Source organism: Mercurialis annua, linkage group LG5 (assembly GCF_937616625.2).
Source record: "Mercurialis annua linkage group LG5, ddMerAnnu1.2, whole genome shotgun sequence".
In the NCBI taxonomy this organism is placed as follows: domain Eukaryota; kingdom Viridiplantae; phylum Streptophyta; class Magnoliopsida; order Malpighiales; family Euphorbiaceae; genus Mercurialis; species Mercurialis annua.
In genome coordinates, this window is record NC_065574.1 from 15,300,650 (window position 1) to 15,372,015 (window position 71,366).

Below are 71,366 nucleotides of genomic sequence, written 5' to 3' on the forward strand. Positions count from 1 at the left end.
GTATGTTTTTTGTGTGTTATACGCATTAAAGCAATGAAACACGTATTTAACAACATATTTTGAGCTTATCAAAAAGAAAAAACATCATTTTTGAAAAGTTTTTACATTTTAAAAAAATTATTTTCAATTGGAATTTATAGAACAAATTTAGACAAATTAATTTTTAATTTTTAACTTTGATCAGTTTAGCATATATAACCCACAAATTAATTTGGTACGGTAATAGGGAGAATTGAGACAATTGTATTGAAGTCCCAAATAGTATCCATTTTCCGAATTTATTTTTATAAATTTTGATTATTGAATAATTACTTTACACAATTGATAATTTAACAGTTGAATCGGTAAAAAAATCTATTTGTTAATAAAATCCAAAAAATTATAAATATATAATAACAGCTGATTGAATTGTTCTGATCAACTAATTAAATTTACAATGATGATCTATCTTGGTTCGGAAGGTTAATTTTTTATTTTTTTAAAAAATAAATGTCTATAAATAATTTAAATCAAAAACAAAAAGCATCAAATATCGATATAAAAGAATTATTATCCTCACTCATGTTTTAAAAAAAATGTCAACTCTAGATTAGAGTAACCATAATGGCTATGGGAGTTGACTGGCTACTGATCACCGTTAAATCAAATCACTCATTGTTTTACTTTAATAAAATCAACTAAAAGCAAACATCAATTAAAGAGGAGAAAGAGGTTTTGCATGCATCTTTTTGATCATTAGAAATTCTTAAAATTCAGAATCCTCAAAAGTAATGATGTGGATTAGTTATTTTAAGAAATTTGAGTTCCAACAACTAACAAGCTGTTAGGGAATAGAAAGTTGTGGTGATGATAAACAAAATGAAAGGCTATAGAGCAAAATAAAAAATTGTGAGATGGTGTGCGGTAATTATAGAGCAAAATAAAAAATTTACAAAATTATTGATGATGGAAGGCTATATATCCGAAGATAGAAGACCGACGACTACGAAACTAAGAGCGAAATATAATTGTTAAGTTGTGGTAAGTCGTAAACTTTTAGATTTTTTTTTACCTTAGACTTTAAATATAAGTGTTTAATCCAATTCCACGTAGAACATTAACAGCTCCAAGTAGAACATTATTCTTTCTAGCTTGAAGAGTTGCTTGTTGCTATAAGTTTCATATAGTATGTTTTTTGTGTGTTATACGCATTAATGCAACGAAACACGTACTTAACAACATATTTTGAGCTTATAAAAAAAACAACATTTTTTAAAAGTTTTTACATTTTAAAAAAGGCCTAATGTCTTAAAAAAACTCTGACCTTTCATCCCCTTTTAAATCCTATCTGACGTTGCAAATCAGTCAATTTTACCCTATTTTGTATTTTTTTTCATTTTAATTGTATCCTAATGCATAAAATTGACCTTTTTTATTTGGCAATAATTCTCTAAATTTATCCTTTTTACATTAGATTAACTTTTTATATTAAATTGACCATTTTTGAAGAATTTTTTTGAACTTTTGTCAAGTAAATAAAGGTCAATTTTATACTTCAGGGTATTTGAAATGAAAAAAATACAAAATAGGGTAAATAGATAAATTTTCAACGTCAGGATAGGATTGAAAAGGGAATGAAAGGTCGGGGTTTTTTAAGGCATTAAACTTTTAAAAAATTATTTTCAATTGGAATATATAGAACAAATTTAGACAAAATATTTTTTAATTTATACCTTTGATCAGTTTAGCATATATAACCCACAAATTAATTTGAATTTTTTTGGTTCGGTACTAGGGAGAATTGAGACAATTGTATTGAAGTCCCAAATAGTATCCATTTTCCGAATTTCTTTTATAAATTTTGAGTATTGAATAATTACTTTACAAAATTGATCTTTTAAAAGTTGAATCGGTAAAAAAATCTATTTGTTAATAAAATTCAAAAAAATTATAAATATAATAACAGCTGATTGAACCAATGAGTTATAGCTCAAATGGTATAAGCGATAGGCATCAAACTGCTAGGTCGTGGGTTTGATTCCTCCCATAAGCGCTCCTCCCTTTCAAATTATCAAAAAAAAAAACAACTGATTGAATTGTTCTGATTAACTAAATTTACAACAATGATCTATCTTGATTCGGAAGGTTAATTTAAAAAAAAAAGAATTAAGTGTCTATAAATAATTTAAATCAAAAACAAAAAGCATCAAATATCGATATAAAAGAATTATTATCCTCACTCATGTTTTAAAAAAAATGTCAACTCTAGATTAGAGTAACCATAATGGCTATGGAAGTTGACCGGCTACTGATCACCGTTAAATCAAATCACTCATTGTTTTACTTTAATAAAATCAACTAAAAGCAAACATCAATTAAAGAGGAGAAAGGGGTTTTGCATGCATCTTTTTTATCATTAGAAAATCTTAAAATTCAGTATCCTCAAAAGTAACGATCTGGATTAGTTATTTTAAGAAATTTGAGTTCCAACAACTTACAAGCCGTAAGGGAATAGAAAGTTGTGTTGTGGAGATGATAGACCAAAATGAAAAAACATTAAAAATCATGATATATTTAGCAGAAATACAAAAATTTTGAATAGACAAATTTAGGATTAAATATTTTTTATGCCAGCGAACTATAGTGTTTTTATTAATCGGTTATCGAATTATAAAAAAATTATAAATTGTTATTGAATTATAACTTTTTTACGAAACAGTTACCGAAGTATAAAAAATTACAAAACGGTTATTGGGGTATTTTTTTTAGAAATGGGTGCCATATTGATGATATGAACAAGAAAAATATATATAGTAAGATAATTTTTTAAATAAAAAACAACAGTTCGTTAATTGTTTTGTAAAAGTAATTATAGTTTGGTAACCATTTTGCAACTTTTTATAGTTCGATAACCTTTTGTAATAATACTATAGTTTGATAACCATTTTGTAAATTTTTATAACTCGGTAACCGTTTATTATAAATTCTATAGGTCGGTGATCTGAAAAATATTTAACCCCGACTAATTTATATTACCAATTTTATATTGAATTGTAATATTTCTAACTGTAGACCATATCTCGACACACACAATTAGGGCTGAGCAAGAACTGAACCAGACCGAAAAACCGAACAGAACCGAACCGAACTTTGTTGTTTGGTTCGGTTTTTCGGTGAAACGGTTTGGTTCGGTTCCTACTTTACGTAAAGTTCGGAGTTCGGTGTTCGGTTCGGTTTAGGTGTTTTGAAAACCGAAAAACAAAAAAAAACCGAATGAACCGAAGTTTAATATAAAATATATAACTTTTTTAAAAATAATATACATATTGTTTACGCCAAAATTAAAAATATGACCCGAAGGCCATAAAGCCCATATTCTATTAAAAAGATACAAAAAGCTACGAGGAGAAATTAATTTCAAGAGATTTGACTTTGGAGAAAATAATTTCAAGAGATTTGACTTTTCCAAGAGATTTTCAAGAGATTTGACTTTTTCAAGAGATTTCCAAGAGATTTGACTTTTCCAAGAGATTTCCAAGAGATTCGATTGTAAAAGTTAATTACAAGAGATTTGATTGTCAGAAGTTAATTCCAAGAGATTTGACTGTCAGAAGTTAATTCCAAGAGATTTGATTTTCATAATCCCAAGAGATTTGACATTGAGAAGTTAATCTCAGAGGTTTGTTTTTGACCTTAACCTGATCTTGGAGTAAAAGAGAATTTCAGAATCAAAAGGCCAGAAGTCCGTTAGAAGAAGAAGCTCAGAAGTTTAATTGGCCAAGGTCCAGGAAGTCACGTGCTTTTTGTAAAGCAATGTTTCAGGAGCAGTTTTTAGAAGTGGGAAGCGTTGTGAAAACGTGGGCAGTTAAAGAGGCAGTTATCACCCGGCAGTTTTCACAGACGCTATAAAAGGGAGAAGAAGACGACGATTTGAACCCCAGCCAAATTCAACAAAAACTCAATACTCTCAGGAGATTATCAACACCAAAAGTTTTTATTTTATGCAATCCTTTGTAAACGCTTTACAGCTTTCGCAATTTCAATCTTTTGTTTTTAAACATTATTTCAGCAGCAGTTCATTTACAGTGTTGAATTTTAGATTTTAATTGCAGAAGTTTATTCTTGTTTTCAAAGTTTCTCTAGGAGTTTTTCTTTACGAACGTTTAGATTTTTTACGTCCTTTGAAAATCTGTCACAATCGCTTGATCAATTTTTAATTTCAATTTGAGGTCCAACCTCTGGCACGCCCGCACACACTTCAAAGGCACCAACCGTTTTCTTAAAAAACAGGGAAACACATATATACTCATATTTATATGTTTTTTGTCTTTATATCTTTATTATTGTTGATATATGAATTAATAATTGCTATTTAAACATATATGAAAGTATATTAGACTCTAATTATTTAATATTTGAATTAATTTTAATAAAAAATTAAAAAAATAGAAAAAGTAATTAAATTCGATTTTAACCGAACCGAACCGAACCGAACCGAAATATTTCGGTTTGGTTCGGTTCGATTTTTTTACTTCCAAACTAAAAGTTCGGTTCGGGAAATTTCCAAGCCGAAAAAACCGAAAAAACCGAAAAATTTTCCAACGAACCGAACCGACCAATGCTTACACACAATTATTTGATTATTTATTTCCTTAACAAGTACATGGTGTTTGTTTTGTTATTTTGTTTTGTCCCACTCCAAAATGCGAGTAATTGGATTTGGTGCATCTAGTTGAAGTGAGGTTAGATAGTGAAAATATAGTTTAAATATAAATAAGTGGTGGCTAGTAGCACAATTATATTTCATCCTCTGCACAACCTTCCTCGGCCTTGACAAGAAAACACTGAACTGATGGATAGAACCATCAAAATCATCACTGCCAAACACAATTTAAAGTTATACTTTTTTCCTATATAAACCCACAAAACCTTATTCACACACAAATTACTTCTACTTTTCTCTTGTCCTTTTACCGTAACTTATTAAACTTCACAAAACCTAACCAGCTGATTGCTACTACTCCCTGGTGCAGCTTAGCATTCCATAAACAAACTTTTGGTTCTTTCCATTTTAGTTTCCTTTTTCTTGCTCTAATTTTCACACACAACTTTCAAACCAAAAACTTGTAATATGGAGGCTTTTAATGCTCCAATTTCCATACCTTTTGCCTACACTTTTACTGCTACTACTAGTAGTAGTAGTAGTAATCATAGAACCAGTGGCGGAACCAGGAATTTTTTCCAGCCCGGGCTAATGTAATTAATAAATATATAAATTTATTTGTATAAAATTTATATTACCGAGAAAAAATTTTCTAACCATTTTATGTAAGAAGTTAAAGAGTTTTAAACCCGAAACGAATTTTTTCTAGCAATATTTTGTAAAAACAAAAACTAAATATCATAATAGACTTTTACATTAGTTTCAATCACGGCGAGACAATTGTATTTTTCTCATCTATATAATTTAAAAGTGTTGTAGAATTGACTCGTTATCAATGTTAACAAAAATCTGTTTCTCCCGAAGTTGTGCTCAAATTAGCTACTTTATTACAAAAATTTACATTTTTTTAGTGTTTTAATAATAACGTTATCGATAATCTAAATTAAATTAGTTTAATTGTTTTTCATCAAGTTATTTTTTAAAACATTCACAAAAATATCTAAATAATAAAATTCACCAATTTTTTATCAACAAAATAAAATAAAATATCAATAATTAAAATGCATACTTATTATAGCCTAATCACTTTTTTGATTTATCATGAATAAATTAAGTGAAAAAAACTAAAAAAATCAAGTCAATTTAGTTATTCCATAAAATTACAAATATATAAATAAAATTTATTCATATAAATCAAAAACAATTACAATGACTTATTTTAAAATAGAGATGTTTCGATTTTGAAAAACAAATTAGAATTAGAGAAATTAGATTGAATTTTTTAAAAAATGAGTATATAATTTAGTTTAGAAGTTTAGGGAGTAAATAAAAATTTAATGGTTTTAATGGAGAATTTCATGAAATAAACTAAGGGTTTAATTAAGTAAAGAGTTTGATTAGTTGGTGGTATAGTGGGATTAATGAAGATAATTTTTAATTCCTCAAGCAGCTGAAACGGGACAACAACGGTACATTTAGCGCTATTCTTTATGTTTATTAAGGCCAAAATATTTGGAAAAGAAAAGGACTGAACGATGTCGTTCGGTCCTTTTGAAAACCTAAAAACAAAAAGACGCTTAACGGAAGAAACGTTTCTGGCAGGATTTTCCAATGTCTCTCTCCTCCCTAAACCCTAACCCTAACCCTAGACCAAACACCACCAAAAACCACCATACTCCGGCCAGTTTTCAACCCTCCCCACCTCACCAGGCGTTTTCTCAACCCTCCACGGTCTTCTACTTCGAGAATTTTCCGGATGATTGGACATATATACACCTTCAGCAAGCTTTCCTGAAATTTGGTGTAGCAGGGCGAGTAACACTAGCTAGGAAAAGGAATGTCAGGAATCGAAGATTTGGGTTCTTTCGACCTAATCCCGAGGAAGATTTGTCCACAGTCAGGAGACGCCTTAATAGCGTTAACATAGGTTACTATCGCATTAAGGCTTTCGAGTCACGATACCCTCAGAGTCACCGTATTCCTCCTGGGCAAGCTGTGCATTCTGCGTCTACGTCTAGAAATCAGAAGGAAATCCTCCACCCGGCTTTCAGAGATAATCGATCGTACGCACAGGCTGTGCGCGTTGCACCTTTTTCATTCTGCCCTTCATTGGATTCCTTATCTGCTTTAACGGATTCTGTAATAGTTTCTGTTAGGAATATTCAATCTATTCTACGGGCAGCAGCTTTCTTGGGAGATAAGGGGATTGCCTTCAGCTCTATTTCTTTTATGGGAGGGATGGATTTGTTGATCAAATTTGAATCTAAAGTTGCCAAAGAAGTCTTTGAGTCAATCTCTTTCCCTTCTTTATTGGACTTCTTTTCTTCAATCAAACAAACGGATGCTTCAACAGTCAGCTCTTCTCGATTTGTTTGGCTAAACATTGTGGGAATTCCTCTATGCGCATGGGAAGAGAAGTTTTTCATGCAGGTGGGTAATCGTTTTGGAGATGCGATAACAGTTCACCCATTGGTTTTTTCTAGAGAAAGGCTCGATACAGGTTCTGTTTTGATCTCCACGTCCAAAACCTTCATCCAGGAGTCTATGACTATTCAAATTGCAGGTTCAGAATTTTCAATTCATATCTCGGAATCAGACATTCCAATCATGTTGGATGACGCTAGCGATACTTATTCGAACTCAAATTCTTCCGACGAATCTATGGGCAGTCCCTCAGTCCGTGATTTTGATGTCAAAGATCATAAACAGAATTTTGAGGGAGCTACGAGGAACCATTAACAGTTGAATCGGTAAAAAAATCTATTTGTTAGTAAAATCCAAAAAATTACAAATATGTAATAACAACTGATTGAATTGTTCTGATCAACTAAATTTACAACGATGATCTATCTTTGTTCGGAAGGTTAATTTTTTTTTAAAAAAATTAAGTGTCTATAAATAATTTAAATCAAAAACAAAAAGCATCAAATATCGATATAAAAGAATTATGGGTTTACTATTCGCCGCCTCAAATTACTGGCTACCGCCCCAAAAATTATCATTTTACCCTTATTGTAAAAAAAAAAATTCTGAACCAAAAAAAAAAAATGTGTTCTCTCAAATGATAGTAGTCCACATTTACTAATTCGATTAAAATGACGGATAACGCTCGTAATTCGTCGGGAAACGAATATCCACCATCCGAAACTAGCGTATCCGGATTTGCCGAGGTATTTTATCTATTTTATGTTCGTTTTAAATTTTTTTAATTTTTTTTAAATATTTTTAAATGGTCCATCGCCCAACAATGGCCCATGGCCGCATGGGCCATCGCCCAACGATGGCCCATGGCCGCATGGGCCATCGCCATCTTTGGGCGATGGCCCATATGGTCCATCGCCATCTTTCGGCGATGGACCATTGGGCCATCACCCAATGATGGCGATGAGCCATGCGGCCATGGGCCATCGTTGGGCGATGGCCCAATGGATCAATTGTCCCTCGGGGACGATTCCGTCCCGGAGGGACAATATTTTTCATTTTTTTTAATTTAAATAAAAAAATAAAAAAATTTAATTAATGAATTTAATTAATGAAATAAATAATTAAATGTCTTTAAATTAATTAATTTTTATTAGTTAGAGATCAATTAAATTCTATTAGTTATAATATAAGTTTAGTGTTTTAATTAAATTTTATGTGGACTACTATTTATTTGTTAGTGTTTTTAATTAGAGTGTCAATTAAATTTAACTTTTTTTGTTAGCGAATTTTTGTATTCATGTGTTTAATGTTATTTTATAATTGTGATTTTATTTAACTAGTGTAATTTTAATTTATTTTTCTGAAAATTGTTACAATTATTTTCGTTTTGCAGGTTCATTTAGAAGATTATGGCAGTGACGGTATCGATTACAGTGAACGGTTTTTTTTATGAAAACGGGTTTGAAAGTGATACCGAAGCAATAAATTGGGCAAAGGGAATTGCTATACGGATTGGGTTTGAGCTGGTTATTTCGTCTCACAAGAAAGGGGGGTTGGTAAAACTTTTGAGATGTTGTCGGGGTGAGAGATATAGAGGGTCGCACACAGATTTAGATTCTTTTGCACGAAAGAATACGAAGACGAAGGCCTGCCAATGCCCTTTCAGGATTGTGGTGAAATTTATTAATGGCACATGGACTGTTCTTGCGAAGTCTGGGATTTCAAGTATGCACAATCATGCGTTAGCTGTGTATCCTGAGGGACACCGTCAGATGAGCGGACTGAGCGCTGCGGCCAAAATGATTGTGCGGGATATGAGTGCGGCACAAGCTAAGCCGTGTGCTATTTTAGCGGCTGTTCAAGAAAAATTTCCATCTGACAACCCTACAAGAAGACAAGTTTATAATTACAGAGATAATTTGAGAAAGTCCAGCTTTGAGGATAGAGATATGGTAGGTCAGTTTTTTCATTTGGCTCTGACGCACAACTATTTACACTGGACGCTTTCTGAGGAGAGCACAGGTGTGTTGACCCATCTTTTCATGTCGCATCCTGACTCCGTGCGGTTAGTCCGAACTTACCCCTGGGTGATCGGTATGGACTCCACGTATAAGACCCAAATACCACATGCCTTTCTTTGAGATTATCGGTATGACTCCTTCTAACAAGAACTTCTTAATTGCATATGCAATTATGAAGGATGAGACTGAGGGGAGTTACAGATGGGTGTTGAAAAGGTTGAGGTTTTTGATTGGCGACCACCTACAACCAACTTGTATTTTTACTGATCGAGAGTTGGGGCTGCTTAAACCAGTGAAAGAGATATTTCCACATACCCCTCATCTTCTTTGTACGTGGCACATAAATAAGGATGTAGAAGACAAAGTGTTCAAACTGTGTGGGAGAGACACCGCAATAACTGATACTTTCATGAATGGGTCGTGGAAGAAACTTATTAAGGCTCAAACAGAGGAACAATACGTAGCAGCTTTGACCACTGTGAAAATGCGGACTAGAGCGTTTCCAGCTGTGATGCAATATCTTGACCGTACTTGGTTGGGGCACAAAGAGAAGTTTGTATCATGTTGGACAAACAAAGTCTTACATTTTGGAAACACCACTACGTGTAGAGTGGAGAGTGCACATGCTCAGCTAAAGCAGTGGCTCAACTCTAGTACCGGTGCTCTAGACACAGTTTGGACGAAGGTGGACTGCGTTATACAGTCCCAGTTGACTGATATTAGGTATGTTTTTGTAATAATTAATATTTTCTTAATAATAAAAAATAACATTGACATTATCATTAATTTAGTGTGTTGTCTATATTGGCAGGAAAACACTCGAGGGCTCCAGACAGACTATAGGCGTCCATCGACGAGGTTATCCATACGACCATGTCTCCTACAAAGTGTCCCACTACTGTCTTGATTTAGTGGCGAAGGAACTAAGGCGTATGAGAGAGTTGAGTTGCGATGTTCTAGTTCGTTGTGGTTGTGTGCTGAGGACAACACATCAGATTCCGTGTGCATGTGAGCTGAAAGCGGTGATTGATGCAGGTACAATGCAATACTTTTTATTTCGATAGTAATGTTCTTATTGAAAGCTAATATAAGTGTCGTATATAATATTGTCAGGTGTTCCGATTAGTCTGGACAGTATCCATTCATTTTGGAAGACGCTTGTTATCGGTGACGGGGTTGAAACATCAGAACAAGCCGATTATGCCGCTTTTCAGTCAGAGGATCATCGGTACTTTTGCGGGGTTGTGGAGGAGGTGATGTCTCAAGATCCCTCTATTGTGCGCGACATATCTCATATTATCAACGAGCGACTTCATCCCAAAGAATCTGCTTATCTTGAACCAGAAGTAAAGAGCACGGTGAGAGGTAGACCGAAGGGGAGCACATCCACCAAGCGGAACCCGAGTGTTTGGGAGTACAGTCGTGGTCGTGGCCGTGCCAAGTCATCACAAGGTCGGGGCTACAGTGCTCCTACATCAGGTAAATATATTTTTTATAACAATAATGCAGCGAAGTTAATATATTGTGTATAACAATAATGTCAATATATGTTTTATGCAGATTTTATCCCGAATTCAGAGCTTATTCCTGGAATCATATTGCCATTTGTCACGAAATATGTGGACGTGGATGGCGACGGGAACTGTGGGTTTCGCGTTGTCGCAGATTACATATACGGTGATCAAAACAAGTGGGGTTTTATAAGAAGAAGCATTGCAAATGAACTAGCCGGCAACCCTGGCCTATATGACGGTCTTTGCAGTGATGGGATCCAAGCGGCCATTTCACGTATTAGGTGGGAAGGGGAGGCATGTGGGCGCGAACACTGGATGCAGGTTATAGATGACTTGTTCCCCATTGCCACTCTCTTCAATGTAGCTGTCATTTTCATAAATGGCGCGACGAACTCACAGCGGGGTTTTGGTACGTGTACAATTCTGCCTTTACATTCATCTGATATCGACTCACGACCACTGAGAGAGATAGTGATACTATTTTTGGGTAGATACGCTCATTTTGTTCGTCTAGATTTATGTGATAATTTTCCAGTCCCTCCTATTGCCTCCTTGTGGTTCACAAACAGGGATGCTACCGTTGAGTATTTGGAGGGATTGTACGTTCTCAGGAGAGCGCAATGGCAGAGATTGTTAGATGCTTCTGTTTGAGGCCGTGTCACTTGTTTTACTTAGTAATACATTTGGTTGGTGTTGTTGGCAAATATATATATGTATTTTTGTTTTACAGGAAGTCCCTGAAAATGGGTGATGCTACTATTATAGAGGAAATGCTGCCGAATTTTTGTTAGAATTTGTTGCTAAAAATACTCTGTAAATATAATATGTGTTTTTTGGTTGGTGTTGTTGGCAAATATATATGTATTTGTGTTTTACAGGAAGTCCCTGAAAATGGGTGATGCTACTATTATAGAGGAAATGCTGCCGAATTTTTGTTAGAATTTGTTGCTAAAAATTATATTTTTCAAAATAATGTGTTTTTAGGTTGGGATTGATGCTATATATGTATTACGCTAGTAGTATAGAGGAAGTGCTGCCAAATGTTTAGATATAAATTGTTGCAAAAAAAAACAAAAAAAAAAACATAACATAATAGAGTACTAAAAAACATCACTTAATATGTAGTACAACAAACAAAATAAAAAAAACCATAATATAATAGAGTACTAAAAACAATAATCTCAATCTGCCAGCCGCCAGTCTGCAATGAGTCGCTCCAAGTCAGTGGTCGACTCAGATATGCTATGATCTATCTCCGGAATGGCAAACGGCGCACTAGCCGCAGTGATACGCGTGAGATTTCTCTGGCTCAGGGAACTGAAACGATTTACCCACTACAAAAGGAAAGTAAATTAAGATCAGTTAAACAATTAAATATATATATATATATTAATTACTAAGTTAATAAAGACTTACATAATCAATGTTGGAGCGAGAAGGACGGCCTCGTGAAGCTGTAACGTCAGAGCTAAGGACCTGCGGGTGGGAAAATCGTGCGTACCACTCCAAGTACGCGGGATGGCAAGCTCCAGCAAGAACAGTGGCTGGCTCGAGCAACGTCAAAGGAAGCATGCAAGTCATAGGAAAACCCTGCCAGCCGTCGACCGCACCAATCTGAGCCATCTCCACATTGTACAACTTTGAATCCACGCCCTAACGGCCTTTTCCGGCCGAAGAATAGGCGACGGTATTGCTCTGCACATACCCCAGCTGACGTACAAATCTGGCGGACATGTACGGCTCAACAATGTCCCTGTACACTATCCAACCCATGTAAGCAGTCCGCTGAAGGACTGCAGCAGGGTCACCACCAAAGGGAAGCCACGACACCTGCCCAAAATATATAAAATTATTAAAAAATAACATGTTAATTTAATTCAACTAAATATAGAAAATTGAACTATACAATTAAATTCAACATACCTCGTCGGCAGTCAAACTGTGTATGCGGGCACGCAATTACTGAAGCCGGATCTCTGTGCACTCTGTCCCGGATACACTCCAACTACACGCTCGAGGAGTGCCAATCTCTGTAATCAGCCTATCTCGCTGGGGTCTGAAACATGGAAAATACTCGTATATCCAAGCCTGGAGAAGTGTCAGACACCCAGACAAACCGTGACAGTCGCCTCTGGAGGCGATTCCTAACTGACGAAATAAATAGGCCAGTGTAGCAGAACCCCAAGAATAATCCTTCGTGTCTGCGACTCCATCCCTAACCTCCCAAAGACAGGCTGGTTTAACCCGGTGGCCAGTCTTTTCGACGAAAAGAGTGCAACCTAGCGTCAGCCACATCCACGCTATTGCCTCAACCTCAGCACTCAAACCCCGTCCACAATTCCTAAAAATGGACTCAATCAGAACCCCTCCATTTTCATAATGCTTCGTCGAATTAGCTAACAAGTCATCCATAGAGATCCCTAAAATCTCTACACAGGAGGCAAGCAACAACTGTTTCCCGGGCTTATCTGAAAACATATTCCAGCCATGTATTATTTTAAGGAATACAAAATAAATTATTAAAATGAATATGTAATTTAAACAAAAATATAGTAAAATTTACCTGAAACCACTTTTCCGTCCACAGGAATACGGAGAATAATCCACACGTCATGCAGTGTAATGGTCATCTCCCCGAATGGCAGGTGAAAAGAGTTAGTATCAGGCTGCCATCGCTCCACAAATGCAGAAAGGAGCGGAATATCCAAGTGACTGAACATAATATCAGGGAGATGCCCCAAACCACTCTCGGCTATCAGGTGTTTGACCTCGTCTGAGGCGTCATGATGCCATGCTGACAGCCTCTTACAAACTGCATGTCTACTCTGACACTTCAGAGTGCCTCACTCCTCCTTCCCTGTCCATATTCCATAAGCGACATGTCCAAGGAAACTGGGAATAATACTCCCGTCCTCAGGTCCACCTGGCACTGGATCACTAACAGTCCAAGCAGGTATTTCAGTCCTGGCTCTTCTACTCGTCACTGAAATTACAATTACAATAATTAACATAAATTTAATATCTTTTAACTATTATTATTAAATTAATGAAATAATTAAATTTTATTTACCTGATGACGTTTCAGCAATAAACCGTCCATCTTTCCCCTTTTTCCGTCGAATGTTCACGATTGGTCCTGAACTCTCGTCCTCAGAAGTCTCAAAATCAGCATCGTCTATCCGGCGGTCTTCCATGTCATCATCCTCCATCCGATCATCCTGTATCTGATCATCGATTGGCGTCTCACTAGCTCCCTCAATAGCAGGAGCCCCCTTCTTGTGTCGTCGGACTGAGGCACTCACACCACGCTTTCGAACATTTCGCTGTCCCGACTCCTCAAAATCAGCTTCAGCTATAATAGGCTTACTCTTTCCCCTGCCACCATTACCGGGTCCTTCTTTCTGCAATTATCAATTTTACAAACAATAATATTAATTAAATTATACTATTAAACTTAAGCAAATAAAAATATATTAATAAAATTCTAAATTGTAAATACCTAAATTTATTTAGTCCGTAAAATTAAAGATTATTTCTTAAAACCTAAAATAATATCACTATCAAAATTAAATTTAATTAAATCTATATAATAAAATTTAATTAAATAAAAAATTATATTATACAACCTAAAATTGTACTACTAAAATTTAATTTAACTACACCTATAACTAATAAAATTTAATTTAATTACACCTATAACTAATAAAATTTAATTGTATTTTTCAATTAATTTTTTTTTAATTAATTATTAGGTTATTTCATTATTTATTAAATCGATTAATTTTAATTTTTTAAATTAAAAAATATATATAAAAATAATTTAAATCGATTTACGGCCCTCGGACGGCGGCGGCGGCCTGGCCATCCGGCGGGTCCTGGCCATCGCCGGCGACGGCCTGCACCATCGCCAGGCGACGGCCTGCACCATCGCCCGGCGATGGCGAAGGTCTGGCAGACCATCGCTGGGCGATGGCGATGGTCTGCTGGACCATCGCCATCGCCCAGCGATGGCGTGCACCATCGTCGGCCGATGGCGATGGTGCAGCAGACCATCGCCATCGCCCAGCGATGGTCTGCTGCACCATCGCCATCGGCCGGCGATGGTGCAACCGGTCATCGCCATCGCCGGACGATGACCGGTTCCCGTAAAAAAAAATTAAAAAAATTTAAAACTGAAATTAAATTACTTACCGGAGGTCCCCGTCTTTTATCTTTCGTCAATTCCGGCATAAATCGGCTCCGATTATTGCTTGAGATTTTGTAATGGATTTTAGAGAATTTTGGTTTGAGAGGAAGTTGAGAGGATGGTTTTTTTGTTTTTTGAGTTGAAAAAGGATTAGGGGTAGTTTGGTCAAAATTGGGGCGGTGGGTAGTAATTTGGGGCGGTAAATAGTAGTCCACAAGAATTATTATCCTCACCCATGTTTTAAAAAACAAATGTCAACTCTAGATTAGAGTAACCATAATGGCTATGGAAGTTGACTGGCTACTGATCACCGTTAAATCAAATCACTCATTGTTTTACTTTAATAAAATCAACTAAAAGCAAACATCAATTAAAGAGGAGAAAGAGGTTTTGCATGCATCTTTTTTATCATTAGAAAATCTTAAAATTCAGAATCCTCAAAAGTAATGATCTGGATTAGTTATTTTAAGAAATTTGAGTACCAACAACTTACAAGCTGCTAAGGGAATAGAAAGTTGTGTTGTGGAGATGATAGACCAAAATGAAAAAACATTAAAAATCATGATATATTTAGCAGAAATACAAAAATTTTGAATAGACAAATTTAGGATTAAATATTTTTTATGTCAGCGAACTATAGTGTTTTTATTAATCGGTTATCGAATTATAAAAAAATTATAAATTGTTATTGAATTATAACTTTTTTACGAAACAGTTACCGAAGTATAAAAAATTACAAAACGGTTATTGGGGTATTTTTTTTTAGAAATGGGTACCATATTGATGATATGAACAAGGAAAATATATATAGTAAGATAATTTTTTAAATAAAAAACAACAGTTCGTTAATTGTTTTGTAAAAGTAATTATAGTTTGGTAACCATTTTGCAACTTTTTATAGTTCGATAACCTTTTGTAATAATACTATAGTTTGATAACCATTTTGTAAATTTTTATAACTCGGTAACCGTTTATTATAAATTCTATAGGTCGGTGATCTGAAAAATATTTAACCCCGACTAATTTATATTACCAATTTTATATTGAATTGTAATATTTCTAACTGTAGACCATATCTCGACACACACAATTAGGGCTGAGCAAGAACTGAACCAGACCGAAAAACCGAACCGAACCGAACCGAACTTTGTTGTTTGGTTCGGTTTTTCGGTGAAACGGTTTGGTTCGGTTCCTACTTTACGTAAAGTTCGGAGTTCGGTGTTCGGTTCGGTTTAGGTGTTTTGAAAACCGAAAAACCAAAAAAAACCGAATGAACCGAAGTTTAATATAAAATATATAACTTTTTTAAAAATAATATACATATTGTTTACGCCAAAATTAAAAATATGACCCGAAGGTCATAAAGCCCATATTCTATTAAAAAGATACAAAAAGCTACGTGGAGAAATTAATTTCAAGAGATTTGACTTTGGAGAAAATAATTTCAAGAGATTTGACTTTTCCAAGAGATTTTCAAGAGATTTGACTTTTTCAAGAGATTTCCAAGAGATTTGACTTTTCCAAGAGATTTCCAAGAGATTCGACTGTAAAAGTTAATTACAAGAGATTTGACTGTCAGAAGTTAATTCCAAGAGATTTGACTGTCAGAAGTTAATTCCAAGAGATTTGATTTTCATAATCCCAAGAGATTTGACATTGAGAAGTTAATCTCAGAGGTTTGTTTTTGACCTTAACCTGATCTTGGAGTAAAAGAGAATTTCAGAATCAAAAGGCCAGAAGTCCGTTAGAAGAAGAAGCTCAGAAGTTTAATTGGCCAAGGTCCAGGAAGTCACGTGCTTTTTGTAAAGCAATGTTTCAGGAGCATTTTTTAGAAGTGGGAAGCGTTGTGAAAACGTGGGCAGTTAAAGAGGCAGTTATCACCCGGCAGTTTCCACAGACGCTATAAAAGGGAGAAGAAGACGACGATTTGAACCCCAGCCAAATTCAACAAAAACTCAATACTCTCAGGAGATTATCAACACCAAAAGTTTTTATTTTATGCAATCCTTTGTAAACGCTTTACAGCTTTCGCAATTTCAATCTTTTGTTTTTAAACATTATTTCAGCAGCAGTTCATTTACAGTGTTGAATTTTAGATTTTAATTGCAGAAGTTTATTCTTGTTTTCAAAGTTTCTCTAGGAGTTTTTCTTTACGAACGTTTAGATTTTTTACGTCCTTTGAAAATCTGTCACAATCGCTTGATCAATTTTTAATTTCAATTTGAGGTCCAACCTCTGGCACGCCCGCACACACTTCAAAGGCACCAACCGTTTTCTTAAAAAACAGGGAAACACATATATACTCATATTTATATGTTTTTTGTCTTTATATCTTTATTATTGTTGATATATGAATTAATAATTGCTATTTAAACATATATGAAAGTATATTAGACTCTAATTATTTAATATTTGAATTAATTTTAATAAAAAATTAAAAAAATAGAAAAAGTAATTAAATTCGATTTTAACCGAACCGAACCGAACCGAAATATTTCGGTTTGGTTCGGTTCGATTTTTTTACTTCCAAACTAAAAGTTCGGTTCGGGAAATTTCCAAGCCGAAAAAACCGAAAAAACCGAAAAATTTTCCAACGAACCGAACCGACCAATGCTTACACACAATTATTTGATTATTTATTTCCTTAACAAGTACATGGTGTTTGTTTTGTTATTTTGTTTTGTCCCACTCCAAAATGCGAGTAATTGGATTTGGTGCATCTAGTTGAAGTGAGGTTAGATAGTGAAAATATAGTTTAAATATAAATAAGTGGTGGCTAGTAGCACAATTATATTTCATCCTCTGCACAACCTTCCTCGGCCTTGACAAGAAAACACTGAACTGATGGATAGAACCATCAAAATCATCACTGCCAAACACAATTTAAAGTTATACTTTTTTCCTATATAAACCCACAAAACCTTATTCACACACAAATTACTTCTACTTTTCTCTTGTCCTTTTACCGTAACTTATTAAACTTCACAAAACCTAACCAGCTGATTGCTACTACTCCCTGGTGCAGCTTAGCATTCCATAAACAAACTTTTGGTTCTTTCCATTTTAGTTTCCTTTTTCTTGCTCTAATTTTCACACACAACTTTCAAACCAAAAACTTGTAATATGGAGGCTTTTAATGCTCCAATTTCCATACCTTTTGCCTACACTTTTACTGCTACTACTAGTAGTAGTAGTAGTAATCATAGAAATGCTTCAACTAGCAGACTCACCAGTTCTTGGATGGACACTCGAATATGGAGCAAACTCCCGCTGAGACTTGTTGATCGTGTCATTGCTTTTCTTCCACCTCCGGCCTTCTTTCGAGCTCGATCCGTTTGCAAAAGATGGTATGCTCTCTTGTTTTCAAACTCCTTTCTTGAACTCTATATCCAAGTGTCCCCTCGTCGCCACTGGTTTCTCTTCTTCAAGCATAAAACCCTTAACAACAGCCATATTTACACTAACAGCTGTTCCAGACCTGCTGTTAATAATGGCCAGAGTAGAACCATTTCTGAAGGGTTCCTCTTTGACCCGTATGAAACTGCATGGTATAGAATTTCCTTCGGTCTCATTCCTAATGGGCTGTCTCCGGCTGCTTCTTCCGGTGGCTTGATATGTTGGGTTTCAGATGAAGCTGGAACCAAGAGTCTGATTCTTTGTAATCCGCTTGTCGGGTCTTTTTCTCAGTTGCCACCCACTTTAAGACCGCGTCTCTTTCCTTCAATTGGCTTAACAGTCGGCCTATCCTCCATTGATGTAGCTGTTGCAGGAGATGACCTGATTTCTCCATATGCAGTCAAGAATCTGTCGACTGAAAGCTTTCATATTGACGCAAATGGATTTTACTCACTCTGGGGTACTACTTCTGCTCTACCAAGACTGTGTAGTCTTGAGTCAGGTCAAATGATATTCGCTGCCAACAAATTCTACTGCATGAACTATAATCCATTCAGTGTTTTAGCTTATGACATAACAGCAAACAACTGGATTAAGATTCAAGCTCCGATGCGAAGATTTCTACGCTCGCCGAGCTTAGTTGAGAGCAGAGGGAAGCTAATAATGGTGGCAGCAGTGGAGAAAAGTAAACTAAATGTCCCCAAAAGCTTGAGGCTATGGAGTTTGCAGCCTTGTGGAGCAACATGGGTAGAGATTGAAAGAATGCCTCAGCAACTTTATGTTCAGTTTTCAGATCTTGAAGGAGGCCGTGGATTTAACTGTGTTGGACATGGCGAGTTCATTGCGATTATGATCAGAGGATCGGACAAGTCTTTGCTGTTTGACATTTGCAGGAAAATGTGGCAATGGATTCCTCCATGTCCTTATGTAATGAGTAGTAGTGGAGACGATGATGGTGAACTGCATGGTTTTGCTTATGAGCCTAAGCTGGCTGTTCCAGTTACTGCACTTCTTCATCAGTTAACACTTCCATTTCAGTCCTTTAGTGGCTAGTATAGGACTCAGTTTGGCTAGCTAGGGTTTAGTATTTCCAGGAGTTTATGGAGTATATGATCATGAGATTGTGTTTGTTGTGTGGATTAATTGCTAGTGTTCATATGTTTAATGTAGTTTTGTATGATCAAAATCTAGTTTATCTTATGCTTCTAGCTAACTAATTATTAATTTCACTGTTGAACTTTAATTTTCACAAGACTGGCAGGATCATGTTTTTGCAAGATAATCAACTATATCTGCTGAGCAATTATGGGTCATATATTTTGTTTTAGTTTATTTCTATTTAGACACTCGACATTAACTTTTGTTTCTCATCATGACAATCACTTTCTGTCTAAATTGTATTGATTATGATATCTGAGATACAATATTTTTTTCACATCACTTCATTTACATTAAAGGTAAAAAAAATTTATGATATAAAAATTAGTTCAATGAATTAATTTTGAGTTGATGTCTAGCTTTTTCTTTCCAAATACAAAAGGCTTTTACTGAAACAATTTTTTTTCTTCGAAGACTAAAGCTTCCATAATGTTAATAAAAATTACAAATATGAACGGTTTCTCAACAAATTCAAAGAACTATTCTAAGATAATGATGAGAGCTGTTAATACAGTTATCGAATATGGCTTTTTCAACTATCAAAATGTTACCTAAATTCATATATGATTCCAATATTGAAAATACGATTTTAAAACCGCTTAATCTTGAATCTTCAAACTTTTTAAGTCTCGTCTTTCATATAGATCCTAGTACGATCCGTTTGATACATTGAATCCTAACTCTCTGATCTTCATCTTTAATATATCTTACAAAAATATAGATTAAATACATCTAAAAAAAACTTCATTCAAACACAAAAAAAAAAATCTAAATAGAGCGATTTTTTTAAGGAAAAAAATATAAAATAGAGATAAGTATAGCTTGGGCGGAGAGAAGACGATTAAGATCAGAAATCATCTTCTCCCACCCTTTAAAAAATTAAGATGAGACGAAGGTTTTTAGAGAGAAGAATGAGGTTTTTTTTCTAGAGAAAACAAGTTTTTTAACATCATAGAAAAAAAAGTTATAATTCTCGGGTTAAGTATTTTTGGAGTTATCGGACTGTAGTTTTTTACAAAATGGATATTAGATTATAAAAAATTATAATATTAGTATCAAACTATAGTTTTTTTTATAAAACAATTATTGAGTTATAAAAAAATATTAATTGGTTATCGAAATATAATTTTTCTAAAAAAAGGTTGTCGAAATTTAAAATGTTACAAAATGGTTACTGGAACATGATTGTCGGCTTGCTGAGTGGACACCATCCTACCGATGCGGACGCAGTAAAATGTACAGTCGGGCATCAAATTGATAATTGTTTTGCAAGACATCTAACAATATGATAATCGTTTTGTGACCTTTTATAACTCGATAACCGTTTTATAAAAAGTTATAGTTTGAAAATCGTTTTTGTAATTTTTTATAATTCGATAACTGTTTATAAAAAAACTGAAGTTTAGTAATCACAAAAATAATTAATCCAATTGGTTTTTGAGTTCGCGAAAAACTAATACATACATGATAAGTCTAACTTACAATTTGAAGAAAAAAAAATTAAAATCCAGAACATATCTTTAAAAAGTAATATGAATATTTTGTTCCATTAATTTTATATGTTGGGATAATATATCTAATTCTCAAGTTAAATCTGTTTTCGAGCATATAATTTTCGTTTTAACCCACATGTCTTGTTTAACAGAGAAGGGAGCCTTTGACTCTAGGCTTATTTTCACCCGTCGTCTCCACTGACGTTCCTAACCTTTATTCTTGGCCTGTAACCCCTTGAATTTTGACTTAACGCTACACTAAACTCTTTTCGTCCAGTTTTTGGTTGACGTCGTTAATTTTGATGATTTGGCACCTGAAAAAAATACAATCCACATCATATGACACATCATCAAAAGACCCCAAAAATTAAAAAAAAATACCTAAATGTCCCTGAATCGCTATAACGAAACTCAAACTATTTACCTAATTTCCATCATCCCTAACCTCACTCACCTTTAAGCCTTGTCGCCGTTGCTAGCGACCTCCACCCGGACTCCCTGTATATTTTTAAATTTGAAACAATATCAAAGTGTGTGCCTTTACATGGCAACTTTTAAAGGTCATGATTAAAATGAAACTCCGTGTAAAGTTCATGATTTTTTTAGAAATTAACCCTTTAATTAATTTAATTGTCAAAAATTTAAATTTTAGGGTAGAGTTGAAAACGAAAAATCAAAAAAAGGGTGCAAATGAACTTTTTCTTACGTGAGGGTATAAACGAAAAAATGTTACAAGGTGGGAGTTTTATAAGTAATTAGGCCTAATGAAAATTACAAATAATAAACGGTTTCTCAACAAATTCAAAGAACTATTATAAGATAATGATGTGAGCTGTTAATACAGTCATCGCATAGGGCTTTTTCAACCATCTAAATGTTACCTAAATACATATATGATTTAAATATTAAAGATACGATTTTAAATCCGCTTAAATCTTGAATTTTCAAACTTTTCAAATCTCGTCTTCTACATAGATCCTAGTACGATCCGCTTAATCCATTGAATCCTAACTTTCCGATCTTCATCTTTAATAGATCTTAAAAAAATAGATCAAATACATCTAAAAAAAATTCATTCAAACACAAAAAAAATCTAGATAGCGAAATTTAGTTAAGAAAAAAAATAGGGTTAATTACATATAAAATCACCACCTTTACACAAAATTGCAAAAATAACACGACCTTTAAAACGTGGCAATTCAAGACACCACCTTTCATTTCTTTTCAAAAACAACACGGGCATATTTTTAGTGGCGTTTTTGCTGACGTGGCATGACATGTGGCACTTGTATTGGGTGTCCACGTCAGCAAAATTTTATTTAAAAACGTGCCCATGTTGTTTTTGAGAATAAATGAAAGGTGATGCCCTGAATTGACACGTTTTGAAGGTCGTGTTATTTTTGAGAAATCGTGTAAAGGTGGTGATTTTATATGTAATTAACCCAAAAAAAAATAGAGATAAGCATAGCTTGGGCGGAGAGAAGATAATTTTCCAATTAAGGTTGGTAATCATCTTCTCCCGCCCTTTAAAAGATTATGAGTGGAAGGTTTTTAGAGAGAAAAAGGAGGTTTTTTCTAGAGAGAGAATGAGTTTTTTAACATCATAAAAAAAGTTGTAATTTTTGGGTTAAGTATTCACTACTAAACTGTGTTTTACCGACGAATTTTAGCTACGGATTCAAAATCCGTCGCTAAATCTTTTTTACCGACGGATTTAGTGATGAATTTTAAATCCGTTATGAAATTGTCATTTAAATTGGCGGGAGTGTTCCCGCCAAATTTAGCGACGGAAAATCTGTCGCTAAAGTTGGCGGGAACACTCCCGCCAATTATTTTTGATGGATTTAGCGATGGATTTCATATCCGTCGCTAAATCCGTCTTTGAGTAGCGACAGATTGAAATCCGTCGCTAAATCCGTTTTTAGCGACGGACTTTGGCGACGTATTTAAATCCATCGATATTTCTGTCTTTAGCGATAGACTTTAACGACAGATATTAAATCCATCGGCAAAGGTTACTTTTAGCGACAGATTTTTAATCCGTCGCTAAAATCCGTCTTTGGCGACAGCTTTTAGCGACAGATTCAAAATCCGTCGTTAAAAGTCCGTTTCAAAAAAATAATAATAAAAAAATTAATTAGGAATAATTATTAAGAAAATTAAATATGATAATTATAAAAAATAATTATCTTAAAATGTCGGAGGAAGTATTTGTTATCTTTTAGTTACATTTAAATATAAACACACACATACATATACATATATATATATATATATATATATATATATATATATATATATATATATATATATATATATATATATATATGAAGCTGAGTTGGTTCACGTGGAGCTACGCGCGGGAGAACTTCAAAGTCAAAAAACAATGAGTGGGAGCAATAGGAAGGATGAGTGACCTACTGGGAGGTTTGTAAAAATTGCGAGTGGGTGACGGGTGGGTGACGGAGGGCGACGCGTGTGTGACCGATTAAGCAATAATAATTTATTTTTACGATTTAATTTTTTTAATTTTTTTAAATTAGTGACGGATTTAACTCTGTCGCTAAAATCTATCGGTAATTAGCGACGGATTCAAATCCGTCGGCAATTTCTGATAAATCCGTCGCCAATTTCGGGAAACGTTTTGCCGACGGATTTCGGGAAACGTTTTTCCGACGGATTTCATGCTTTTAGCGACGGAAAATTTTTTCGCTAAAAGCAAGCATTTTAGTAGTGATTTTTGGAGTTATCGGACTGTAGTTTTTTTTACAAAATGGTTATTAGATTATAAAAAATTATAATATTAATATCAGACTATAGTTTTTTTATAAAACCGTTATTGAGTTATGAAAAATTATTAATTGGTTATCGATATATTATTTTTCTAGAAAAAGATTGTCGAAATATAAAACATTACAAAATAATTATTGAAACATGATTATCGGCTTGTTGAGTGGACACCATCCTGCTGATGCGGACGCGGTAAAATGTGCAGTCGGACATCAAGTTGATAATTGTTTTGCAAAACATCTAACAATATGATAATCGTTTTGTGACCTTTTATAATTCGATAAGCTTTTTATAAAAAGTTATATATAGTTTGAAAATCGTTTTTATAATTTTTTATAATTCGATAACCGTTTATAAAAAAACTAATGTTTAGTAACCACAAAAATAATTAATCCAATTGGTTTTTGAATTCGCAAAAAACTAAAACATACATGATAAGTCTGATAGGAGTAGAAATACTCCTATATTTTATGTGTTTTATAGGTCATATATGTGCATTTGACGTTAGTTTTGAGCTTCTTTGTACTCATTTTTGTGTATGAGCATTTCAGGCATAATGTGGGAGTTTTTCATGATATTCAAGCCATTTGTAAGCCATTGTGATCGTAGTTGAAGCTTTGAGGAAAGTTGTGCGACGATCCGATGAAAATAGGCCCCGACAGCACAAGTTTCTACTTGTGGAATTGACCCCTCTTTATTGATTGAAGATTTTGGAATACTTAGAGACTTTAATCGACTTTATGTTCTTCCCAAGAAATAAAGTAGACATCCTAAGCTTTCCATAATAATCAAGAATCGACTCATTCCGACGTTTCTACGCCGATTTATGACCTTTTGAAGTTGACAGTTGTGCAGCAGAAAAAGTGCACGAACGTGTACTTTGGCCGAAGGGAAATTGAAGGCGAAACTGAAAAAAAAAGTGAAAAATTGGCTAAGTGTTAGGGTGCACGAACGTGTACCTATGGATCACGAACGTGCACCCCCAGAATCAATAAAATGTGCACGAACGTGCACCAAAGTGCATGAACGTGCACTTGAGGGTTCCTGCGACCTGTTTTGGAAAAAAAATGCCCCGAAACATTGCCAAACACCACAAAACTCAAGGGCACTTCTGGATTTTCACTTAAACTCGACCTAAAGTCATACTCTGAGCAAAAAGACATATAAATACCGCATTAAGACATTGAAGGAAGGGTTAGCTTAGTTCGCCACATTAAACATTAGTTATTACATTAATTTAGCTTAGTTTTTGATATCCGTTCATCGTTTTAACTTGTATTCTGGATTTTCTACATTATTGTTTTGGGATTATTGTCGATCAAGGTACGATAACTATTAAGAGATTAATTTTATTGTTTCTTATTCAGCCATGAATTCTTACTACTTTATTGTTGAATTATCTTTAAATATGTGTAGGTAAACCTTTCATTAGGGATTATTAACGGGATTTATGTTTGTTTAAACGAATTGGATTTGTGGGTTTTTGTTATTATTATGTTTTAATTATTATTCTTAACGCTTGAATTTATTTGGCCAATTTATTCATTGTCCTGTGTTTTGATTTTAGCTCGAGAGAGTAAAACTGGAATAGGCCAACATAATTAAGAACGTAAGAGTTAATTGCGCGAGAGTGAATTGACGAGTACGTGTTCTTAGGGTTTACTTCATAAACATTAATTGATTAGTAATTTAGGTTAATCATTGTGCGAGAGTGAGTAGTTAGCCTGTTACTAGTTTGTTATCTGTTTTTGTCTGCAATTGCTCGAGAGAGAATTTTAGGTGCTTACGATTAGCCTGAACCTTAGTAGAACAACCAAATCCATATTCCAATCTGATTAAACAGCATAATGAAAGTTAATAATCCTTGTTCTTCCCATCATTGTTAAAACCTTATTTTCATTACAGCTTTAGTTAATTTTTATCCATAATTGTTATTTCAGTTTATTTAGTTTAATAACAACATTCAAATATCTTTTTGGCTATTCAAATTGAGTTTCCTAACTGGTTGTTTTTAGAAGCTTTCTCTGTGGGTACGATATCCGGACTTTGCAGTCTGTATTACAAGTTGGCATATGTACGCTTGCGTATTTGAACCAACAAGTTTTTGGCGCCGTTGCCGGGGAAAGCATATCTTTAATATCTAAGTTGGGATAACTCGGCTTGATTTAGTTTTTTATTTTCTTGTTTTACGCCGTGGGTATTTGTCGATTTATCTTCAGGTACCTTTTCCATGGTGTACTGTTTTTAAAGAAGTGTAATGGTTTGGAATCAGAATTGCGTTGTTTGTGGGAGTTTCTATCACACTGAGGCCGAATGTCCAATACTTTATCCAGCTTCAAATGAAGATGTAACCTTTGTGGGTGGTCAATGTCAAGCTAGTGATCCCTATTCCAACACGTATAATCTGGGGTGGGACAACCATCAAAATTATGGGTGGAACAACAATTGGGGGAACTTCCAAACATATCAAGACCAATGGAACTCTAATTTTAACTTTGGCGATGAACTGCAGTATTCATATGAGACTGAACAACAGAGAGAGCAGGAAGAGTCTCTCCATAGAAAGTTTGATAAAATGATGGAGATGATGATGAAGAATGATGCTGAGACGCAACAAACATTGAGGAATCATGCTGCCACTATCCACAATCTTGAGTTGCAAAATCAGCAGATGGCCCAAGCACTGCAGACTCGAAATCAAGGAAGTTTACCATCCACTACTGAGGTAAATCCAAAAGAACAAGTCATGGACATGGAGTTGGAGTTGGAGTTGGAGTTGGAAAGTGACAAGGCATTAGTTGAACGTCATTCCACAAAAGTGTCTGCAGAGGACGAGAAAGAACAATGTGAGGGTAGTAAATTTGAGGCCTAATGTCTTAAAAAACCCCGACCTTTTAGCCCCTTTTCAATCATACTCTGACGTTGAAAATTTGTCAATTTTACCCTATTTTGCATTTTTGTGTTTTAATTGTACCCTGAAAAATTAAATTAACGTCTTTTGCGTTTGGAAATTTGTTTAAAACATTCTCCATGTCTCGCATATATTAATTGTATATTTTTAAAATTTATTTAAATTTAGTTAAATTAATTAAGAATTTAAATTAGTGTTAATTTGATTATGGTTTTTAGTTAGTTTTTAAAAAGGGAAAAGGTGCAAAAATGACCTTCATGTGTACCTCATGTATCTTATTGGCACTTCATGTATTTCGGATCTCAAATATGACCTTAACGTTGCGAAAAAGTATCAAAAAAACACAAAACATGGACGACGTTAAACATAAATGTGTACGGCCTTAAACGGAAATGTTAACGGAAGGGTCATTTTTGACACTTTTTCAAGACGTTAGGGTCCTTTTTGAGATCCGAAATACATGAGGTGCCAACATGAGACACGGGCTATACATTAGGGTCATTTTTGCCCCTTTTCCCTTTTAAAAATAAAGGACTTATTTGTACTTTTTTGAATAAAAAAGAATTTAATTTCATGTTTAGACTTAATTAATTGAATGATTTCATCATTTAAGTAAAAAAATTAACAAAAATTAAAATATTGGGGTACAATTGAAAACGGAAAATTCAAAATTGGGTAAAATTGACAAATTTTCATCGTCGGGGTGGAATTGAAAAAAAGTTTAAAGGTGAGGGGTTTTTGAGTGATTAAGCCTAAATTTGAGGCTTTAGTTCCTGACCCACTTACTTTTTCCATGAACTTCAATGAGGAAAGTGGGGAGGAATTTGGTATTACAGTACTCTATAAGGAAATCAACAAAACCTTTGACTATAGGGATCCATTCTTAGAAGGGTTTGATTCCGAGTATGACGGAAATAATATCAAACATATGAATATGCTTAACACTCCTCCTGTTCTTTATTACAGGGACAATGGTTACTCTGTATTATCTGATCTATGTTTGAAGGAGCCAACAAAGGAAAGGAGGGAGAAGATGCTACCAAGACGGCTTCCTCATGTTAGGTTGAATTTTTAACAACCTTACGCGAAGAGTCTACCTTTGGACTCTAACTAAAGCGCGCTTGGGAGGCAATCCCAAGGGTATCTTTCCTTTCACCCTTTACACTTTTATGTTTCAGTTATGCTTTATTTTTTTTATTTCATTGCATTGAGGACAATGCATGAACTAGTGTGAGGGTGGGAAAAACATTATGTTTTATGTTTTTAGCTTAGTTTTTGTTTTTGGTTTTCGTTTTTTGTTCATGTTTGGTATGTAGGATGATTTGTGGCGAACCTCTTTATAGATGTTTTTGTATGTCTTTTACTTAGCATGTCATGCCTTGCTTGTTTGGTTTGTCCTCTATATCATGCCTATGCCGTATTTCTTGCCAATGTCAGAATTTTAAAATTTTATTGTTTTTGTTCCCCCTATTTAATGAGTTAGTTAGGTTGTGTTTTTGTGATTGAACAACATGTTTAGAATGACAGTCAAATAACTGTGTCTTTTAGCCGACATGATCTAATAGGATTGAGATGTACTTCACAATTGTATAATTTATGTTGAAAGTCATTTTTGGGGCATATGAACTTGGCAAGAACATTGTTGAAAAACTGAATTTCTGAGCTTTTAAACAGGATGTATAGCAAATCGTAGAGTATTAACCCAATTTGTGAGAGGTTTTGAGCCATATCGAGCATATTATTTTTATGTCTCATTTGTTGTGGTGTGAGTCAATGCATGTTAATACTCTAGAATTTGCCATGTGTCCGTAGTAAAATTGCATGGTTGGTTGAATAGATTGAAAAATGATAAATGGCACCTAGGATTACCCATTTCTTTTGACCATTTTAAATAGCCTACCCAATTTCCCCTAGATAACCCAAGTTGAGCCTTAGCCTTATCTTTTGTTACACATGTGTTTACACATTTGCCTTTTCTCATTTATCTCTTTCTACCCATTGACTTGTCAAATTGAATAAATATTAAAAGAACTAGTGTGAGGATGGTAAACATCCAAAGCTCGTGTTGTTAGTTGATTATCTCTTGTGCTATATGATTAGTATGCCTCGTGAAGTTAAGAAAAATAAAGCGAAGAAAAAAGGTGAATAAGAAAATTGAGCTTAAAAGATAAAAATTCTGGAAAAAAAAAGTGTAAAGCTTGAGGCATGAAAAGTAAAGAAAAAGAGATTTAAAGTTTGTTTTTGAGTTAAGCGTTTAAATGTAGTTCGTTTTGATATTTGTTTAGTTTGTCAAGTCACATTACTCATGTTTGTTTATCCGTATCACACCTTAGCCCAATCCCCGTCACAACCCATGACAAGTCCATTTTGATTCTTTTGATTTGATTTAATTAGTAGTGGAATTGTGGACTATTGGCAAACTTATGGTAGAATTGCATGTTTTGGCATGAGAGTTTTATTCATTACCCTTAAACACTTGTGTGTGAGAGAGTACCTTGTGAGACACATACTTCTTAGTTGCTTTACATGTTGTTTTTCCGCTCAGAGTTTGTTGTTCATCGTTGTTTTGAGATTGTTTAGACCACCCTATAGATTGAATCGATTTTTGAGTTATGTAGAAGTGAGTACATTTGAGTATTTTCGGTGTTATTATTTCATGTGTGAGCATTGGACATCGTCATTTGTTGTTTTTCTCTTTATGTTGTTTGTCTCAAAAACACGATTTGATTGATTCATTATTTAGGGGGTGTGAAAATTCTTTAGTTTCATGAATTCTGGCATGGTTTGATAATTGGTAGTGTGGCATTGTTCTATATTTGCTTGAGGACAAGCAAAAGGTAAGTGTGAGGATATTTGATAGGAGTAGAAATACTCCTATATTTTTATGTGTTTTATAGGTCATATATGTGCATTTGACGTTAGTTTTAAGCTTCTTTGTACTCATTTTTGTGTATGAGCATTTCAGGCAAAATGTGGGAGTTTTTCATGATATTCAAGCCATTTGTAAGCCATTATGATCGTAGTTGAAGCTTTGAGGAAAGTTATGCGACGATCCGATGAAAATAGGCCCCGAGAGCACAAGTTTCTACTTGTGAAATTGACCCCTCTTTATTGATTGAAGATTTTGGAATACTTAGAGACTTTAATCGACTTTATGTTCTTCCCAAGAAATAAAGTAGACATCCTAAGATTTCCATAATAATCAAGAATCGACTCATTCCGACGTTTCTACGCCGAATTATGACCTTTTGAAGTTGACAGTTGTGCAGCAGAAAAAGTGCACGAACGTGTAACCTAAAGTGCACGAACATGTACTTTGTCCGAAGGGAAATTGAAGGCGAAACTGAAGAAAAAAGTGAAAAATTGGCTAAGTGTTAGGGTGCACGAACGTGTACCTATGGATCACGAACGTGCACCCCCAGAATCAACAAAATGTGCACGAACGTGCACCAAAGTGCATGAACGTGCACTTGAGGGTTCCTGCGACCTGTTTTGGAAAAAAATGCCCCGAAACATTGCCAAACACCACCAAACTCGAGGACACTTCTGGGTTTTCACTTAAACTCGACCTAAAGTCATTCTCTGAGCAAAAAGACATATAAATACCGCATTAAGACATTGAAGGAAGGGTTAGCTTAGTTCGCCACATAGACATTAGTTATTATATTAGTTTAGCTTAGTTTTTGATATCCGTTCATCGTTTTAGCTTGTATTCTGGATTTCTACATTATTGTTTTGGGATTATTGTCGATCAAGGTACGATAACTATTAAGAGATTAATTTTATTGTTTCTTATTCAGCCATGAATTCTTACTACTTTATTGTTGAATTATCTTTGAATATGTGTAGGTAAACCTTTCATTCGGAATTATTAATGAGATTTATGTCTGTTTAAACGAATTGGATTTGTGGGTTTTTGTTATTATTATGTTTTAATTATTGTTCTTAACGCTTGAATTTATTTGGCCAATTTATTCATTGTCCTGTGTTTTGGTTTTAGCTCGAGAGAGTAAAACTGGAATAGACCAACATAATTAAGAACGTAAGAGTTAATTGCGCGAGAGTGAACTGACGAGTACGTGTTCTTAGGGTTTACTTCATAAACATTAATTGATTAGTAATATAGGTTAATCATTGTGCGAGAGTGAGTAATTAGCCTGTTACTAGTTTGTTATCTGTTTTTGCCTGCAATTGCTCGAGAGAGAATTTTAGGTGCTTACGATTAGCTTGAACCTGAGTAGAACAACCAAATTCATATTCCAATCTGATTAAAGAGTATAATGAAAGTTAATAATCCTTGTTCTTCCCATCATTGTTAAAACCTTATTTTCATTACAGCTTTAGTTAATTTTTATCCATAATTGTTATTTCAGTTTATTTAGTTTAATAACAACATTCAAATATCTTTTTGGCTATTCAAATTGAGTTTCCTAACTGGTTGTTTTTAGAAGCTTTCTCTGTGGGTACGATATCCGGACTTCGCAGTCTGTATTACAAGTTGGCATACGTACGCTTGCGTATTTGAACCAACAAAGTCTAACTTACAAACTGAAAAAAAAAAATTAAAATCCGAAACATATGTTTAAAAAGTAATATGAATATTTTGATCCATTAATTTTATAAGTTGAAATAATATATCTAATTATCGGGTTGAATCTATTTTCGAGCACATGTCTTGTTCAAAATAGAAGGGATCCCTTAACTCTAGGCTTATTTTCACCCGTCATCTCCATTGACGTCCCTAACCTTCATTTTTAGCCGATAAACCCCCTGAATTTTAGTTTAGCGCTAAACTAAACTCTTTCCGTCCAGTTTTTGATTGACGCCGTTAATTTTGATGACTTAGCACTTGAAAATTAAAAAAAGTTTAAATACATTCCACATCATATGACCCGCCATCAAAAGACCCCAAAAATAAAAATACCTAAATGTCCCTAAATCCCTATAACTATAACTCAAACTATTCACCTATTTTCCCTCATCCCTAACCTCACTCACCTTTAAGCCTTGTCGCCGCCCCTGGCAACCTCCACTCCAACTCCCTATATATTGACTTATGCATTGGATTGTTTATCGGACAACCAACGTCTTATCATCCTTTTAACCTTTGTTTTCCTTGTCAACCTATAACGAAGGTAGACTCCATCAATTGGCGTCGTCTTTGTGGGAAAACTTGTAAAAACTTTGAATCAAAGAAGCTTTTTACAAACCAAACAAATCTCATTGAAAGGATGAACTCTAACTAGAATAATCCAAAAAAACAACAAACGGTGGGTCCGAAAGAAATAGGCTTGATTCCACCGCTTACACTAAAGGACAATGAAGCAGCTCTCATGGTGGATTTGCTGAAAATCTACTGTCAGGCCTTAATAAAAATGCTGGAACAATTCTAGTCCAATATAGATATGATAGTTGAAGAAACCATGAGTGCAATAATTCTTGGCGATTCCTATTAAGTTTGAGAAGGATGTTGGTTTATTTATCAACATCTTGTCAATGAGTTGCCTAAATCTGGTTCCTTCTCTGAGAGCCTCGGTCGCAATATCGACATTGAGTTTGTCAATTTTCATAACCTCTTTGTTGAATCTTTCTATGCAGTTTCATAGAGTTTCTCCCTCCTCTTGAATACACGCTCTTAATATGCTTATAGTGGTCTTGGGAGGTATATTGATCAGATACTTATTTAGAAAATCATTTGACAATGCAGTGTAGTTTTTGATGGAACGAGGTTTCAGCCTATTGAACCATCTTTGGGCAGTTCCTGTGAATGTTGTGGGGAAGACTCGAAACATGATAGTGTCGGTTACGTTGAGTAATCACGTTATTTCATAATAGCTTGAATGTTAGCAGAGTCGATATTTTCATGTTGTGGGAAATCATTTCTTCCATTATCTTGGCTGATAAGGGTGAGCCTTTTAGCCTCAAGTTGTCTAGGTCGAGTTTTTCCGCCTTTAGCTTTTTTAGTGCCTTCGCTATCTTATCCTCTATTTGACCTTGTGAGCGGAGCAGGGTTCGCTTAGGCTTATGGCTGACTTCAGATCTGGAAAGGTTTTGAAAAATGGAGCTGCCACCTAGTTCAACTAGGAAATGCCTTTTATATCGACGAGACAACCTTACTCGCTTACGGGTAAGATTATCGTGCATCTGACCAAAAGACAGGATTCATGGACCTCCCCAAGACTCGTGTGCCTGGCTTCAGTGGCGGATCCAGAGATTTTATATGGTGGGATCCATATATAATTAAAATAAAATTATTTTTTAATTATTTTATATTAAAATATAATATTTTTATAATTATCTTTGACAATTTTTTTTTCTTATATATTAGATTGTTAAATCGTCATTCATATATTAAATATAGCATTTTGATGTATATTAATAAATTATCATTCAGTAGTTAATCACTCATTTACTTCATAAATTATTATCCATTAATTTTATTCATGACTTTTTTAATAAGAAATATTCATATATCGAGTTAAATAATTAAAAAATTGATAAAAAAAAATAGATTCGGCTATATTTTTTTTATGACATGTCATAGCAATTTACGAAAATATATATATATATATATATATATATATATATATATAAATGAAATTAGGAATAGTTCTATAAAAGTAAAAAGGAAAATTAAATAAATATAAAAGAAAAATTGAATAAATATACACTATAAAATAAATTTGTGTAAGTTTTTAATGTATATTTTTAGTTTATAAATATAAAATCATGTATGTACTTTAATGAATTTCTTTCTAATTATTTATAATTTTAATTTGGTGTAACAATTTTTTATTTCTTAATTTACAGTTGCATTCATTTTTTTATTTAAATGTTTCTAGAACAACCTTAGACTTTTAAATGAAATTGGATTTTTTATACGTCAAAATAAATAATAAAATTGGCTAGAAGATTTAATTATTTAAAGGCTAAAACTGATGAAATTGTAAAAGATTTTACTTAAGTATTCTCTTATTGAACTTTATGGTCAATATATTTAACAAAAAATAATATATAGTAGTAAATTATTTTTAATGAAAAAAAGGTGGGGTCCATGGACCCCATCCTTGACAAGGTGTATCCGCCTCTGCCTGGCTTATCAGTTACTGATTTATTTAGTGGACATATTAGGTTATTTTATCTGGAAAAAATAGCAATCCACATGATATAATTAGGGGTGATCATGGTTCGGTTTGGTTTGGTTTGGTTTAGTAAACTCTAAAACTAAACCATATTTTAAGGGAAAATATAAAAACCAAATCACGCCAAATATTTATGTAAAATTTCGGTTCGGTTAACCAAACTTTAGTATCGGTTTCGATTCGGTTTGATTCGGTTTGGTTAATATAGATTTAGATAAAAATTATATATAGTTATACGTAATAATTAAAATTATGCATAATAATTTTTACTTATATGTGTGTATTAGTTTATATGTCTTATTTTCATATATGTATTTATACACACATATTATATTTTTATATAAATATTTCAATAAATAAATTTTAATTTATTTAAACATATATAAATATTAATAAAAATAATATTATTGTAAACTTCGGTTTTTCGGTCGGTTCGATTAACCACTAGTTGAAACCAAACCAAAACCAAAAACCATACTTTTTTATAATTTGAAACCAAACCAATCCATTTTAACTATTTTAACCAAACCAAAATTAATTTCGGGTTGGTTTGGATCAGATTAATGATTTGGTTCGGTTTTTGCTCACCCCTAGATATAATGTTGGAAAGTAAACATATTCGGAAAAGCAGCAAACAAGTAGGCTCGCATATGATTCAATCTGTACTGGCATTTGAAGCAAAAAAAACTTACCCTATGCATACATATAAACCTAGTTGTTTTTATTAAGTAGTCAAGTAATGGTTGGTCTAGGTATTAAACATGCACAAAGCGGTGAGAAAGAGAAGATGGAAAGGGAAAATAAGATTTTAGGGTTGAATGAAGTTTGATAAAACGGTGTAGTTTTAATATTTCAGAAATTTGGTTAAATCAGACGGTTTTTCATCCAAATAGAACCGAATCAAAAAATTCAAAACAATTACTTATAAAAACCGAAAAACCAAACCGAATTATCAAAATCAGTTCAGTTCGGTTTAGAAATTTGATTTCGGTCGGTTTTTGCACACCCCTAATTCTTATAAGTCATTCATAAACCTAAAATGAAGCAATCCAGCTTCAACATTATACCTAACCCTTTTAAATGGAACTTAAACCCCTACATCATTATTGATACAGGTCGATCTTTAAAGGGTCGCCCGTACTGTTTTTCCTGCACAAGTAACAAATATAAGCTCAAAGGACCTCAGGCTTGCTCAGCCTGAAAGCCACTCCGATGCTTAAGTCAGAGAGGGTTTTTTGGTAGGTAAATGAATGTAAGAGTATTTAAGTCTGATTTTGCTTACCCTTCTCAGCATTCGGTGGCTTCCTTTTATAATGAGTTTAAGGCGGTGGTTATCTGGTAAATCGTGGGTTTGTCCCACGATTATTGATAATGGTGAAGGCACGTTCCCGATTATCCCGGGTAGTGGGTGTCAGGGGACAGAGTGGATGAGGTCGCCTAGATGGCAGACCTGGATGAGTCCGCCCGAGACAGACATGTGCGATGGGAGATTTGGAGATTCGTTGGGCGAGCCTAGCATTTTAGGCGATGCCTGGAGTTCTGATATTATTAGGGCGGTATCAGATGTCCCCCCCTTATAATCTTGCTAAGTCAAAGACTTGAAGCGCCAATTTTCAAAATTCGAATTTCCGAAATTTTCGAAACAATTTGAATTTCAAACGTTTCCTTCAACGGTTACGAATCTGAAGCGTTTTTTGACTATAAAAGAACGCGACTTTTGGTTTTCCATTGATTATTTCGAGGAGTTTCCTGCTGTCAGGCATTCGAGTGTATTATCTTGGCGTATAAAAGAGGTACTTATTCTTTGATTAAAAGTTTTTACTCTTGATTTTTCTCTCTGATTCTCTATTAATTTTTCTCTCTGATTCTTTATTTCTGTTGACGTATTTCTCCAACCAGGTTTTCTTCGAGTTACATAGCACCAGACTTTCTCTTTTAATCAGTAAGTGGCTTAGCTATTTTTGTTTGTCTTCTTGTTTCCTTCTTCTTGTTTGCCTTCAGATAGTATATTTTTAGGATGTCTACATTAAGGATTTCAATGTCTTCCCCTTCTTCTTCCTCTTCTTCTGAGAGTTCTGCCAGTGACCCTACTTACCCTGCTCCTCTTGCCACCCTCGTTGAGTTGTCATCTGACGAGGAAGGGTTGTCTCAGAAGGTGATCCCTGATAGTGAGGAGGGTGTTGATGACAGAGGTCCAGAGGGCGAGGCTCCCCTTGAGGATGCTGGTGGAGATGAGGGCAGAGATGGTGAACTGGGTGATGACGAAGGAGACGAGGAGGATTTTGTTTTTAAAAGACGTAAAGTCTCCTCTGGGACATCTTCCAGTAAGAAAAAACCCTTGTCTGAGTGGACTATCGATCTGGGTCAAGAAGCCCTTGTATGGATTAGGGCGAGGTACGAAATTCCTCCCTTCATTGGCCTTCGGATTCCATCTGAGGGTTCGGCTGTTAGCCAGGTCTTAAAGGATGATGAACAGTTGCTCTTTGTTGAAGATTTGGAGGCGGGTTTAAGGCTACCACTCGATCTCTTCACCCAAGAAGTGTTCGATAATTTTAAGATCCCCCTAGGTCAACTCCATCCTAACGCCCACCGTCACTTGACAGGAGTTTTTATTCGTGGACTCCAACTGAAGAGACAGGTGGGCTACGAGATTGTTAGGGCGATCTATTCTTTGGGGAGGAAGAAAAGCGATGAGTTCTTCTACTTGCAACCCGGAAGATCTCCCTTCACTGGCCTTCCCAATTCTTTGAAGCGGTGGAAGGGTTCCTTTGTCATCACCAAGAAGGAAGGGGGTTGGGGTTCCATTCCGAATGTTTTTGTGGAAGGGCCCCTAAAGCTGGAAAAGGCGAACCTGAGCGAGGTTGATAAAGAGACGTTGCGTCTGCTTCGAGGTGGCGCTAAGGTGCACGTAGTGAATCTGATAGATTCCTACTTTGGCTGGGACCAAAGTGTTGCCTCCAAGAGAAATAAGAGAGTGCAGGGTGGAAAAAGGGGGAAGAGGAAGAAGAGTGAGGATAGGAGGGAGACATCGCCTGATAATGGAGACGAGTTCCCTGACATGGGCGAACCACTTCTTTCTTCCCCTCTTAATATTTCTTCTATGCCTCTTAGTCCTTCTGGTACCTTGTTTGTACCATGAAGCTTTTATTTCCTTTAATTTTTGTGAAGCGTTTTCTGAATCTTGTTTACTTTGATTTTTCAGTGCCAAACTTCAAGGAGCTTCAGCAGAAGGTCATGGAGGACAGGAAAGCTCGCCGGGAGGCTCGAGAGAGGGAGGCCCTTCCCCAAGCTATTCCTAAGCCGACTTCTGAGGCTAAGAAGGCGCCTACCAAGAAAGGAGGCGATGTCTCTTCCTCGGCTGGAGGCAAACCACCTTCTTCTCAGAAGGGTGATGAATCAGCTCCCACTCCTAGGGTGGTGCTTCCAGGCTTCCTGATAAAGGAACCTGTCACAAGCCCTCCTCCTCCTGCTGTTCCCTCTTACACCGGTAAGGGGAAGGATAAGATGGAGGTTCCTGCGAAGGAGAAGCTTCCCCGACCCCTTCCTCTGGCTCCCCAAACTGCCCCGGCTGCTTCGACCGGCAGCAAAAGGCGAGCTCCTTCTTCAGGGGGCGAAGATACTGAGGGGGAGGGACCTTCGATGAAAAGGCCTAAGAGGGATGTGATGGTGACTCAGGTTGACCTGCTCCTTCAAAAGTATGGGGCTGATGCCACTGTACGTTGTCCTGCCGTTGCCCACGACATCTTCCGGGGTTCCTGCTGCCCTTCGGACGTTGACTACTATTTGAAGAGGCCGGACCACGTACTGATGGACGATTGTTTTTCCAACCTGGCAAAGGTGATTATTTTCTAACTTTATCATTTTGCTTTTTTCTTCCTGTTATGGTTATTCTCTAACTCAGCTTTATTTTATGTTTAGGTTGCATATGCCATCCGTCAATACCGCTCCAACCGTCTTAACGACGAAGAGATGCAGGTGAAGGTAAAGACGGAGTACAAGCTGCTGAAGGGAAAGTATGACTCCCTCCGCAGCGAACATGGCGGGTGCACTCAGAAGCTGGACTCTCTTCGTGCTGATGTGGATAGGTTATCCAGAGAGAGGGAGAGTGCTGTGAAGCAGCAGCGTGTGCTATCTGAGGAGGTCGCCCGCCTTAAGAAGGAGAACAAAAATCTGGCGGCAGAGGTGGTGTTGAAGAGTACTGATTACGACGATCTCAAGAAGGAGTTCGACACCACCGTCACGGCCCTTAATGATAAAGTCTCTGTTGCTGAGAAGAGGCTTTATTTGAAGCGGGGCAGGCTGATTCGTGAGAAGGAGAGGCGTCGCCGTAACACCGCCCAGCTAGCCAATGATCTGACTGACTTCACTGAAGCCATCGTGGGTACCTACTTGGAGCGTCATCCTGATGGGGACGTTGAATTTTTATATGGCTTTCCCGAGGGGGTTAACAGTGAGAGTGAGCCAGATTCTCCCCAAGACTTGTTTGTCTCCATCAAGTCTGAAAATGGTGGAGGTGCTGCTGAGGTTGCCGAACAGTCTGCCCAAGGGGTCCAGGAACCTGCCAAGGCTAGCGAGAAGCCTCTTGTTCCTGGTTTGGGAGGTAGTCCTGAGGAGAAGGACTTCGGCTTGCTTATATCTTCGGAGCGGCCTTTTGCTGCTTTGGACTTATTGGATCGGCCTTCTGATCTGGAGTCTATCCTTCCAGGGTCCGATCCTCTTAGTCTTGCCGATGTCCCTTCTCCCACTCGTTCTGGCAACATTCATGTTGATGCTTCTTCTTCAGCCAGGCGGGGTTCGCAGGAGGGGCTATCTGTCCCAAATATTTTGGAGGGGAACAAAGAGGCTGCCCCGGAGAAGGTCGAGCCAGAGATCAAGCTTTAGATTCCTCTTTCTCCCTTTAGTTTTTGTATAGGAAGAATTTTCCCCCTTTTTTTTTTTTTTTATGTACTTTGTACATTTGTATCTTTTCTTTTGTTAGGAATTTTACTTTCCTTTGTAATTTTTGTGGGGCATTTGCCCTCTTTTTAATATATATCTTTTTTGCCTTCTTTATTTTTGAGACAGTTAGCTTCTATGTTCTCTTTATTTTAGGCGATATATATATTTTGACTGTGTATTTTCCTTTTTTGGGAATGAACTCGTCAGTTCTCCTCTTTGGAAATATTTTAAGTAATCAGTAACTATGGTAAAGAGACGATATCTGTGGAAATTCCTTGTCCGAGCAAGGGTAAATTAAAATACTTGCATAAATTCAAATACAATAATGTGATGAAATATCACTTGTAGAAATTGAAACACAATGCTGTGATTAAACATCACTTGGAGGAATTGAAATACAATATTGAAACTAAACACCGCTTGACTAATTATGCTACTTCTTAAGGAATAACTAATCATGTCTGATGGCGACCCATTGTGACTAAATTTTTCTCAAGTTGTTGGCGTTCCATGTCCTTGGTATGATTCTTCCCATGGAGTTGGTGAGTTTAAATGTTCCTTCTTTAATGACCTCGCTGATGGTGTAAGGTCCTTCCCAGTTTGGCTGCAGTTTTCCACTTCCTGCTTCTCCTTTTTTGACTTCGGTTTTTCGCATGACTAGGTCGCCTAGTTTGAATTTTCTTTTCTTTACATGGCTGTTGAAATGTTTGGCCATCTTTTGTCTGTAGGCTTCCATCCTGATGTCTGATCTGTTGATTTTTTCAACCAGGAGATCCAGATTGTTCCTGAGCTCTTCTTCGTTTTCTTCTAGGTTTAGCTGGTTGTCTTCTGTCCTTGGCGTGGGTGCGCCGATCTCTACAGGAATTACAGCCTCCGTTCCATAGGCTAGGGCGAATGGAGTTTCGCCCGTTGATTCTCTAGGGGTGGTACGGTAGTTCCATAGGACGCTGTAGAGTTCTTCTACCCATCTTCCTTTGCACTCGTCTAGTCTTCTTTTTAGTCCGGCCAGTAGGATTCTGTTGGCCACTTCGGTTTGCCCATTCGATTGTGGATGGTAAACCAAAGTGAACCTTAGGTCAATCTGATACTCGGCACAAAACTTTCTAAACTTTGCTGAGTCGAACTGCTTTCCGTTGTCTGTGATCAGCACCTTCGGTATTCCAAACCTGCACAAGATAGATCTAAAGAAAAAGTTAGTTATGCGTTGTTGGGTGATTTTTGCCAGTGGTTCTGCCTCTATCCACTTGGTGAAGTGGTCGATTGCCACTACCAGGAACTTCCGTTGTCCTGTGGCCAAAGGGAGAGGTCCCAGGATGTCCATACCCCACTGGGCGAACGGCCATGCACTGCCGATGGGTTTCATTTCTGAAGCTTGCTTTCTTGGTACCAAGGCATGTTGCTGGCAAGGCCAGCATCCCCTTACTAGCGTTGTAGCTTGTTCTTTCATCGTGGGCCAATAATAGCCTTGTAGCAGTGCTTTCCTGACCAGTGTTGATGCTCCGTCATGTGCTCCGCAGGTCCCCTCATGTAATTCTTTCATGATGTACTCTCCTTCTTCTTTGTTCACACATCTTAGCCAGGGATGGGTGAATGACCGTTTGTACAGCTGGCCGTTGTATATTCCGAACTTTGATGAGAGTATCACTATCCTTTTGGCTTCCTTCTTATCCTCGGGGAGTATTCCATTAGCCAGGTATGCTGTGAGGGGGGACATCCAGGTTTCTTCCCCTTCTACCATCAGTACTTCGCCTTCCTCAATTTCTTCTTGAAAGCTAGGCTGTCGTTTGATTTCATGAGGAATGTTTCTCATTGAGTCGTAATTCTTTGTTGCTGCCCACTTTGCCAATTCGTCTGATCTTCCATTCATTGCTCTGGGTATTTGCTGTAGCGACCAGGATCGCCCATTATCGGCAAAGAAGGTTTTGGCCTGCTTGGCGTACTTCTTCAACGTAGCTTCTTTTACTTCGAAGTTCCCCGAGACTTGGTTCACAACCAGTTGTGAATCACTGTAGATCTGGACTTCGGAGATGTTGAGCTCTTCGCATAATTGCAACCCTGTTATCAGCGCCTCATATTCCGCAACATTGTTGGAAGCTGGAAATTCGAGTCTTGCTGAGTATTCCATTTGGATTCTTCCTGGTCCTTTGAGCACGACTCCGATGCCTGCTCCTTCTCCGCAAACTGCTCCATCGACGTGCATCTCCCAGGGAGTCGTTTTGTCCTCCATGGGTTCTTTGAATGTTAATTCAGCGAAGAAGTCGGCTAGTGCTTGAGCTTTCAGTGCTTTCCGAGCTTCATAGATAACGCCCAGACTTCCTATTTTGACGGCCCATTCTGCTATGCGTCCACTTGTCTCTGCCTTCTGGAGGATTTTTCGTAATGGTTGGTCGGTCCGTACAATGACTTGGTGCCCTTCGAAGTAATGTCGGAGCTTGATGGTGGCGGTGTATACGCACAGCGCCAGCTTCTCCAACTTCGGGTATCTCAGCTCCGCATCTCTGAGTACTTTGCTAATGTAGTAGATCGGGTATTGTTCGCCTCCTTTTTCCGACACCAATACTCCTGCTATTGTTTCGTCAGAGCAAGAGATGTATAAATATAACACGTCGCCCGGATCCGGTCTCGCCAACAGTGGGGGCGAGGATAGGAAGCTTTTCAATTCTTCAAACGCCTGCTGGCATTCTGCGGTCCATGTGAAGTTCTTGATCTGTTTCAGGGTTTTGAAGAAAGGCAGGCATCGTTTTGCCGAGCAGGACATGAACCGACCTAGAGCCGTGATCCGGCCGTTGAGCTTCTGGACTTCATGTATGCTCCGTGGCGGTGTCATTTTTAAGACCGATTCGATTTTATCTGGGTTAGCCTCGATACCCCTCTGAGAGACCATGTATCCCAAGAACTTGCCTGCCGGTACTCCGAATACGCACTTTTCCGGATTGAGTTTTAGCTGGTATCTCTTTAGCGTCTCCAGGACTATCTTCACATCTGTTGGGTGGTCTTCAGCTCGGATGCTCTTGATAATCATGTCATCCACATAAACTTCCATGTGTTTTCCTATCTGATCTCTGAATATTGAGTTCACCAGCCGCTGATATGTGGCTCCTGCGTTCTTCAGACCGAAGGGCATCATCTTGTAACAAAATAATCCCTGGTCCGTTATGAAGGCCGTCTTCTCCTGATCTTCAGGTGCCATGGGTATCTGGTGATATCCCGCCTTGGCATCTAGGAATGTATAGAGGGCGTGACCTGCTGTGGAGTCTACTAACTGATCAATGTGTGGAAGTGGGAAACTATCTTTGGGACATGCTTTATTCAGATCTGTGAAGTCCACGCACATTCGGTAAGTGCCATTGGACTTTTTTACCATCACCACATTTGCTACCCACTTGGGGTAATAGGCGTCTTTGATCACGTTTGCTGCTTTTAACCGGGCGACCTCTTCTGCGATGGCGAGTTGTTTTTCGGGCGAGTGCCTTCTCTTCTTTTGTATCACTGCCTTCGCGTCGGTCGCTATGTTTAACCGATGACATATGACGTCCGGGTCTACTCCGATCAATTCGTCTGTTGTCCAGGCAAAGGAGTCTCCAAGCGATCTGAGGTTTTCGGTCAGAGATCGTTTGATTTCTTCTTCTAGCTCATCTCCCACTTCTATCTCCTTTCCTGGGGATAATTCGATTTTCTCAGTTCGCCCATAATGCTCCGCCCTTTCCTTCTTCTCTGGAGGTTCCATTGTTAGTACTGGCAAGGTTATATGTACTTTCCTGAGAGCTGTAAAGTATGCTTCTCTGGCTGACTTTTGGCATCCTCTGACTTCGGCATCGCCTTCTCTGGTTGGGATTTTCATCAGTAGGTACCTCATGCAAATGGATGCGCACGTATCGTGCAAGAGTGGCCTTCCGAGAATTGCGTTGTATGCGAAATCCATATTGACCACCATGAATTCTGCTCGGATCTCTTTGTAGATCTCTCCATCCCCCAGTTGGATGTTTATCTCCAGTGATCCTTCCACCTGTACAGATTTGCCTCCTAGTCCCACTAGTGGAGTAGAGACATGTGTCAAATTTTCTTTCTTGAGTCCAATTCTGCCGAACACCTCCATCGTGATCATGTTTACCGAACTTCCCGTGTCTACGAGCATCCGAGATACCTCGAAATTGTTGAGTCGCCCCTTGACAACTAGGGCGTCCTCATGGGGGACTGATAAGCCATGACTATCGACCTCCGAAAAAGATACGCTTCTGAATTTCTTAGCATTCGGTGCACCTGGGCTAACCGAGTAGACTGTTCTTGCAGCTTTCTTTCTTGTAGTATTGCTGTCTCCTCCGGTCGATCTGCCCATTATTACGTTAACCACGCCTGCTGGCTCTGGTCTGGGTCTTCTGGCGATTTCTTCTTTCCGCTCTTTCTTTCTTTCTGATTCCGTCTCTCTGGCTTCGGTGTCCCTTTTTACGAACTGGGAAAGGGATCCCCTTTCTATCAGCTTCTCTATCTCCTCCTTCAGGTGCCAGCATTCATCTGTGGTGTGGCCGTTGTCTCTGTGAAATTCACAGTATTTGCTATTGTCTCTTTTGCTGGCTGATGCAGCGTTCATCTTCCTTGGCCATCTGACCTTCTCTCGGCTGTCTTTTACCCAAAACAGTACGTTGGTTCTGGTTGTGTTCAGGGGCGTATATCGCCTATCTTCGTCTTTTTTCCTTTTATTTCTGAAATGGTCGTTGCCTTTTTCTCCGAACCTCTTTCCTATGGGCGATCTGTCCCCATTTCTTCTTTCTGCAAACGTTCGTTCTTCTACCCGTCCGAGGCGATTCTCTATCTCTCTCTGGCCATCATCCACTCTGATCTGTGTATGTGCGATGGTCATCAGTGTGGTAAATGATTTTGGTGATTTAGCCAACAATTCCTTTCGTAGGTCGGAGTTGGTAGTTCCATTGAGTAATGCTGTGTAGGCGATCTCCTGGCTCAGGTCTTCTATCTGCATCGCCTCCTTATTGAATCTTTCTACATACTTCCTGAGTGTCTCTCCTTCCCATTGCATGATGGCCAGCAGATCTGTGGATAGCTTCTTTTGAGGGATGCATGCTACGAATCTAGCCTGGAAAAGTCCTGAGAATTGTTTGAACGTCAGCACTGATCCTGGCTTTAAACTCTGGTACCATTCCTGCGCCAGACCTTTTAAGGTAGTAGGAAAAAGTTTGCATAGTACGTGATCCAAGTTTGTCTGAACATTGATCACCGCTTGGAATTTGTGAATATGGCTCTTGGGACAGCCTGTTCCATCGTATGACTCCAAATTTGGGGGGTACCTGAACTTTGTAGGGAACTCGTGAGAGATGATGAAATCTGCGAGTGGTGAGTCACTTCGAAGAGAGATGTCCACGTCTTCACATCTTATTCCAAGCCTGCTCATGACTTGGCGGACTTTTTCCTCCAGATGCTCTTCTCCGCCTTTGAGGGTGTGTTGTTCATCCATCCAACGTTCTTCGTCTGGAATTACGATGGGGGCATTTTGTTTCCTTGCGGAATTTTCAGGGGCATCTTCCTCTCGCATCGGTTCTTTTCCCTTGTCCATGGTTGACGTTGACTTCTGTACTGGTGATTTCGCTGATCCCTGCTCTGGCAATTTTAACGAGATACTCTGTTTGATGTCTTTGAGTAGACTGGTGATTTCTAGGAAAGCCTTGAACATTGCTTGGTTGTTGATTGGCTCTTCATCAGGTGCTATGGCTATCGGAGGTATCGTCTGTCTTATCGCCAGGGGGTCGCTGGTTTCTCCTTCTTCGCTGGTTGGGGGAAACAGATTTAGGGCCGGTGGTTCTGTTTCCCTGTCTTCTCGGTTGGTAGCTGGTAGAGTATTATCTCGTGGGGGATCCATTCTTGAAAAAGCAAATTCTGAAAAGTATCTAAAAGGAACGACGAAACTAATAAGTTCCACGCTCACCGCACCAAATGATACAGGTCGATCTTTAAAGGGTCGCCCGTACTGTTTTTCCTGCACAAGTAACAAATATAAGCTCAAAGGACCTCAGGCTTGCTCAGCCTGAAAGCCACTCCGATGCTTAAGTCAGAGAGGGTTTTTTGGTAGGTAAATGAATGTAAGAGTATTTAAGTCTGATTTTGCTTACCCTTCTCAGCATTCGGTGGCTTCCTTTTATAATGAGTTTAAGGCGGTGGTTATCTGGTAAATCGTGGGTTTGTCCCACGATTATTGATAATGGTGAAGGCACGTTCCCGATTATCCCGGGTAGTGGGTGTCAGGGGACAGAGTGGATGAGGTCGCCTAGATGGCAGACCTGGATGAGTCCGCCCGAGACAGACATGGGCGATGGGAGATTTGGAGATTCGTTGGGCGAGCCTAGCATTTTAGGCGATGCCTGGAGTTCTGATATTATTAGGGCGGTATCAATTATCATTATGATTATCATTATCATTATCATCTTTTAAGGCCTCATCATCATTATTTAAACTTTCATTCTCACTACTTTCTCTAATCTCACTATTTTCCCCACTTTCACTACTTTCTCTAATCTTATTATTTTTCCTATTGAAACTAATGTCCTCTGAACTTCCTTCATTTTTCCACCTATCCCCCTTGTTTCTCTATCATTAATGACATTATCAGGTGTACCTTTGTCATCCAATACAACTATCTCTGGGCTGTTAGTTACCGGATAATCAATCATCAAAAGAGTTGCGTTGTTTGCATACACAAGAGTGTTAACATCATAAACATCGATCTGAGCAACCCAAGAATACCTCACGATGTAGTTTAATACCACTCGTGTACCTTTCTTATACCCTTATCATCCTCTAACACAAATAACTCATCACTCAATGATTTTATTAATTCATATATGAAGATTGAGGCCACATTTTCAAGCTTTAAATCCTTTTTATACAACTTCTTTACAGTCGTATGATTTAAAAATTCAGAATCAAAATCCGTATATATTTCTACTTCATCACCTGATAGGAGTAAAATACTCCTATATTACGAGTCACTTTTGCGTTGCTTTGTATACTTTTATCGCATGTTTCGAGTGATTATATCGCTTATTACGTGTGTTAGTGTTTTAGGATAAACGAAGCATATGTGAAGGGTTTTTAGCCCAAAAGAGCAAAGAATCGATGATATGTGGAAGTCGGGAGATGGATTGAAGCAAAGAGCGAAGTGAAGATCGAAAGAATTCTTCCCCCGCATGGTCTCGATCGAGAAGCGGAATTACTCCTTGCTTCTCGATCGAGAAGAAGAGCCAATTTTGGCAGATTTTTGGGAATTCTTGCTTCTCGATTGAGAAGCTGACTTTAATGAAGCTTCTCGATCGAGAAGCCCCAGATTTCAGCATTTCAAATCCTTTTGGGTTCTTGTGTTCTCTTGGCCCATTTCCACTTTTGGCCAAACAAGCTTGTAATAGGATGTTTTTTATTTCCTTTTTGGGCTTTACTATTTAAAGGCACCTTATGTCACATTTTAGGTTAAGCCTCTTTTTGTAGCAACAATTATTACTCTAGCAATTATTCTCTTAGTTGGTGTGACTTGTTCTTGGAGATTCCTCCATTGTTAAGGATTTCAAGCTTTTATTTCCAGATTTTCGGTTTTGAATTCATCTTTAATACAAGCTTAGTTATTTAATCTTCATTATCTTGTTCATGCTTTATTGTTCTTCATTGTTATTTTAGGTAAGCTTTCTCACTTTTATTATGTTGATTTACTATTGCTTAGTTGTTGTTTTAACTTTAATCATGAGTAGCTAAACTCCTAGTCTAGGGGTTGTTTATGATTGCTATATATGATTGCTAGATGATTGGTTAGGGTTGTATGGGCTAGGGTTTTGTTGTGTTCAATGATCTTAATGCTTAGATTAAGTTAGCTTCTTAATTTATGATTTGTGTTTGATTAGTGAGGGCGAGAGTTAAGCTAATCGAATAGACCTAGTTGAGTATAAGCTTAAGACCTAAATGCACGAGAGTGATTTAAGGATTTAGCAGTTGTTTGAGTTTGCGGATTAATCGGGTTGATTGTTGTAGTCGACATCCAATTGCGCGAGAGTGAGTTGGGTTTCGACTCATTAATCAATTGTCGGTTCTTCAACTTCCGGCTCAAGAGAGCGGATTTAGATACCTTAGAATGGCTCGACCCGAACCAATACTCGTATACCCGACCTATTACCTAGGAGTCTCGTTGGCATGATTAGCAACCCTTAGGCGCTTTTAATTATTGTTTTTAATCCTTTAATCAATTAGTTGTTTAATTCGTAATTGCTTCTTAGTCTAATTAGTGATTGCTTAATTTTAGTTTCGTTGTTATTAATCAAAAAATCCAATCACTCTTTGCTTTCCGAATTGAAAATCAAAGTCGATTTCATTCACTTTAAACCCCTTGTCTCCGTGGGATCGACACTCGACTTGTCGAGTTACTACAAGTTGGGTTAATTCTCAACAAGTTTTTGGCGCCGTTGCCGGGGACTAGGTTGCATTTAATTGATTGAAAGTATTTTGAAATTCGGTCGAGTTAGCGTTATTTTCTGTTTTTACTTTTATTGTTCGTTCTTACGTTTTCGTGATTTACGCTTGGTTCTCTTGTCTTTGTTTGTGTAGGAATCTACCCTTCGTGCATGCATAATACACGACGTGCTAACCTTCCACTAGAACCTTTCCAAGAGGATCTCGGTAGTTACGAAAGAGGCGTGAGAAGAAGAGCCCGAATTCCGTTAATTATGGAGGGTGACGGGCATGATTATGAGGTAGAAGAAGGATCTAATCCTCTAGTGGATGAAGGGGAACAACAATATCCACCCCCTCCTCCACTTGAGAATGTGAATCAACAAAGGCAACAAGAGCGACCAAGGGATGTTCGCCCTCGAGTGCAACCGCAAGTGCAAAATCAACCGAGGCAAACTTTGGGCGAGTTTTTCTTGCCGGATGTGGATAACGCCACGTTCGGATGTTTCGCTATGCCGGTTCAAGCGGCGACTTTTGAAATCAAGCCTAGTACTATCCAACTCTTGGAGAACCGTTGTGCTTTCTATGGGTTGAAGCATGAGGATCCAAATGCCCACATAGCCAAGTTCTTGGGTGTTCTTAACACATTCAAACTTCATGGGATAATCGCGGACCAAATCAAGCTTCGGATGTTCCCTTTCTCCTTGAGGGATAAAGCTAGTTTGTGGCTCCAATCTCTACCTAATGAATCAATCCATACTTGGAGGGAGTTAGCTCAAGCTTTTCTTAACAAGTACTTTCCACATGGCAAGACAATAAAGCTAACCAAGGACATTCTTGAGTTTGTGCAATTCGACGGGGAGTCACTCTATGAAGCTTGGGAGCGTTTTAAGGATTTACAAAGAAGCGTCCCCCATCATAAGCTTAACAAGGAGCATGTGATTCAAATTTTTTATGGTGCAACGAATGTCACCACTAGAGCTACTATTGATGCGGCTTCGGGGGGGTCTTTGATGCAAAAGACGTATGAAGAGGCTCTTGAGTTGGTAGAAAAGTTGGTCATGGTTAGTAGCACATGGGGGCCCACGGATAGAAGGGCACCGGCTAGTCAAAATTCGGTAATGAAACTTGACCAAGTTAGAGAGATGGAGGCTATCAAGGAAAAAAATGCTTCACTCCAAGCACAATTGGATGCTTTGAAAAAACAAGTTGCGCCTAGAAATGCTCCGGTAGCTTATGTTCAAGTCGGGTGTGAGTTTTGTGGTGATTTCAACCATTCGGGGGGAGAATGCCTAGTTATGGGGCAAGCTTTAAGTGAGCAAGTAAACTATGTCGGGGGTCAAAGGCAAGTAAATGATCCTTATTCCAACACCTACAATCCCGGATGGAGGAATCATCCAAACTTCGGATGGCGGAATCAAGAGGGGCAAGGCAATGCTCAAGGATCTAATCAAGCGGGTTCAAACTTTCAAAGTCACAATAGACCTCCACAACAACAAGGTCACTACCAAGGAAACTCAAACCATGGGAACAATTATGGTGGTAGACCGCAACACCCTCCCGGTTTTCAACAACCACGGAACACGGATGAGGGAAATGTGCTTGCCAAGGTACTTGAGAAATTGGAAAAAATGGAGCAAAGGGAGAAGAACCAAGCTTCCACCATTCATCATTTGGAAACTCAAATTTCTCAAATGGCTATCTCACTTCAAGGTAGACCTCAAGGGGGATTGCCCTCTACTACGGAAAACAACCCAAGGGAGCATCTCAAGGCGGTAGAGCTTCGAAGCGGAAGGAACCTTGAGAAAGCCAATGGGAAGAAGCATGTTATTGAGGAGGATGAGCCTCAAGTGGTGATTGACATAGCAAGCTCAAGTCAAGATCCACCTAATGTTTGTGAGGAGGTGACTATTGATGTTGAAGAGCCATATGTTAGACCACCACCACCTCCACCATTTGTACCACCGGTCCCGTTCCCAAGCCGGTTGAGAAAAGCTCAAGGGAACGAAAAGTTTCATAAGTTCCTTGAGATCTTCAAGAAATTGCAAATCAACCTTAGCTTGGCGGATGCGCTTCGGGAGATGCCACAATATGCCAAGTTCTTGAAGGACATCATTACCAACAAAAGAAGTTGGGATAGTGGCGCCACGGTTCCCATTCCGGAAGTGTGTAGCTCCATTATTTTGAATGATTTACCGGCTAAGTTAAAGGATCCAGAGAGTTTCTCTATACCTTGTACTATAGGAAACATGAGTTCAATAAATTGCTTATGTGATCTTGGTGCTAGCATTAATCTTATGCCTCTAACTCTTTTCAGGACTTTATGCGGCGATCAAACCGTGAAGAGCACCTCGATGGTACTCCAATTGGCGGATCATTCATTGAAGAGGCCGTATGGAATTGTTGAGGATGTGCTTGTGAAAGTGGATAAGTTCATATTCCCGGTTGATTTTGTTATCTTGGATTATGCGGTGGATAAGGATTGCCCGATGATCTTAGGGCGGCCCTTTATGAACACCGGGAGAGCTTTGATTGATGTGCATGGTGGAAAATTGACTTTGCGAATTGATGAGGAAACGGTTGAGTTCGATATGAAGAAAGCAATGAGGGGTACCATCAAGGAAGAAGAGTGTATGAGAGTTGACATGGTGGATGAAGTTGTGAAGGATCAAATCGAGGAAAATGTGGAAGCATTCAACCGGGGAACATTGGAAAAATTTGACAATTTCACCTATGATCAGGAGCTTCTCGATCGAGAAGCAGAATTACTCCTTACTTCTCGATCGAGAAGAAGAGGTGAAAATAGCAGATTTTTCCAAAAAAGAGCTTCTCGATCGAGAAGCAATTCCCAAACCACTTCTCGATCGAGAAGCAAAGAAAAGGGGGAAATTTCGCAAGTTTCTAAGGTTGTCTTCCATTCCGATGATCCTAATGATGAATATACCGAAGATAATGAACCTAAGCCGAATAATTTGAACAAGAACAATGGTGTGACTCCGCCATCTTCCGAGTTGCCACCAAACGTCGAGATGAAGCCACTTCCGTCTCATCTCCGGTACACCTTTGTTGGAGAAAATGAGACTTTGCCGATAATCATCTCCAACAAGATTTCTAAGGAACAAGAGAAGAGGGTTGTGCAAGTAGTGAAAGAGCATGTGTTAGCCATGGGGTGGCAAATCTCCGACATTCGAGGCATAAGTCCTCAAGTGGTGATGCACAAGATCCACCTTGAGGATGAAGCCAAGAAGTGTACTCAAAGGCAAAGAAGATTGAACCCTAACATAAAGGAGGTTGTGCACAAGGAAATAGTGAAGCTTCTAGATGCCGAGATTATTTATCCGATCTCCGATAGTGGTTGGGTTAGTCCGGTTCAATGCGTACCTAAGAAAGGAGGAATGACGGTAGTGGAGAACGAGAAAGGGGAACAAATCTCTACAAGAACGGTTACCGGGTGGAGAGTTTGTATTGACTATCGAAGGTTGAACGCGGAGACTAGGAAGGACCACTACCCGCTACCATTCATTGATCAAATGCTTGAAAGGGTGGCGAGTCACAAGTACTATTGCTTTCTCGATGGATATTCCGGCTACAACCAAATCTTGATCTTTCCGGATGACCAAGAGAAAACAACGTTCACTTGCCCTTATGGTACCTTTGCATACCGACGAATGCCTTTTGGTCTATGCAACGCACCCGCCACATTTCAACGATGCATGACCTCGATATTCAATGACATGGTGGAGGATATAATGGAGTTATTTATGGACGACTTTTCTGTTTTTGGTGATTCGTTTGATGGTTGTTTGGCAAATCTTGAGCGTGTTCTAGCACGGTGTGAGGAGACCAACTTGGTGCTTAATTGGGAGAAATGCCATTTCATGGTAGAAGAGGGAATTGTGCTCGGGCATAGAATCTCGGAAGCGGGTATTGAGGTAGATAGGGCGAAGACGGAGGTTATTGAGAAGTTAGTGGCTCCGGTTACGGTTAAAGGAGTCCGGGCGTTTTTGGGCCATGCAGGTTTCTATCGCCGGTTCATCAAGGACTTCTCATCCATCGCTAGGCCATTACCGAGTTTGCTAGTGAAGGATGCCCCGTTTGAGTTTACCAAGGAGTGTCAAGAAGCTTTTGAGAAATTGAAGGAGGCCCTTGTGACCGCTCCTATTATCTCATCTCCGGATTGGAGCTTGCCTTTTGAGCTTATGTGCGATGCAAGCGATCAAGCCTTGGGATGTGTATTGGGTCAACGGAAGGACAAAAAAGTGCATGTGATCTATTATGCAAGCCGGACAATGGCGGGGGCCCAACTCAACTACACCACTACCGAAAAGGAAATGTTGGCGGTAGTCTTCGCTTTGGATAAATTTCGGCAATACTTGCTTGGGTCCAAGTGTATCATCTACACCGACCATGCCGCTTTGAAATACCTCTTTACCAAGCAAGATGCCAAGCCAAGACTCATTCGATGGATCCTCCTAATGCAAGAATTCGATATTGAGATTCGGGATAAGAAGGGCACGGAAAACGTGGTGGCAGACCATTTGTCAAGATTCGAGAATCCGGAGCCAATTCCTATCGGTATGGAAATCAATGAGTGGTTTCCGGACGAAACGCTTATGGTGATACGGGAAATGGAAACTCCTTGGTATGCCGATATTGCTAACTTCCTTTCGTCTAAGGTAATGCCCCCGGATTTGACGCACCATCAAAGAAAGAAATTCCTCTCCGATGCCAAGAGGTTTCTTTGGGATGAGCCGTATTTGTTTAAGGAATGTGGAGACGGAATGTTGAGGCGATGTGTTGCTTTGAAGGAAATGATGCCCATCTTGGAGGCTTGTCATACATCTGATTATGCCGGTCATTATGGAGTGGCGAGGACCGCCGCCAAGGTGTTGGAGAGCGGATTCTTTTGGCCTACCTTATTCCGTGATGCTAAGGACTTTGTGAGCCATTGTGATAGGTGCCAACGGGTTGGGAACATTTCAAAAAGGGATGAGATGCCATTGACTTCCATGCAAGAGGTAGAGATCTTCGATGTTTGGGGGATTGACTTCATGGGTCCTTTTCCGATGTCGCATGGGAACCTATATATTTTAGTGGGCGTATGTTATGTATCGAAATGGGTGGAAGCAGAAGCTCTACCTACCAATGACGCCAAGGTGGTTTTTGAAGTTCCTCAAAAGGTTGATGAATAGGTTCGGTACCCCACGGGTTATTATTAGCGACAGTGGATCTCATTTTTGCAATCGGCAATTCGATGCATTAATGAAAAAGTACAATGTGTATCACCGGGTTGCTACCCCCTATCATCCGCAAACAAGTGGGCAAGTTGAGGTCTCTAACCGGGAGTTGAAGCGGATATTGGAGAAGACGGTGAATGGCACTCGCAAGGATTGGAGCTTGAAGCTTGATGATGCATTATGGGCATATCGCACGGCATTCAAAACGCCATTAGGTATGACCCCTTATCGCATAGTGTATGGGAAAGCATGTCATCTACCCTTGGAATTAGAGCACCGGGCTTATTGGGCGATTAAAAAGTTGAACTTTGATCTAAAAGCGGCGGGGGAAAAACGCTTGTTGCAATTGAATGAATTGGAAGAATTCCGGTTCTTGGCATATGAGAATGCGAAGCTTTACAAGGAGAAGACCAAGCGGTGGCATGATGCCCACATTTCCCCTAAAACTTTCGAAGTTGGAACGTATGTATTGGTGTATAATTCGAGGTTAAGATTGTTTCCGGGAAAGCTTAAGTCCCGATGGAGTGGGCCATTTAAGATTCGGAGTGTGGCGAATCATGGTGCCATTGAGTTGGAGAATCAAGGAGGCGAAACGTTTAAGGTCAACAGACACCGTTGCAAGCCTTACTTGGGACCTTTAACGGATCAAATTGGGGAGCAATGTTATCTCGACCCCGCCTCTTGAACTCCACAAGCAAGAACGGTCGAGCTTTTGACTTAAAACAAGCGCACTTGGGAGGCATTCTCAAGCGGTTTGATGTTCTTTCTTTTTACTTATTTCTTTTGTTTTAGTCATTTACATTGAGAAATTTTCATTTTGAAGTAGTTTAGTTTTGTTTATATCTTTTGTTCTCTTTAATGCCGGGGTGTTTTGTGTTTTTGGTTGCGTAGGAAGTGAAAAAGTGATGGATAAAGTTGGAGAAGCGATTGGCAATTTTTGCTCGTTTTGAGAAAAACTTGGTGTTAAAACCAAGCTTCTCGATCGAGAAGCCAAAAATGCCTTGGCTTCTCGATCGAGAAGAACCCTCAAAAACGGCAGAAAATTGCCGATTCAAGCTTCTCGATCGAGAAGCACAATTCTCAGGTTCTTCTCGATCGAGAAGTACATTTAAAAATTTGAAGAAGCTTTTGTCATTTCCAAGACTCTTCAAGTGCACATGGGGGATGATGAGGTGGCTTAATCTTAGCCATATACAAGAAACACAACTCACAAGGATTGATGAGTTGTCACCATCTCATATTCAAAATTCAAAAAGAGTGTTTATTTTCCTTAAAAAGGTCACCCCAGCCTCTTTGACAAGAAGGTATGAGGCTCCTTTTGAAATACGTTCCGAAGAAGAAGGAGAGCGTTTCCTCAAGATTAAGGCACGTAAGTTTGCCATCCCTTTTCAAATTAATTGGCAAGAAATGGCAAGTTTGCAATTGGTGGAGAAATTGGAGAAATATTTGGAGAGTTTGGGGGTATTGGCGCTTGCAAAACATCCGGGAATCGGATATAAGGAGTTAACTTGGGAGTTTTTCACGACTCTCCGACCGGCGGTGGAATATAACATGGTGCTCTACTTTCGTTTGTTCAATGTGGAGTATGAGATGACCGGTGCTATACTCAATAGGTTTCACTCGATGACACGTTCCGGCTTAATGACCAATCCGAAGGATTTTGATTACAAGGCGGTTTGGGAGGAAGTCTCGGATTTAGGGGGTTATCAAGCGAAAACGGCAAAAGTAAATGATATTAAGGACACCGCTCTTGTAGTAGCGGTAAAGTGGCTCGGCCACACATTTGGTGGGCGCCATGAGTATACCAAGGTGGGCGAAATGATAGGAGTAGAATACTCCTAGTATTTAGATAGTTTTTGCATCACTTTATTACGTTTTGACATGTGTTTTTAGGTGTTTCGATACCTTATTTATGTGTGTTGGCGTTTCAGGTGATTTGGAGTGTTTGCGGAACTATTTGGGCTAAAAAGAGTGAAGAATTAAAGAAATATCAAAGTCGGAAGCTAAAGCAAAGAGTTAAAGAGAAATCAAGTTCTTAAAGCATGTCTTGGAAGAGAAGTTCATGAGCGAAAGAGAAGCTGAGAAGCAAAAGAAACATGTGTAATTTAACACATGTCTCGACCAAGACATTAGCTTCTCGACCAAGACATGAAGGACCATTTTGCACGAAGGGTCATCAAAGGAGCTTCTCGATCGAGAAGCTCAACTTAAATGAGCTTCTCGACCAAGACATGGGTAAAAAGCTGAAGACGAAATTTGTTTGAAGAAAGAGTTTTAAGTGGCCCACTTCCCTTTTTAGCCCAACAACTCTTGTACTAGGATGTTATTATTTCCTTTTTTATCCAGACTATATAAGACACTTTATATTTTTAGGTCAAGGATTCATTCACTTTTGTAGACAACAATTTTGAATCAATCAATTTTTCATTCCTTTTGCTCTCTATTTTAGGATAGAATCTATATAGTTCTTGGTGTTCTTCAATTATTTTCCAGATTTTGCTATATTGGAAAACTTATTAAATACAAGTATTGATCTTTTAATTCAAGCTTCATTATCTTGTTCATGTGTTTAAAGTTCATTTATTACTCCAAGGTATTTATTCTTTACTCTATGCCTAATCTTTACTATTGCTTAATTAGTTATGCCATGATGATGATTAGTAGCTAAACCCCTTGTTTGGGGGTTGTTATGATTGCCATGATTAATTAGATAGGTGATTAGGGTGAGGGTTTATGGGTGATGTTGGTTGTTGTGCTTCTTGAGCTTAATGCTTAGAATAGGTTGACCTCTTATTCTTTGCTATGTGGTTTAATTAGGAGGACGAGAGTTAACTAATTAGACTATACCTAGGGGAGTACATGCTTTAGACCTAGATGCATTAGCATGATCTAGGGCTATTTTGGTTGTGGAGTTTGCTTGACTAGTTGGCTTTATTAACTCTCTTGAAATCTATGAGCACGAGAGTGGATTAGATTTCGGGATTGTTAATCAAGTTTCGACTCTTTCAATTCCGGCTCGAGAGAGCGGAATTGGTTCCGTAGAATAGCTTGACCCGACCTAAGTTCCCATCACCTTAACCCAAACTACTTAGATATGACTTTGGCATGACTAGCAACCTCTAAACGCTTTACCCTAATTGTTTAAATCGCGTGTTAATTAGTTGATTGTTGATTAATTGTTTTAGTTAAGTAGCGTGTTTAGGTAATAGTTGTTTGCAAGTTATTTTACGTGAAAATTCAACCATTTGTGTTTTCGCTAGACGAATTGAATCATAACCAAATTTCATTCTCATCAATCGCTCTAGATTCACTCCTCGTGGGATCGATTCCGACTTCCGGATTTCTACAAGTTGGGTTAATTCTCAACAAGTTTTTGGCGCCGTTGCCGGGGAGTGACGAGTGTTTATTGATTGATTGAAATTAGTTATTGTTCAGTCGAGTTAGCTTTATTTTCTGTTTTTATCACTTTTGTTGTTTTTGCTTCTTTCCGGATTTACGCGTGGTTTGCTTGTTGTTGTTTGTGTAGGAGATCAACTATAGTGTATGCACAATACACGAAGGGCCAATATTCCGCTAGAACCATTTCAAGACAACCTCGGGAGATTTGAAAGAAGTGTGAGAAGGGAGAATCGTATACCCGTTATCATGGAACATGGGGATGATAACTATGAGGAGGAGCATTATCACCCTCAAGACGATGGAGTGAGGCAACATCCGCCTCCTCCACTCGATGAGAGAAATCGGCAAGAGCAACAAGGGGACAATCACCCTCAAGTTCAAGGCCATCAAGCACAAAGGCAAACTTTGGGGGATTTCTTCCTCCCGGATGTGGATAATGCTACCTATGGGTGCTTTGCAAGACCGGTCACCGCGGCTACTTTTGAGATCAAGCCTAGCACGATTCAACTCCTAGAGAATCGGTGCCAATTCTTTGGGTTACCAAGTGAGGATCCGAATGAACACATAGCCAAGTTCTTGGGAGTGTTGGACACATTCAAGCTCCATAATGTCACCTCCGATCAAATCAAGCTTCGGATGTTTCCGTTCTCACTAAGAGATAAGGCTAGCTTGTGGCTTCGATCACTACCTAATGCATCAATCCACAATTGGCGGGATCTTGCTCAAGCTTTCCTTCACAAGTACTTTCTGATGGGAGAACCGCGAAGTTGACAAAGGACATCATTGATTATTACCAATATGAGGGGGAATCTCTCTATAAAACTTGGGAGAGGTTCAAGGATCTCCAAAGGCACGTACCACATCATAGACTTGTAAGGGAGCATGTGCTTCAAATATTCTATAATGGTTTGGGTGAGATCACAAGATCTACTATTGATTCGGCCGCGGGAGGTTCTTTGATGCAAAAGACGCTTGATGAGGCTAATGAGTTGATTGAAAAAATTGGCTATGGTGAGTAGCACTTGGTCCTCGGAAAGGAGAAGACCACCGGCTCAAAAGGCATTGATGACACTTGACCAATCGAAGGAGTTTGAAGCGATGAAAGCCATGAATGCCTCTTTACAAAGTCAAGTTGATGCCTTGAAGAAGCAAGTGGGTCCACGGAATGCTCCGGTTGCATATGTCCAAGTAGGTTGTGAGCATTGTGGAGATTTCAATCATGGAAGTAATGAGTGCTATGCCACGGGTCAAACTTGGAGCGAACAAGTGAATTATGTGGGAGGTCAACGCCAAGGGAATGATCCTTACTCGAATACCTATAATCCGGGGTGGAGAAACCATCCTAACTTCGGATGGAGGAATCAAGAGGGCCAAGGCAATGTGCAAGCAAATCAACAAGCGGGTCCTAGTTTTCAAGGAGGAAATAGGCCCCAACAACAAGGTCCTTATCAAGGCCCTTATCATAACCATCAAGGGCAAGGAAACAACTATGGTGGTAGACCTCAACACCCTCCGGGATTCCAACCACAAAAGAATACGGATGAGGGAAATGTGCTCTCCAAAGTGCTAGAGAAGTTAGAAAAAATGGAGCAAAGGGAGAAGAATCAAGCTTCTACTATCCATCATTTGGAAACTCAAATTTCTCAAATGGCGATTTCGCTTCAAGGAAGACCTCGAGGAGGGTTGCCATCCACTACGGAAAACAACCCTAGAGAGCAAGTTAAGGCGGTAGAGCTCCGAAGCGGGAGAAATCTTGAGAAAGCCAATGGGAAGAAGCATGTCGTTGAGGAGGATGAGCCTCAAGTGATTGTTGATGTAGCAAGCTCAAGCCAAGAACTACCAATGGAATGTGAGGAAGTGGTCATCGAGGTTGAAGAGCCCTATGTGAGGCCACCACCACCGCCACCGTTTGTGCCACCGGTTCCATTCCCAAGCCGGCTAAGGAAAGCTCAAGGGAACGAAAAATTTCACAAGTTCCTTGAGATTTTTAAGAAATTGCAAATCAATCTAAGCTTGGCGGATGCACTTCGGGAGATGCCCCAATATGCAAAATTCTTGAAAGACATAATTATGAACAAGCGTAGTTGGGAGCAAGGTGGGACAATACCGCTCACGGAGCATTGTAGTTCCATAATCCAAAGCAACTTACCGATAAAGCTTAAGGATCCAGGGAGTTTTTCTATACCTTGCACTATAGGAAATATGAATGCTATAAATTGCTTGTGTGATCTTGGGGCAAGTATTAACTTGATGCCATTGTTTCTTTTTAGGTCTTTGTTTGGTGATCAACCGGTAAAGCGCACCTCGATGGTATTGCAACTTGCCGATCACTCTCTCAAAAAGCCGTATGGGATAGTGGAAGACGTACTCGTTAAAGTGGATAAATTCATCTTTCCGGTGGATTTTGTGATCTTAGACTATGCGGTAGATAAAGAATGTCCTATGATTCTTGGTCGCCCTTTTATGAACACCGGGCGTGCTCTCATTGATGTTCATGCCGGCAAGCTCACCTTGAGAATTGATGAGGAAAGTGCGGAGTTTGATATGAAGAGAGTGATGCGGAATACCATCGAGGAGGAGGATTGTATGAGGGTGGATTTCGTGGATAATCTTGTGAATGATCAACTTGAAGCAAATGTGGAAGCAATGAATAGGGGAAATGTGCGAAAAATTGATAATTTTGAGCTCCCAGACTCATGTCTTGGTCGAGAAGCCAGAGACAGTGCATGTCTTGGTCGAGAAGCAAGGTTTGAAATTGCTTCGTGCAAAAATGACCTTCATGTCTCGACCAAGACATCCTCTTCTCGATCAAGACAAGGCAAAAATTTGCCATGTCTTGATCGAGAAGCTCATGTCTTGACCAAGACATGCTCTGTTGAGCCCAAAGTTGATTTTTCAACCGTTTCTAAGGTCACTTTCGATTCTAAAGAGCTTGATGATGAATACACGGAGGAGGATGAACCTAAGCCGGAGAATTTGAACAAGAGTAATGGTGTGACTCCACCATCTTCCGAGCTACCGCCAAATGTGCAAATGAAACCACTTCCGTCTCATCTCCGGTATACTTTTGTTGGGGAGAATGAGACCTTGCCGATAATCATCTCGAACAAGCTCTCCAAGGAGCAAGAAAGGAGGGTTGTGCAAGTGGTAAAAGAACATGTGTTAGCCATGGGGTGGCAAATCTCCGACATTCGAGGAATAAGTCCTCAAATTGTGATGCATAAGATTAATCTCGAAGACGAGTCAAAGAAGTCGGCTCAAAGGCAACGAAGATTGAATCCGAATATGAAGGAGGTAGTGCACAAAGAGATCGTCAAGCTCCTCGACGCCGGAATAATTTATCCGATTTCGGATAGTGAATGGGTTAGTCCCATACAATGTGTGCCTAAAAAGGGAGGTATGACAATGGTGGAGAATGAAAAAGGAGAGCAAATCTCCACAAGAACGATAACCGGTTGGCGAGTATGCATCGATTATCGGAAGCTCAACGAGGTAACCCGAAAAGATCACTTTCCGCTACCATTTATCGATCAAATGTTAGAAAGGGTAGCGGGACACAAGTTTTATTGTTTCCTTGATGGGTACTCGGGCTACAATCAAATATTAATCCTCCCGGAAGATCAAGAGAAGACGACCTTCACATGCCCCTACGGTACCTTTGCATACCGACGAATGCCCTTCGGACTATGCAACGCACCCCCCACATTTCAAAGATGTATGACCTCAATTTTCAACGACATGATTGAGGATATAATGGAGGTGTTCATGGATGATTTCTCCGTGTTTGGCGATTCGTTCGATGGTTGTTTAGCAAATTTAAGGCGGGTGTTAGCACGATGTGTCGAGACTAATTTAGTACTCAATTGGGAGAAATGCCATTTTATGGTGGATGAGGGCATTGTACTCGGGCATCGGATATCGGAAGCGGGAATCGAAGTGGATAGAGCAAAGACGTCGGTTATAGAGAAATTAGTCGCTCCGGCTACGGTTAAGGGAGTCCGGGCATTCTTGGGCCATGCGGGGTTTTATCAGCGTTTTATTAAGGATTTTTCATCTATTGCAAGGCCCCTAACGAGTTTGTTAGTAAAGGATGCTCCCTTTGATTTTACCAAGGAGTGTCATGAGGCCTTCGAGAAATTGAAAGAGGCTCTTGTGACCGCACCTATTATCTCATCTCCGGATTGGAGTTTGCCCTTTGAGCTTATGTGTGATGCAAGTGACCAAGCTTTGGGGTGCGTATTGGGTCAAAGAAAGGACAAGAAGGTGCATGTGATATACTATGCTAGCCGAACCATGGCAGGAGCTCAACTCAATTATACCACTACCGAGAAGGAGATGTTGGCGGTAGTCTTTGCTCTAGATAAGTTTCGGCAATACTTACTCGGCTCTAAGTGCATTATTTACACCGACCATGCCGCCTTGAAATACCTATTCACAAAGCAAGATGCCAAACCAAGACTCATCCGATGGATCCTTCTCATGCAAGAGTTTGACATAGAAATTCGGGATAAAAAGGGCACGGAAAATGTGGTGGCGGATCACCTATCGAGATTTGAAAATCCGGAGCCTATTCCTATTGGCATGGAGATTAATGAGTGGTTTCCGGACGAGACACTTATGGTGATTCGGGAGGTAGAAACACCGTGGTATGCCGATATAGCTAACTTTCTCTCCTCTAATGTCATGCCTCCGGATTTGACACACCATCAAAGGAAGAAATTCCTCTCCGATGCCAAGAGGTTTCTTTGGGATGAGCCGTATTTGTTTAAGGAATGTGGAGACGGAATGTTGAGGCGATGTGTCGCTTTGAAGGAGTTGATGCCCATTTTGGAGGCTTGTCACACATCCGATTATGCCGGTCACTACGGAGTGGCGAGAACCGCCGCTAAGGTTTTGGAGAGTGGATTCTTTTGGCCCACATTATTCCGCGATGCCAAAGACTTTGTGAGCCATTATGATAGGTGTCAACGGGTTGGCAATATTTCAAAGAGGGACGAGATGCCATTGACCTTCGTGCAAGAGGTAGAGATATTTGATGTATGGGGGATTGACTTCATGGGGCCGTTTCCAATGTCGCATGGGAACCTATATATCTTAGTCGGCGTGTGCTATGTTTCGAAGTGGGTAGAGGCGGAGGCCTTGCCTACAAATGACGCCAAAGTGGTTTTGAAGTTCCTTAAGCGTTTGATGAATAGGTTTGGCACCCCAAGGATTATCATTAGTGACGGTGGTTCACATTTTTGCAACCGGCAATTCGATGCTTTGATGAAGAAATACAATGTGTATCATCGGGTTGCTACCCCCTATCACCCACAAACGAGCGGGCAAGTTGAGGTCTCCAACCGAGAGTTGAAACGGATACTCGAGAAGACGGTGAATGGCACTCGTAAGGATTGGAGCTTGAAGCTTGATGATGCACTATGGGCATACCGCACGGCATTCAAAACACCTTTAGGGATGACCCCCTATCGCATTGTGTATGGTAAGGCGTGCCATTTGCCTTTGGAATTGGAGCACCGGGCTTATTGGGCGATTAAAAAGTTGAACTTTGACCTTAAGGCGGCGGGGGAAAAACGTTTGTTGCAATTAAATGAATTGGAGGAATTCCGGTTCTCGGCATATGAAAATGCAAAACTCTATAAGGAGAAGACCAAGCGTTGGCATGACGCCCATATTTCCCCCAAAAGCTTTGAGGTAGGAGCTTATGTTTTAGTGTATAATTCACGGTTGAGGCTATTTCCGGGCAAGCTTAAGTCCCGATGAAGTGGGCCATTCAAAATTCGGAGCGTGGCAAGTTACGGAGCCATCGAGTTAGAAAACCAAGGAGGTGAAACGTTTAAGGTCAACGGACACCGTTGCAAGCCTTACTTGGGGCCTTTGACGGATCAAATTGGGGAGCAATGTTACCTCGACCCACCCACTTGAGTTCGCCATGTGATAGTCGAGCTTTCGACTTTAAACAAGCGCACTCGGGAGGCAATCCCGAGAGGTTCGATTTCCTTTCTTGTTTATTTTTCATCTTGTTAGTATTTTAATTTTAGTGTTTTTATTTGAGTATTTATGTCTTTTTGTGCGAGATAACTCCGGGGTATTTGCATTGCTTGTGTTGTGTAGGATTTCATTTTTTGGAATTTTTGAGAAATGTCAGTTTTGTGCATGTCTTGATCGAGAAGCCCAACTTAAGTGAACTTCTCGATCGAGACATGAAGGGCAATCTTCGACGAAGCAATTTACACATTGCTTCTCGATCGAGAAGCACCACTTAAAGAGCTTCTCGATCGAGAAGCACACTGTTGAGCCAAAACTGAACTTTTTCTCACAAATTTCAAAATTCAAATGGGTCAAAGGCACATGGATTGATGACGTGGCAAGGATCCAAGCCATCCAAAAGAAACACAATTCACATGGATCACCAAATTAGGGGAATCTCAACCATCCAATAATTAAAAAAAAAAGAAACTTGCCATTTAAGAACACCCAACCTTTCATCTTCTTCCCCACTTTTACTCAAATTAGAAAATCAACTCCATAGCCTCTCCTCCCTCTCAAGAAATCCGGCCACCACTCTACCCACCCAAAAATCCTACCACTTTTCACAACAAAAATCATGAAGAAAGCCACCAAACCAAGCGGGTCTCACCAAGCCCCAAGTTCCGCTCAAGAACCACGACCACAACGTGCTTCACGCCGGAAAGCAGCCGCCGCCGGACCAAATTCCACCACGGCTTTAACTCGCCAATTTAATGCTCCCTTTGAAATCCGTAGTGCCGAAGAAGGGAAAAAGTATGAAGCTTTGAGGGATCGCGGTTTGGCAATTCCATTTGGAATTTGTTGGAACTCAATGAGGGAATTAGGATTGGAAGAAGAGGTGAAGCGTCATTTAGAGGTGTTGGGGTTACAATTCATGGCGGAACTCTCTCACGATGTCTTTGAAGAATTGGTGTATGAATTTTTCACCACCTTGGAACCCCACCATCAATGCCCGGGAGACATGCAATATCGATTGCGGAATGAGAGTTGGAGTCTTAGTAAGGGTGAATTGACTAGGTATTTCCGATTGCGGAATTCGGGTTTGAAAGCGACACCATCACGGTTTGATTGGGACGCGGCATGGCGTGAGTTATCCGATAAAGAGATGTTCCGGGCAAGGGTGTCGAAGGTAAACGACATAAAGGATGCGGCTTTGGTGGTGGTAATCAAGTGGTTAGGCCACACTTTTGGGGGGCGAACCGAATACAACAAGGTGGGCGAAAGCGAGTTGTTCATGTTAAACGCGATTATGCACCCCGAAGTGGAAGCATATCAAGTGGATTCGGCGGAAATGCTTTATCGGAAGTTGCAAGCGGTCCCGGACAATACCACACCTCTTGGGTTTGCTTCACTCGTGTATTTTTTGGCAAAACGCCAAGGGTTAACCGATACCTCCGACTACACCCACACGGCTCCGAGAATGATTAACACGGAAAATTGCCAATTAAAGCTTCTCGATCGAGAAGCACAATTCTCAGGTGCTTCTCGATCGAGAAGTACATTTAAAAATTTGAAGAAGCTTTTGTCATTTCCAAGACTCTTCAAGTGCACATGGGGGATGATGATGTGGCTTAATCTTAGCCATATACAAGAAACACAACTCACAAGGATTGATGAGTTGTCACCATCTCATATTCAAAATTCAAAAAGAGTGTTTCTTTTCCTTAAAAAGGTCACCCCGGCCTCTTTGACAAGAAGGTATGAGGCTCCTTCTGAAATACGTTCCGAAGAAGAAGGAGAGCGTTTCCTCAAGATTAAGGCACGTAAGTTTGCCATCCCTTTTCAAATTAATTGGCAAGAAATGGCAAGTTTGCAATTGGTGGAGAAATTGGAGAAATATTTGGAGAGTTTGGGGGTATTGGCGCTTGCAAAACATCCGGGAATCGGATATAAGGAGTTAACTTGGGAGTTTTTCACGACTCTCCGACCGGCGGTGGAATATAACATGGTGCTCTACTTTCGTTTGTTCAATGTGGAGTATGAGATGACCGGTGCTATACTCAATAGGTTTCACTCGATGACACGTTCCGGCTTAATGACCAATCCGAAGGATTTTGATTACAAGGCGGTTTGGGAGGAAGTCTCGGATTTAGGGGGTTATCAAGCGAAAACGGCAAAAGTAAATGATATTAAGGACACCGCTCTTGTAGTAGCGGTAAAGTGGCTCGGCCACACATTTGGTGGGCGCCATGAGTATACCAAGGTGGGCGAAATGATAGGAGTAGAATACTCCTAGTATTTAGATAGTTTTTGCATCACTTTATTACGTTTTGACATGTGTTTTTAGGTGTTTCGATACCTTATTTATGTGTGTTGGCGTTTCAGGTGATTTGGAGTGTTTGCGGAACTATTTGGGCTAAAAAGAGTGAAGAATTAAAGAAATATCAAAGTCGGAAGCTAAAGCAAAGAGTTAAAGAGAAATCAAGTTCTTAAAGCATGTCTTGGAAGAGAAGTTCATGAGCGAAAGAGAAGCTGAGAAGCAAAAGAAACATGTGTAATTTAACACATGTCTCGACCAAGACATTAGCTTCTCGACCAAGACATGAAGGACCATTTTGCACGAAGGGTCATCAAAGGAGCTTCTCGATCGAGAAGCTCAACTTAAATGAGCTTCTCGACCAAGACATGGGTAAAAAGCTGAAGACGAAATTTGTTTGAAGAAAGAGTTTTAAGTGGCCCACTTCCCTTTTTAGCCCAACAACTCTTGTACTAGGATGTTATTATTTCCTTTTTTATCCAGACTATATAAGACACTTTATATTTTTAGGTCAAGGATTCATTCACTTTTGTAGACAACAATTTTGAATCAATCAATTTTTCATTCCTTTTGCTCTCTATTTTAGGATAGAATCTATATAGTTCTTGGTGTTCTTCAATTATTTTCCAGATTTTGCTATATTGGAAAACTTATTAAATACAAGTATTGATCTTTTAATTCAAGCTTCATTATCTTGTTCATGTGTTTAAAGTTCATTTATTACTCCAAGGTATTTATTCTTTACTCTATGCCTAATCTTTACTATTGCTTAATTAGTTATGCCATGATGATGATTAGTAGCTAAACCCCTTGTTTGGGGGTTGTTATGATTGCCATGATTAATTAGATAGGTGATTAGGGTGAGGGTTTATGGGTGATGTTGGTTGTTGTGCTTCTTGAGCTTAATGCTTAGAATAGGTTGACCTCTTATTCTTTGCTATGTGGTTTAATTAGGAGGACGAGAGTTAACTAATTAGACTATACCTAGGGGAGTACATGCTTTAGACCTAGATGCATTAGCATGATCTAGGGCTATTTTGGTTGTGGAGTTTGCTTGACTAGTTGGCTTTATTAACTCTCTTGAAATCTATGAGCACGAGAGTGGATTAGATTTCGGGATTGTTAATCAAGTTTCGACTCTTTCAATTCCGGCTCGAGAGAGCGGAATTGGTTCCGTAGAATAGCTTGACCCGACCTAAGTTCCCATCACCTTAACCCAAACTACTTAGATATGACTTTGGCATGACTAGCAACCTCTAAACGCTTTACCCTAATTGTTTAAATCGCGTGTTAATTAGTTGATTGTTGATTAATTGTTTTAGTTAAGTAGCGTGTTTAGGTAATAGTTGTTTGCAAGTTATTTTACGTGAAAATTCAACCATTTGTGTTTTCGCTAGACGAATTGAATCATAACCAAATTTCATTCTCATCAATCGCTCTAGATTCACTCCTCGTGGGATCGATTCCGACTTCCGGATTTCTACAAGTTGGGTTAATTCTCAACACGAAACCGAGGTGTTCATGATGAATACAATGTTGCATCCGACGGTGTCAAAATACAAGATTAATTTGTCTTACCGTTTGCTTTGAACCTTGAGGGATATTCCGGAGGGAGATACTAAGATTGGCTTCGGGTGGATGATCACTCGTTTAGCTCGCAAGCTTGGCGTTCCCGATTCGGCTTTTGAAAGACTCACTCCCATTGCAACTCGATGGATAAACGAGAAACACTTGGACAAAGCCGGTTATGTGCAAAAGGGAGAAGTGGTGCCTTATTACAAGAGAACCTCATGGATCTCGGCTCACGGCGTGGAAGCGGCACGTCGTTTAGAATTTGGAGAAAATGCGGGTGCCCAAGAAGAGGAGCAACCGGCCCCTAGAAGAGAAAAAGAACCGGTGAGGCGTAGTGGGAAGGCACCGGTCGAATCAAGTGCTCAAGGTGCGGAAATTCCGGAAAATGTGCAATGGGAGCCACCGGCTCCGAGTACCTGTTGGCAAATAATCGCAAGTGTACGATATCGCACAAGTAATATAACTTGGAAGACCAAGTATCGATCCCCCAGAGACAATGGACTTAATCACTAATTTTAAATATTCTTTAATCGGCTAGCTAGAAAAATCAATAGGATTTTGTAATTTAATTAAACTAATATAAACTGAAAACAAATAATAAAATAGGGTTTAAAACAATAAGATTAAAAAGTTCAAGGATTGATAATCCCAAATAAATAAGCAAAATTATGGAATAGGATTTCTTAGTGATTTTATCGCGAATCGAGCTATTCTAAAGCACCGAATCCCGCCCTCTCAAGCCTCAAAGATCCGAATAAAATCACAACCTAATTAACTAACCAATTATTAACTCGCTCTCACGATATTAAAACTGAATTAAATAATCAAATTATAATTATGAAGCAAACTCAATGACTACCTAAATTCCAACCCGCTCTCACGGCGTTTTCCTCTAAGTTCTTAATTATCTATGTCTATTTAATTAACAATCTCTCAATTAGTTAACTAAACACAAACTCATGAATTAAGTAGCTAATTTAATCCAAGCAATAAGATTAATAATTAAGACACGAATTAATACTAATCCATCCAATCCAAATAATTACCAATTTATAAGTTCATATCAACCCTCGAACAATGGTTTTAGTTACTCATATTAAAACTGAAACAAAACAAGAAGGATGATGAAGAAGAAAGCATAATTAAACAATAAATACCGGAATTGTCAATTTCGGAAAGAATCGTCTTGATTAAACTTGAAATCTTCAACAATCGTCTTGCAGAAACTAATTATAAACTACTTATAAACTGCTGGAAAAAAAAACTAAACTAAAAGCTATTTAATGAAAACTAAATTATAACTAATGTAATCTAATGTCTAATTTATTGATTGATTTTCTAACTAATGCTATTACAATGCCTTTATATAGTGGAGGTAGTCCTGGAGTCTTCAAATTCGTTTTACAAATCAAATTTGTAATAGGAGTTTCGGTTGGAGTCGAAGTAGGAAAAATATCCAAATTCAACTCGGATACAGCCCTTTTTGCATGTCTCGTTCGAGAAAATGCATGTCTCGTTCGAGACATGCCTCAAACTGAAGTTTCGATGCTTTTTTCGTTCGAAAAACAACTCTCTGTGAGTAAATTTCGAAGGTCTCGTTCGAGACCTTAAATTCTCGTTCGAGACCCAATTCCAGCTGCACAACTGCTAACTTCAAAACTTCATAACTCGATGTAGAAAACTCCAAATGAGTCGGTTTTTGAACCGCTGGAAAGTTTAGGATGTCTACTTTATTTCTTATGAAGAACATAAAGTCATTTGAAGTCTTTAACTGCTCCAAAATTGTCAATGAATACGTCAGGGTCAGAGTTTCATGTGTGCAAATGTGCTTTCTTCATTCCCAAACTTCACGACTTCGATCTAATCCACGATTTATACTCTTTATTGCTCAAAACGCTCCATATTCACTAAATAATCCTTGAAACACTAACACACACCATTAAGCATAAAAACACTAAATAATGTATGAATAATACTATAAAAGCGATTAAAGATGCGTAGAAACGACTCAGAATATAGGAGTAATTTTACTCCTATCAGTACCTACACGGGGAGCGCCTTTGAGGAAGAAAAACGTCGGTTCATGGAGGAGCAAAGGCGAGTTTGGAAGGAAACGCAATATGAGATGAGAAGGCTTCGACATAGGCAAAGAAGAGAGGCGGAAAAATTACAAGCATATTTCAATGCTCAAGGAGGAGCCCGCTACCCATCACCTACTCCATCTCCCGAACCCCCGACGTTCGATTGAACCAAGATTTGCATTTCTCTAACTCAACTCATACAATTTTGTGTTTCTTTATTTCTCGCTTAGGGACTAAGCTTAGAAATAGTGTGAGGAGGGTTGGTGAATTGTATTTCGTTTTGTTAAGCTTTATCTTAGTGTTTGCTTTAGGTTTGTTCTATTTTATTTTAGAGTCTAGTTGTGTCAGGTTGTTTGAGTCGCCTCCACTAAACTCTTGTGCCAAGCTTGTGAAATGATCTTTGTGAAAAAGTTAGTGTTTTGGTAATGATTTGAATTGTATCAACATTCACTATCTCTTGTGCTTTAATGTCATTATGCATTTGTCTAGCTTAGACAATGATGTTCAATGCTTTCTTAATGAAATGAAAATTGATATGATATGTTGCAAAGGGATAGCGGTAAAATTGACCTTTAGTTGTTGATTATCGAATTCAATTGATTAGCCTAATACAGATGCATGATGTGTGACAAAGTTTGAAAAATTTGTGTTGACGCAATTTTGGGCATAAGTGGCATGAAAACATAGGAATTGAGCATTAGGCATAACACCACATATTTTTTTCGAGATTTTTCGAGCCTAATTGTTTGTTGTGAGTGTCAGTTGTCCGGAATTCCTAGAATTTGCTCGGTGTCCATTCAAAATTACATTGTTGAGTGGTTGATGATTAGATGAGTATGGCATTAGGTGTAACCAATTCTAGAGACCACTTTAAAAGCTCACCTTTTACCTCTAGATAGCCAAATTTGGACCTAGACCTTTGTTGAATATTTCCATAATCACATCATATTCCGTTCTTCAATTTCCACTTTTAATCACCCGAACTTGACTTGAGAACTAGTGTGAGGAGGAGAGGGTAATAGCTTGATGAAAATGAAGAAGTTTGAACTTGAGTTCCAAAGGCAAAAATCTACACCTAAGAAAGAAAAATTCAAAAAAAACAAGGAAAAATTGAAAAAGAAAAAGAAAAGAAAGAAAAACACAAAAATAGAAGTAAGAAAAAGAAATAAAGGTGTTAGAACGATAAGAGAAGTTCAATTATGCTAAAATTACCAAGCTAACCTAAAAAGCTCGATGTTAATGTAGTAACTAGTTTCAAGTCAAGTTGTAGCCTAAAAATATCAACTTCACCTACCCCGACCTTGGCCACGTTACAACCCGTACAAAGTCCATAGGATAATCGTCGATCACCGAGCTAAGTAGTGGAGTTTAGGACTATGAGCAAACCTATGGGAATTCCGTGTTTGTGTGCTTCATTTCTTTGCTTTAAACACTTGTGTGTTAGAGTGATACCTTGAGAGGATTTTAGTGCCTTTGCTCAATGCTTATGTTTGATTTTGCCATAACTTGCCCAATGTTCATGTTTGACCAAGCATTCGCATGTCCCGTAGATGATGGTAATAACTTGAGTATTCGAGATTGACCTTAGACTAATGCAATTGTTTTCTTTTTGTCTTCGCAATATGTCATTACAACTTGCATGGCTCATTTGTGTGCATTGTTCATCGTTGTTGATGTTAGACGTTTGCATTTGTGCATTTTTGATACTAGAGTATGATTGTTGATGCGTGTTCAATCTTGCCAAATTACTAGTTTTTGAGTTATGTGCAATGCATTTCTTGCTTGAGGACAAGCAAGGTTTAGTGTGAGGAGGTTTGATAGGAGTAAAATACTCCTATATTACGAGTCACTTTTGCATTGCTTTGTATACTTTTATCGCATGTTTCGAGTGATTATATCGCTTATTACGTGTGTTAGTGTTTCAGGATAAACGAAGCATATGTGAAGGGTTTTTAGCCCAAAAGAGCAAAGAAGCGAAGATATGTGGAAGTCGGGAGATGGATTGAAGCAAAGAGCGAAGTGAAGATCGAAAGAATTCTTCCCCTGCATGGTCTCGATCGAGAAGCAAAATTACTCCTTGCTTCTCGATCGAGAAGAAGAGCCAATTTTGGCAGATTTTTGGGAATTCTTGCTTCTCGATTGAGAAGCTGACTTTAATGAAGCTTCTCGATCGAGAAGCCCCAGATTTCAGCATTTCAAATCCTTTTGGGTTCTTGTGTTCTCTTGGCCCATTTCCACTTTTGGCCAAACAAACTTGTAATAGGATGTTTTTTATTTCCTTTTTGGGCTTTACTATTTAAAGGCACCTTATGTCACATTTTAGGTTAAGCCTCTTTTTATAGCAACAATTATTACTCTAACAATTATTCTCTTAGTTGGTGTGACTTGTTCTTGGAGATTCCTCCATTGTTAAGGATTTCAAGCTTTTATTTCCAGATTTTGGGTTTTGAATTCATCTTTAATACAAGCTTAGTTATTTAATCTTAATTATCTTGTTCATGCTTTATTGTTCTTCATTGTTATTTGAGGTAAGCTTTCTCACTTTTATTATGTTGATTTACTATTGCTTAGTTGTTGTTTTAACTTTAATCATGAGTAGCTAAACTCCTAGTCTAGGGGTTGTTTATGATTGTTATATATGATTGCTAGATGATTGGTTAGGGTTGTATGGGCTAGAGTTTTGTTGTGTTTAATGATCTTAATGCTTAGATTAAGTTAGCTTCTTAATTTATGATTTGTGTTTGATTAGTGAGGGCGAGAGTTAAACTAATCGAATAGACCTAGTTGAGCATAAGCTTAAGACCTAAATGCACGAGAGTGATTTAGGGATTTAGCGGTTGTTTGAGTTTGCGGATTAATCGGATTGATTGTTGTAGTCGACATCCAATTGCGCGAGAGTGAGTTGGATTTCGACTCATTAATCAATTGTCGGTTCTTCAACTTCCGGCTCGAGATAGCGGATTTAGATACCTTAGAATGGCTCGACCCGAACCAATACCCGACCTATTATCAAGGAGTCTCGTTGGCATGATTAGCAACCCTTAGGCGCTTTTAATTATTGTTTTTAATCCTTTAATCAATTAGTTGTTTAATTCGTAATTGCTTCTTAGTCTAATTAGTGATTGCTTAATTTTAGTTTCGTTGTTATTAATCAAAAAATCCAATCACTCTTTGCTTTCCGAATTGAAAATCAAAGTCGATTTCATTCACTTTAAACCCCTTATCTCCGTGGGATCGACACTCGACTTGTCGAGTTACTACAAGTTGGGTTAATTCTCAACATCACCCACATAGTCAAATTCAGGATTAAAAACACATGTACCCCCATATAATGAATGTGGACATCAATGTGACCTCCATCCATACTACAATAGTAATATACAATTCGTGTAACATACCCTAGTTTAATGCATATAACAAAAAGAAAAGAATTGTATTACATAAAAACAAACTAATAGTACCCACATGCATTTTAGATGCCTATAAAATGTTTGTTCTTTAATTGCCATGCTTTTGCCCTTTTTTCCATTATAAAATAACCAAAAACCAATTAAATTTATTTCTAAAGGTAATCAAACATCCAATTCAATAAACTAAAGAACGATTGTTAAAAGTCTTAGTTGTTTACTTGTTCTTCGCTTCACACGGCGCCTTAATCAATGACTCTTTCTACTGTTATCTTCCAAACCAAGTAGTATTTTCAATTTAGAGATGGATAAATAAAAGGATTGAACTTTTC

The 71,366-nt window shown here is 38.4% G+C and overlaps 6 protein-coding genes across 6 annotated transcripts; 3 read left to right on the plus strand and 3 right to left on the minus strand.

The window, feature by feature from the left end:
* Positions 1–8,475: 8,475 nt before the first annotated feature.
* LOC126681542 (uncharacterized) lies at positions 8,476–9,207 on the plus strand. Its single transcript, XM_050377091.2, has one exon. It carries the CDS (start codon positions 8,476–8,478, stop codon positions 9,205–9,207), a length of 732 nt encoding a protein of 243 aa, XP_050233048.1.
* Positions 9,208–9,217: 10 nt separating this feature from the next.
* Positions 9,218–11,252, plus strand: LOC126681544 (uncharacterized). The gene is made up of 4 exons (XM_050377094.1): positions 9,218–9,810; positions 9,899–10,122; positions 10,201–10,566; positions 10,648–11,252. The coding sequence occupies exons 1-4, from the start codon at positions 9,218–9,220 to the stop codon at positions 11,250–11,252; spliced, it is 1,788 nt and encodes a 595-aa protein (XP_050233051.1).
* A 423-nt stretch (positions 11,253–11,675) lies between these two features.
* Positions 11,676–12,246, minus strand: LOC126680044 (uncharacterized). The gene is made up of 2 exons (XM_050375079.2): positions 12,018–12,246; positions 11,676–11,935 (listed from the first exon to the last, which is right to left on the minus strand). Exons 1-2 carry the CDS (start codon positions 12,222–12,224, stop codon positions 11,783–11,785), a joined length of 360 nt encoding a protein of 119 aa, XP_050231036.1. The 5' UTR covers positions 12,225–12,246; the 3' UTR covers positions 11,676–11,782.
* A 314-nt stretch (positions 12,247–12,560) lies between these two features.
* Positions 12,561–13,757, minus strand: LOC126681548 (protein MAIN-LIKE 1-like). The gene is made up of 3 exons (XM_050377098.2): positions 13,672–13,757; positions 13,165–13,584; positions 12,561–13,069 (listed from the first exon to the last, which is right to left on the minus strand). The coding sequence occupies exons 2-3, from the start codon at positions 13,319–13,321 to the stop codon at positions 12,561–12,563; spliced, it is 666 nt and encodes a 221-aa protein (XP_050233055.1). The 5' UTR covers positions 13,322–13,584; positions 13,672–13,757.
* Positions 13,758–17,607: 3,850 nt separating this feature from the next.
* Positions 17,608–19,407, plus strand: LOC126680042 (protein UNUSUAL FLORAL ORGANS). Its single transcript, XM_050375078.1, has one exon. It carries the CDS (start codon positions 17,911–17,913, stop codon positions 19,234–19,236), a length of 1,326 nt encoding a protein of 441 aa, XP_050231035.1. The 5' UTR covers positions 17,608–17,910; the 3' UTR covers positions 19,237–19,407.
* A 19,471-nt stretch (positions 19,408–38,878) lies between these two features.
* LOC126681571 (uncharacterized) lies at positions 38,879–44,484 on the minus strand. Its single transcript, XM_056105865.1, has one exon. It carries the CDS (start codon positions 44,482–44,484, stop codon positions 39,097–39,099), a length of 5,388 nt encoding a protein of 1,795 aa, XP_055961840.1. The 3' UTR covers positions 38,879–39,096.
* Positions 44,485–71,366: the final 26,882 nt, after the last annotated feature.

Bases quoted from the DNA above. Each gene is read 5' to 3' on its own strand.
- LOC126681571 (XM_056105865.1), bottom strand. From the start codon at position 44,484: ATGGATCCCCCACGAGATAATACTCTACCAGCTACCAACCGAGAAGAC.
- LOC126680042 (XM_050375078.1), top strand. From the start codon at position 17,911: ATGGAGGCTTTTAATGCTCCAATTTCCATACCTTTTGCCTACACTTTT.
- LOC126681542 (XM_050377091.2), top strand. From the start codon at position 8,476: ATGGCAGTGACGGTATCGATTACAGTGAACGGTTTTTTTTATGAAAAC.
- LOC126681544 (XM_050377094.1), top strand. From the start codon at position 9,218: ATGACTCCTTCTAACAAGAACTTCTTAATTGCATATGCAATTATGAAG. The intron at 10,123-10,200 runs GTACAATGCAAT...TAATATTGTCAG, and splicing joins GAAAGCGGTGATTGATGCAG to GTGTTCCGATTAGTCTGGAC. The intron at 10,567-10,647 runs GTAAATATATTT...TGTTTTATGCAG, and splicing joins CTACAGTGCTCCTACATCAG to ATTTTATCCCGAATTCAGAG.
- LOC126681548 (XM_050377098.2), bottom strand. From the start codon at position 13,321: ATGTTCAGTCACTTGGATATTCCGCTCCTTTCTGCATTTGTGGAGCGA. The intron at 13,070-13,164 runs GTAAATTTTACT...ATATGTTTTCAG, and splicing joins GGACGGAAAAGTGGTTTCAG to ATAAGCCCGGGAAACAGTTG.
- LOC126680044 (XM_050375079.2), bottom strand. From the start codon at position 12,224: ATGGCTCAGATTGGTGCGGTCGACGGCTGGCAGGGTTTTCCTATGACT. The intron at 11,936-12,017 runs GTAAGTCTTTAT...TTCCTTTTGTAG, and splicing joins CTCGCTCCAACATTGATTAT to TGGGTAAATCGTTTCAGTTC.